The sequence below is a fragment of the Azolla caroliniana genome, unplaced genomic scaffold, assembly GCF_043228905.1.
Source record: "Azolla caroliniana isolate FFs.n. ecotype wild unplaced genomic scaffold, voAzoCaro1.0.p SCAF_18, whole genome shotgun sequence".
NCBI lineage: Eukaryota > Viridiplantae > Streptophyta > Polypodiopsida > Salviniales > Salviniaceae > Azolla > Azolla caroliniana.
Genome location: NW_028230453.1, coordinates 5,282,681 through 5,354,769, shown reverse-complemented (window position 1 = coordinate 5,354,769; position 72,089 = coordinate 5,282,681). Strand labels below are relative to the sequence as shown.

Here is a 72,089-nt window from a genome sequence, read left to right as displayed (position 1 = left end):
CACTTTACAACTCACAATGGGCTACTCTATCGTAATCACCTCCTTTACATACCAAATGGCCCATGTTGCCTCCGAGTTCTACAAACTTGCCTTGATGATCCTCTTGTCGGACACTTTGGGATCGCCAAAACACTGGCATTGCTTTCTTGGGGGTTTTGGTGGCCTCAACCTTGGAAATTGGTCAAAGAATTTATCAAAACTTGTGACGTTTGCACTCACTCCAAAGCAACTCACCATCATCCATATGGCCTTCTACACCCACTTCCAATCCCCAGTCGACCTTGGGCATCTCTCTCCATGGACTTTATCACCGACCTTCCTCAAGTCGGTGACCATGACATGGTGCTAGTGGTCGTCGATCGGTTTTCGAAGATGGCTCACTTTGTCCCATGTTCGAAAACCATTTCGGGGGAGGAGACAGCTGCCCTTTTTCTAAAATATGTCGTCCGATTACATGGTTTGCCTGAGGATGTCACTTCTGATCGAGGTCCTCAATTTTATTTCCCACTTTTGGCACCAACTGCTACAGACATTCGGGACTTCTGTGAACTTGTCAACCGTGCACCACCCTCAAACTGATGGCCAAACCGAAAGAGTCAATCAAATCCTCGAACAATACCTCCGTTGTTCAGTTAGCTACCAACAAGACGATTGGGTGGACCTCCTTGCCATGGCAAAATTTGCCTACAATAACAATATCCATGCCTCAACGAAAGTTTCCCCATTCTTTGCAAATTATGGTTTCCACCCTCGTTTCAGCATTTCCATTCCAGAGATATCCATCAATCCATCGGCCAAGAAGCGTGCCCACACCTTACAAGATGTCCACCGTGACCTCTCCCTTGAGCTCCGTGCTACTGGCAAACAGTATAAAGCTCACACTGACCGACATCGCTTAGTCGTGCCGACCTTCGCAGTCGGTGACATGGTTTGGTTGCTACATCGGCATATCGCAACCACCCGTCCCTGCGCAAGCTCGACTACAAAAAGTTAGGCCCCTTCCGTATCCTCGAGCGCGTTAACCCAGTCACCTTCCGGCTAGCGCTTCCCCCCACATTTCGGCTTCACAATGTTTTCCACGTCTCTCTCCTCGAACTCTATCATCCTTCTCACATTTCGGGACACCAACCTCCTCCGCCGCCGCCCGTGGAATTATCAACAAGTGAGGAGTATGAGGGTGACCGGATCCTCGACTCTCGCTTACATCGACGGCGACTTCAATATTTGGTCTTATGGAAAGGTTACCCTCTTTCGAATGCCACATGGGAACCAATTACACACTTACAAAATGTACCAGAGGCAATTCGCGCTTTTCACCAACGATACCCCCATAAACCGACCGCGGGTGTTAAGAGGCGGCCTTGGAGGGAGAATAATGTCATAGACATATGCCACAAAAGAAGGTAGGGATTGAACCCAAGACCTCATGGTCTCTATTGGGCAAACCCTACCACTTGAGCTACATATACATCCTTATATTTAATTCAACTTCACATAGTGTAGATTAAACATTGGAAGTTCCTAGCTTACATGCATTCTCATTCTCTAGCTTGCATGCATCCTCATGCACTCTATTTCTAGTTGGCTTACATAGCCCTACCCTCTTGTATAAATACTCATGTGCACCTTGATTCTAATCAAGGTGTACAACACAAGTTACGGATTCTATAAGTTGAGTTCTTGTTCTTTTCCTCTCTCTTGTTCTCCAGTCTTATCTTCGTTCTACTCTATTATACTTGTCTGTGACACACGCTACCTTGTTCACAGATAAATAGCATCTCTTCTTCACTAGTTACAATGGCTGAGGTGTTTTTATCATCAGAAATTTTCTTGTGTTCGATCTCATCAGCCATGCCTTTGTCCTTCCTAAGGTGTCGGCAATTCTTTTGGAAGTGACTAGGCTTCCCACAATAGAAGCATGTAGGTCTTCCTCTAGATTTCGATCTTGCATAAAACCTATCTCCATTTTCTATACTTCTGTGTTCTCTTCTACCTCTACTAAGTTCTTGGGTCACATTAGCCTCCGATTGAGACAAGGCACTTTTATCCTTTCTTCTTGTCTCTTCATTTAAAATGCTAGTCTTTACTGTTTGTAAAGATAGGTTGTCTTCTTTATATGAAGTGTTGAGTGTCGCTATTAAGTTTTCCCAACTGTCCGGTAGAGTACATAGCAGTAGTGTGGCCTGCATAACATCATCTAATGGGAACTTCGTTGAGACTAACTGATTTACCAGTCCCATAAAAGTACTGATGTGCTCTACAATCCTCTCCCCATCTACATACTTTAGTCTCACTATCTTACTCATCAAGAAGGTTTTATTTAAGGCATTTTTCCTTTCATAGAGGGCAGAGAGTTTATGCCATAACTCGAAGGAATTGGTATCACTCGCTACATGTTGTAGGACACTAATGTCTACACATTGTCTTATAGTTGCCACTGCCTTTCTATTTAAAATTTTCCACTCCGATTCTATCACCCCTCTTGGTATATCCTTATTTTCTATATCATATAAGTCTTTGACTATCAAAAGATCTTCCATTTTGATATTCCAGTCTGAGTAGTTTTGTGAGTTTAGGACAATCATCCCCGGAAAGCCACTCACACCCCCTTCCATCTAAAACCTATGCTCTAATACCAATTTGATAAGATTTCACTCAAACAAGGATTACGAAGTAACCTTAGACACAAATTGAAAATAAAGAGTAAAACAAGATTTACGTGGAAAACCCTAATTTCAGGGAAAAAACCATGGAACAGAAATTTCACTATGATAGAAAGACAGAATACAACCACTGAATAAAAGAACCTGTACTGGTCTGAATGTGCTCTAATATCGCGATTTCAAATGAGCATACCAAACCCTAATGCGTAGGTGTCTTTCCCGTTCGAAATTCCCTTGGCTTCTCAATTCTTGTCTTTCTTCCCTTTTGTTCTTCTCCCTTTTCTTCACACACACTCAGCTTTTTCTGTTTCGTTCTCACAGCCACTACTGTGCATATACGCGGTCGTTCTCTGAGTCACACTTCTCTTCTGCAACTCGTTTTTCGCTCTTCTCACAGTCGCACCTAAAACACACTCAATAATACTACAACTCACTTGAGTATACAAAGGCAGCGAATGCCTCTTAGCATATATGTATGCTAACCCACATACACATAGATGTGAATCAAAAGTGTATATATGTGTATACACCTTCGAGTTCCCTTCAACTCTTCGGCCGATTTCGGCTTTTCGGCCGACTCCCCCGTAAGGAGGGACAATTTTACACAACAACCATTTGGATGCTCTTCCTTCTTCAGAGAATCTTCTCCCCCATTTGAAATGCTCTGTCCCTTATGGTCCCGTCTTTCTGCTGCCGAAATGAACTGGTATGCCCAATCCACAAGGGATTCATCATCATTTGCTCTCTCATGAAATCCCCTCGCAAGCTTAAGAAGCACGATTCCATAGCTGTAGACATCTCTGCTTTCGATGTGATCTCGGCGGTTTTCAACCATTCGGGTGCCATGTAGCCCCTTGTTCCTCGTGCACCCGACATCAGTAGATTGCTCTTCACCTCTTCTAACCGCCTCGCCAATCCGAAGTCCGCGACTTTGGCCGTAAACTCATGGTCTAAGAGCACATTCTCAGGCTTAATGTCACAGTGCACTATGTGTGGCTTGCAATCGTGATGAAGATATGCAATGCCTCGAGCTGTTCCTACAGCTATGGAGTATCGAACCGCCCATGGGAGAGGCTTCAGTTCTCCGGAGAGGAACCTGGCTAACTAACCATTTTCGATGTATTCATATACCAGGATCCTCTTCCCCTGAGATCTCCATCCTCCGATGCTGATTGGGGACCATGGATAATGATCCATTACTAGAATTATTACCACATAGACTGCTCAAGTTCAAACTATTGTAACACCCGCAGGAAAGAAGCTGAGTATCCACAGGTTGATAACCGACCGGACAAGTGCAAGTCGGAGATCCATTTGTGTCTTCTTTGCATATGCCATAAGCCCCACAAGGGCTTCCCAAGAGGCATTGGTTGTTGAGAAATTGCCATACCCTGTCCCATGTGGAATGTGAAGCATTCCAAGCATAGATCCTTAGATTTCCGTCGGGATCTAATTGAAGCACACTCATTGGCATGGATGAATTGTCTCAATATGTCTTCCCTCCATCTCGGCTAAGCTCGAAAACACCTTGGCTTGTGTTGATATATGCATATAAGTAGAGTAATTCTACATTATAGACGACATCCAATGCTCGTAGATACGCGACTGAGTACCCATCGGTCTGAAAATGGAAACTTCCGGGGGGACCATAGGAGCTATCGTTTGGTCGAGATCGCAATAGATAAGACTTATCTACTACTATAGAAGTCAATGAACTAGTGGAACTGTCATCTCTTGGCCTCACCACCAGAGTGTCTCGGAGGTCCGAGAAGCTCTGCCATTGCAAATTCTCCATCGAGCTGTCACAAAGCTGTAGGTTCCCCGTATTTTGGAGCTTTGCAAAGGAAGCATTGGAGGTAGAGGTACTCCAAAGAATGGATTGGTTCGTGTCAATCAGCTCGAGGTCTCCATTGCTTGTGAAGTTGAGAGTGGCTCGAGGTCTGGAGAAAGAGTGCCCTTTTATGACTGTCTTTTTTCTTCTCATGATGGATTGATCATTGGATAGAGAAGGAAACACACTCCACTCCTGCTAGACCCAAAGATTACTCTTGCTTTCCACTCATGAATGAATGATTTTAATGAATAATTGAATGAATGAGTGAATTGAAATGATTCAGGAGAACATTCAATCCATGAGAACTCCTAACTACATGTGGTGCACAAGAAGGTTACGAGTGCAAGCATCCAACGAGTTTGGAATTCTGCGCAAACATCGATCGATCTCTATGTTTTTTGAACTATTTGTGCATTAACTAGGGTCTAGCTGCTTGCGGATTTGGATGAATGAGTGAATTGAAATGATTCAGGAGAACATTCAATCCATGAGAACTCCTAACTACATGTGGTGCACAAGAAGGTTACGAGTGCACGCATCCAACGAGTTTGGAATTCTGCGCAAACATCGATCGATCTCTCTATGTTTTTTTTAAACTATTTGTGCATTAACTAGGGTCTAGCTGCTTGCGGATTTGGTTAGAAACTCATTCAATGCGATCGAAGCTTTTACACATGAAGACAAGAGTATCATTATGGGGACGAAAGAAAATCATCATATTACGCCTACATACTTGTGGTTCATAAAAAGTCTACCGCAAAATGCGTACTACAAGTTTGTTATTTTGGGCCCAAACAACCGAGAAAAGGATGTAACTAGGTTTTTACTATCTAGTCATCAAGTGCCAAGGTACTTACACATTGGTTATATAACTTACAATTGTAGAGTCTCTTAAAATGAAGATCTATATATCTCATGTGCTTGGGAATGAGAAAACACAAAAGAATATTTCCATGAGGAATCAACCTAAGAAGGCCTTATAATGTTACCTTTTATAGGATAGTTTGTCAAACTGAATTTCCTTTCTTTTAAAATATCTTCTTCTTTTTTATAGACATTATGGTTTCTTTGCTTGCGTGGAGAATATTTTGATTGTCTCTATACGGGCACCCTTGCAGTTGCGATGTCCATTCCATGCTAGACGAACAAATCTCCCTCTCTAGATGGGGCACACTTTTACTTGTTGTTGTTGCCTAGGGCTTTGGCCGACATTGTCAATCATGAGCTTGGAAAGGAAAACCCCACAGCCACACATCATATCTTTTGCACACATGCAATTTTTTTTTAAAAAGGCCTTCATTATCTGGATTGTGAATACATGTAAATGAAAAAAAGAACGAAAAAAGCTTCATCATGTTAATACAATCAACACAAAAGTCTTCATGGCTTTTCTTGTTGGCTCAATCATTTATTACATGTGTGGCAAAAGAGTCCCGACTCCTCCCACTTTCATCAATTGAATTGAACCCAATGGAATCGGAGAGGGAATTACACGCTTGTCTATTGTATTCATAGTCGAGACACTCTCTCCTTCTTGTGCCTCTCCTGTTCCCATCCATCAATGCCTTCCCTCTTCACAACTCTTCTTTTTTTTGTTTTTTTTTTCTAAAACAAAGCTCTTTCCAACACTTATAAAAATTTTACAGCTGTGAATGGTACATATATACAAATCCCAAAAGGGACTCAATAGTTCTATCTTATGTGGAGGCCCACTCACTCAAGAAAGGGAGAGACTAATGTTTGTTGGACGACCATTGTTGGGTGAAGGCTAGACGTTCTCTTTTAGCTCCATTGGACACGGCTCTGATGCCAATACTTTAGACATAATAATCTCTCTCACACACACCCAAACACTTTCTCATGGCTCCCATGTTCCTCTTCTTCCTCCTCCTCCTCCTCCCTCCTCCTCTCCTCCTCTCTAGCTTCCATGGAGCCTTGGCTGCAACACCACTGTATCAGGCTGGAAATGCCCATTTCTCAACTCACACCAATGCTTCCACTAATTCCTCTTCTTCCGGATTCTGGCTCTCCGACAACGGAACCCTCACTTTCGGCTTCAAATCCCTCGGCCTCGACCAATTCCTTCTTTGCATTTGGGTCACGGCCGACGCTAACCGAACTCCACTATGGTGGCCTTCCATCTCTACCCCTAGTGTCACACAAGGAGCTACACTCAACTTCACTAGTAATGGAAACCTCGAGCTCTCAGATGGAAACAATCAATCCATACTTTGGAGTACCCCTATCTCCAAAGCTTCCTTTGCAAAGCTTCAAAATTCTGGAAACCTACAGCTTCTTGACCAGACCATGAAAACTATACTATGGCAGAGCTTCTCGGACCTAAGAGACACTCTGGTAGTGAGGCCAAGAGACAATGCTTCTATTAATCCACTATCTTCTATAGTAGTAGATAAGTCTTATCTATTGCAATCTCGGCCAAATGATAGCTCTTATGGTCCCCCCGGAAGGTTCCATCTTCAGACCGATACGTCCACGAATGTTTATCTACATGCATTAGATAGTGCCAGTAATGTGGACTTTATCTACATATATGCATACATGAATGTGAGTGAAGATTTTTTCAAGCTTACCCGAGATGGAGGAAGAACATATCAAGACAATTCATCCATGCCCATGAGCATGCTTCGATTAGATCCTGACGGGAATCTTAGGATCTACGCTTGGAATGCTTCGTATTCTACATGGGACAATGTATGGTTTTTTATCGGCAACAAATGCCTCTTGGGAAGCCCTTGTGGGGCATATGGTATATGCCAACAAGACACAAATGGATCTTCTTTAACTTGCAGTTGTCCGGTCGGTTATCAACCTGTGGATTCTCAGCTTGTTTCTAGGGGGTGCGATAATAACTTGAACTTGAGCGGCATATGTGAATCGGATCGTAATGGGTCCTTATCCATGGTACCGAATGAGCATAGCGACTATAATTATGGTGACTTAACCAGCCAAGTCGTTAACGATATAGACGAATGCAAGAAACTATGCCTGGATAATTGCGATTGCATCGTGGCATCATATAGGCAGGGCGATAAAACTTGCTTCGTTAAGGGTAATCAAAAAACACAGCTTCTCATGAATGGCCATACCACAAATGGCAATACTCTACTGATGAAGTTGTTGGTGTCCTCTCCTCCATCTTTAGTAGGAGGAGCTACTAAAGATGGAGGAGGAGGGGCCAAGAAAGGGGCAGTTATAGGGGCAATTCTGGCGGCTCTCATCGTAGTGTTGCTAGTCGTCGGTTCCATCATAATGTGGACAACAGGATATGGAGATATGATCCTCGGAAAGATGAGAAAGGATGAGTGTGTGAGGGTAGTGAGTGATGGTGGGCCGATTAAGTTCACATACCATCAGCTGGTAGAGGCAACTCAGAATTTCAGTGAGTTGTTGGGTGAAGGGGGCTTTGGGAAAGTATACAAAGGCAGAATCATAGTGGTGATGGAGAATGAGAAAAAAGCAAGAGAAAAGCAGCTCCCTGTTGCTGTGAAGGTGCTAAAAGACACCATGGGTGCAAGCCATGGAGAAGCTGACAGGCAATTCAGAGCAGAAGTGAGCACTCTTGGCAAGATCCATCATATCAATCTAGTGGATCTTGTGGGCTACTCCATCGGAGGAGGAGGCCGAGCTCCCGGGAAGAGGATCTTGGTATATGAATACATCGAGAATGGATCGGTAGCCAGGTTCCTCTCCGGAAAACCCAAGCCTCTTCCATGGGCGGTCCGATACTCCATAGCTGTAGGAACGGCCCGAGGCATTGCATACCTTCACCATGACTGCAAGCCACACATATTGCACTGTGACATTAAGCCCGAGAATGTGCTCTTAGACCATGGTTTTACGCCCAAAGTGGCCGACTTCGGATTGGCGAGGCAGCTAGAAGAGGTGAGGAGCAATCTACATATGTCGGGTGCACGAGGAACAAGGGGCTACATAGCGCCCGAATGGTTGAAAACCGTCGAGATCACATCTAAAGCGGACGTCTATAGCTATGGCATGGTGCTGCTTAAGCTTGTGAGGGGGTTCCATGAGAGAGGGAATGATGATGAAACCCTTGTGGATTGGGCATACAAGTTCATTTCAGGCGACCATATCGATGCGAGCATTTCAAATGGAGAAGAAGAAGAGACCGTCGACAGGGAAGAGCATCCACAGGGTCAGATTGATGAGCATGATCATGAGAATATTGGCATCCCCAACAGAGAAGTGGAATTAGTACCAGATAGTGTACAATCAGATAAGTATGCTGAAAACCTTGAGAAAATTCGAGTCCTTAAGATCGGGCTCTGGTGTGTCCAATATCAGCCCGAATCGCGACCATCCATGTTGCGAATTCTTCAGCTCTTCGAAGGAATCGGTGACGACATTGGGATCCCTCCGTACCCGGCTCCGAGTGCGATCTTAGTAGGCTATCAAAGCAGTAGCAACTCTGCAAATATGCAATCCTACATGGCAGAATCGGATGTGATTTTCTCTGCAAGGTAGCTAGCTTCATCAGACCTTAAGAGATTGAGCTTAGACTTGACAGTACTTATCCAATGCAGAAAATCTATTTGTATGATAGTCTAAGTTGGGACTACCCCCTCTAAGACAAACAAGCCAAGCAAGTTGCACAAAGGGAGATTCATAGTAAATAGTTGTAGAAGAATAAGGGACTTTTAGGAATTTAAGGTACTATCTAACAAAGAATAATAATTGTATATATATATATATATGTATGTATGTATTCATATAGGTTAGTGTGTTGAATAAAAATGAGAGACTAAATTATCAACATGATTGGTCCTACATTTCACAGGTAGATGTTCATTGTGAACAAATCTTACATGAATAAGTTCTTAAATTATTTATTGTCGTTTTTATTTAATATCTGTTATTTATATGTAAATACATATTAGTATGTAGTAATTCTAATATTAAATATTCTAACACCCCAACTTAAGGTAAACAACCAATTTGTTTGATTTCTTTAATTTGAGTCCTACCCTTGGAACAACATAACCAATGCCTTTTGCTGGGGGTATGGTATGGGTTTTGTGAGAAAATCAGCCCACATGGTTGTGGGAGAGGTGTATTCAAGTGACATCACTTTTGCTTCGACCAAGTCTCTGATAAATGATGACAAGCTCGAATATGTTTGTTTGATTAATTAGCGCAAAATATCTTCATTTCTTTTAGTTTGAAGATATCAAGGTCTTCAATGATTTTCCTTATCTAGAGGCCTTCTTTTGCGGTAAGGGTTGCATTAATGTACTCAGCTTTAGTACTCGAAAGTGCAACAAAAGATTGTGTTCTAGTTCATCAAGCAATTGTTGCACCTGTAAAAGTGAAAACCATCCCAAATGTAGATCTTGAGGTTGGTGTGGACATAGATTGATCTGGGACTATCATACAGTGGATAATTTGGAAGGTATGGTCACTGTGTGGAGATAGGTTTAGAATCTACCATCTCAAACTTTTGGAGAATTTCTTCTACCAATTTCTTTTGAGATAGAGAGAGTGTATCCTTTTATTTTATTTTGTGTAACTTTTATGCCTTGAAAATGTTCTATGGTCCAAGATACTTCAATGGAAACGTCTCTTTTAGTTGAGTGATAAATTGTTGCATGGGTTTGGTGGAGTATGAGGGAATGGGTAAACATCATAACAAAATTTGTGGGTTCCTTCCATGTCGTGAAGCTACGTGTGTACATATGCTACACGAGAGGGACCATCGGGGACCTGAACGAGAGAGGATGGATGACTCGAAGGCTCATTAGTGTTGAATGATCTCTTCTCTTTTCATTTTTAGGATTATGTTCTTCATGTTTGAAGTGTCATCATTTCCATGTGTGGTGACAAAAGCGCCCCACAAATCTGGTAAGGCACCCAAGATTAAATCAAATTTCATATCTTCATCAATTTTTTTATCCGTTGATAATGCTTGTTCAGTAGGTAATTGCCATTTTCTAATGAATGAATCAATTCCGTCAATTCTTCCATTTCCCATGTGACGAGGTCCAAGTCCCCCAAGATCTTGCTCGAGTAGCACACGCACGCGTTTATGCAACCACTAGCCACCAAAGACTAGTCCCAATGGCCATATTCGGGCCTTACATACGAAGGAGCCAGTCCTCATTCTCTCCCTTGAAGTTCTTAGATTCACACATTTTACTCCATTGAGTGTGGTGCTCTCTCTCTCTCTCTCTCTCTCTCTCTCTCTCTCTCTCACACACACACACACACCAATTTTAGAGTAGTCGCGACTTGTTCCAATTTGTCCCGACTCCCAACTCATGTTTTGGTTTATTCCCAATATTGGGACTAATGTAATATTTTGAGTTCTTGTGTTTGTTTCCATTCATGTGTTCTTGTATGTGATTAATTGAATCTTGATTTTGGGACATAACAATGTGTGTGCAGACTTTACATGTGAATATAATTAATGTAAGGTTTGTGTGTGTGTGCGCGCTATAATTGTGTGCATATGTATGTAATTATTTTAAGTGTGTGCTTTTGTGTGGACTTATGCTTGTACATATATCTGAATGTGGAATTGAAAGTGTGAGCAAGCATGTAGGCGCAAAGTGTACTAGTACATAGTTGTGTTTCATTCTAAAAGTGTATGGCTTATTTGTTGTGGCCTATGGGCGTTGTGGAACCTCAAGCTCTTTGCTAGAGCACATGGGTAGTAAATTGGTAGGGTGATTTATTCGAGTTTAGGTTTTATGGCTAGGGCAAGCTCTCCCTTTACCTTCTTCTTCAACGACTTTGACCCACGCTCTTGCTAACTTGATTTTGATGTTCTACACTTTACAGTGAAGTTTCTTTCTCCCTCTCTCACACACTTTGATGTTCTAGGCTTTAGGGTAAAGATAGGATGCATTTACATAAAAAGTGTAAATGTGTCCTATTTTCCAAGCCATTTCATCATACTTATATCCATCCAACCATGAGATGTTGAATTATGCGTCTTTTGAAGTGTTTTACTACTTCCTATCCAGTTCTACGACCATCTTGATACAAGTTTTAATAAGACATATTAAGAAAGTGCTTCGCCACCATCTCCATTGACTTGGAGATGCTACCACTATATACTTTGACCCCATCGAGCAATGATGGTGAGAGCGATGTGTCAAACATATATTTTACTGAGAACTCACCATTTGATTTCTCTCTCGTTAGAGATGCTCTGCGATGCCAACCAGGTGATCATCGAATCGATTCATGGCAACAGAATCACTCCATGGAGAGCTGAAGGTTTACCCAATCGACAAGTGGCTCATTCGATGGCCATAAATACACGGTTCTATCTTTATATCGAGAGGCATCACGAGCGAGAGAGACCCTTTGCTTCTTCTTCTTGTTGTGGCGAGACCTAGAACTGGGGACACCAAAAGTAGTTTATCTCGGGACAGACAGTCCATGTGCAAACAAGAACCACGAATGACAAAATAAAGTAAAGTACGATGATTGTGTTCATCCATACATTCAGGAATAATCATTTGATTCATCATAATGTAGAGTTGTTGAGGGGATTTTTTTCTTGGGTCTACATGGACCTTATTTTCAAAGATGCCCTCCCTCTCTGTCTTCATCAAATCAAACACATTTATAATTTATTAACATTACATTTAAACATAACTCTCCCAAACATAAAATCAAACACATTATGATTTTATACATTACATTTAAACATAACTCTCCAAACATAAATCAAACACATTATGATTTTATACATTACATTTAAACATAACTCTCCAAACATAAATCAAACACATTTATAATTTATAAACATTACATTTAAACATAACTCTCCAAACAAACACATTGAAAGACCAACAAACAAACACTCTGTTCCTCCATGGCCCCCCAATTCTTCTTCTTCTTCCTTCTTCTTCTTCTTCTTCTTCCTCTGTTTCCTAGCTCCCATGGCGGAGGAGCCATGGCAACACGATGGTACGAGGCCGGCAGCACCGATGCCCGTTTCTGGGCTAGTACTTCTACCTCTTTCTCTGCATACTGGCTCTCTGATAATGGAAACTTCACCTTTGGCTTCAAATCCTTAGGCCCCCAACAGTACCTCCTCTGCATCTGGATGACTGCAGACCCAAAAAAAACACCTCTCTGGTGGCCTCCCACCGATAACCCTATTCTCTCACAGGATGGAGCCAGTCTCACCTTCGCACGCAATGGAAAGCTTGAGCTTACTAATGGGAACCTACAGATCGTTTGGAACGCCCCCACTGTGAATGCTTCATTCGCGAGGTTCCAAAACAATGGAAATCTTCAGCTTCTCGATGTGACAAAGGAAAATATACTCTGGCAAAGCTTCAGTGACCGCCATGACATTCTAATAGTGAACCCAAGAGATTCAGATGATTCTCGTTACCCATTAACTTCTTTACTGATCGATAAAAGTATTCTATTGCAATCTCAGTCGAACTATGTTTCCGGAAGGTTCCATCTTGAGATTGATGAATACCCAAATGTTTCTTTACACGCATTTGATAGTGCCCATAATGTAGATTTTGTTTATGCATTTGCACAATTGAATATGACTGAAGATTCATTGGGGCTTAAGGGAGACGGAGGTAAAATATATAAAGTAAATTCATCCATGTCTGCAACTCTTCTTCGATTAGACCCTGACGGAAACCTGAGGATCTATGTCTGGAATACCTTGCTGTCCACATGGGACAAGACATGGCAACTTATTGACAACAAATGCTTGATAGGAAGCCCTTGTGGCGCCTACGGCATTTGCAAGGAAAACATAGATGGGTCTCTTGGTTGCACCTGTCCAGCCGGATATAAAGCCCTGGATCCCCACTCTAATTCACTCGGGTGTAATAGTAGCTTCAGCCTGACCAGTGCATGTGATAAATCAGGCGGTAATAATACGGACGGGCAGTTTTACATGGCCGAAAACAAGCAAAGTGATTATAGCTTCAATGACTTGACCCAATGGAATGGTACTGATATAGAGGGTTGCAAAAAACTATGCTTGGACAATTGTCATTGTATTGCAGCATCATTTAGGATGAGTGACAAAACTTGTGTCCTGATGGGTAACCAAAACACATCACTTCTTATGAATGGCTACTTCAAAGATGGTAGTACTCTATTGATGAAGGTATTGGTCTCGACAAGTAATGGAAGGGTGAAGATTGTCTGGGTAGGTGTGGTAATTGCCATGGTAGTTATGGTCATTGCCATTGGCATCATGAGTAGGTGGTTGAAGAGAAATCGTGGCCATGGATGTGGACCGATGATGTTCGGAAAGAGCAGAGGTTTTGAGTATCGAGTGATGATGGGCGATGGTGGACCCATTAAGTTCACATACCAGCAGCTGGTAGAGGCAACTCAGAATTTCAGTGAGTTGTTGGGTGAAGGAGGCTTTGGGAGAGTATACAAAGGCAGAATCATTGTGATAGTCGACAAGGGGGGGAATGCAAGAGAAAAGAGACTCCCTGTTGCTGTGAAGGTACTGAAAAGCAGCAGAGGTGGGGGTCATGCAGAAGCTGAAAAGCAATTCAAGGCAGAAGTGGGCACTCTTGGCAAGATCCATCACATCAATCTAGTCTCACTTCTGGGCTACTGCATCAGAGAGCGAGCTCAAGAGAAGAGTATCTTAGTATATGAATACTTAGAAAATGGATCCTTGAGCAAGTTCCTCTCGGAAGAGGTGGAACCACCACTCTCATGGGGAGCACGGTACTCTATAGCTCTAGGGACCGCACGAGGCATTGCATACCTTCATCATGAGTGCACGCCACAGATATTGCACTGTGACATAAAGCCTCAGAATGTGCTCTTAGACCATGATTTTATGGTGAAAGTCGCTGACTTCGGACTGGCAAGGCAGTTCGAAGAATTGAATAGCCACTTAACTATGTCTTGTATACGAGGGACAAGGGGCTACATGGCTCCCGAATGGTTGAGAACCGTTGAGATCACATCGAAAGCAGATGTCTACAGCTATGGTATGGTGCTACTAGAGCTTGTGAGGGGATTTCCTGAGAGAGGAGATGATGGTGAATCACTTGTGGATTGGGCATACCAGTTCATTTCATCAAACCAAGATGGGGAACATAAGGAAGCAAGCATTTCAAATGGAGAAGGGGACCCAGCAGTGAATTTGTTACAACCAGATAAGCTAAAGGAGGGTATCGAGAAAACCCAACTCTTGAAAATTGGGCTATGGTGCGTTCAGTATCAGCCTCAGTTACGGCCATCGATGTTGCGGATTCTTCAGCTCCTCGAGGGAAATGATATCGAAGTCAAGATCCCTCCTTACCCATCTTCTAGAGTGGCCTTAGAAGGTAATGAAGACTATAGTACCTCTACAACTATAAATTCTTACATCTCTGCAAGGTAGCTAGCAAGCAATTCACATTCAACGTCCAGCAAACTAATGGATAAAAATGGGGCTCCAGTGTATCAGTATATGCCACTGCATAATACATTTTTGGTATATGAATCTACATACATATACATGTATATATCCTACTTATATTTGTCAACATAATCTTTGACAGGAGCCATCATATGTATATAGCCGGCATTTGCCTTTCTTTTCATGTAATGAAGTGTATGTAAACACCTTGAACAATTGCAAGAAGAGTTGTTGGTTCCATTATATCATTATGCACCCATCTATGATTCCAAATTGGCCAATGTCTAAACATAAGATCTTAAATCATATGGTAAAATGTGGCATGAGGCTAAGGTGAACACCTCATATCATGGATCCATTCATTGGCATTGTTAACACAAAGATGAATCTTGATGCTGTGAAAGATGAGATTATGATAATGCATGGTGATGATGACGGTCATAGGGCTTGGTTGTCCAATGTTTGATTGAAGTTTAAGCATAAAAAATTTCATTGCGATAGACAAAGAAGTCCCATCCTAATCATCTAATTCTGGAGTCTTGGTGAGGAATGCAATCCTACCTTACGATTTCTCTTACATTCACACGTCCGCCCAATGAATAATTGGCCCTCTTTGAAGCAGTTAATAGCACATTCATTCCATCTACTATTGGTGGGTACAAACCTAAATTATTTCAAGATATCTAGTAAGGTTTGGAAGAGTTTGATTCATAGGCAAAGCATGGCTTATCCTTGTTGAGAGTCGTAACAAACATTATTTATGTTTTAGACATTAATATTCTATCAATTGCTAGCATGCAAAACATCTCCAGGCTCTATAATTCATAAAAGCAATGTATTGTTTTTTTGTGTTTAACAAAAGTATGATTGCAACATTCATAATTGTAACCTTTTCATGCCCTCTTGTGGCACAAACTCATCACAAACGTGTCCCACTTCATCAATGCTACTACAAGAGTGAGTGGGACTTGGAAGCCTTTTTAAGGGCCCGGGAATGCATGATTGCACAAAAAGGCAGGAATGCAAATATCTATTAGACATAAGGATTGGTTTGAGAGCCCTATAATGCCCACAAGGTTTGAAATTTTTTGATCTGTCATTTCGTATTAAATTTATGTTCAGTGATTTCAAACTTCCCAATAGATGCCTTGACTTATAGATGACCATACCCAATATATGTCATTCAAAGTAAAGAAAATCCATTATTTATTCAAACCATTTGTATGTACGTTTTGGAAAGATGGATTTATATTTGGATATGGGCAAACATTGTCTGATTAGGACAACTGACATTATAAGAGCAAACAACAATAAATTGACTCATTGAAAAAAAATCAAAACCGATAATGATTATACAAAAAGAAACAAATACACACAAAGGCCTTGCAAATATGGTCATTTTCTTCTAAAAGTACGAGTGGCTCTGTTTTCCTTAAATTATTTATATAAGCGAAATGAAATTAGCTAACCATCTCTCATCTCTCTTTCCCTTCAATGACGATGTGCACACTTTCTACAAGGTTGTTCTCGACAAATCAAAGCATTCCATAACATCATCCCATATCTAAACTATTGTATGCATCATTAATATCTTCGGATATAGAAATGTTTACACTATGAAATAAATCCAATCACAATGTAATGCACATCTCCACCTAAAAGTTATAACGAGCTTTGGAGTTAGTTTCCTCTGAAGGGACTAATGAAGCTGGAATTGCCAAATAATTGCATGCCATCTTATACATCCTTCGTAGAGTGGATTTGTTTCAAATCATCACATTAGATGATATCAACAAATGCGTTTAATAAAACATAACGTGATAATCAATGAAACCTATTAGTTGTTTGCTCATATCCAAAATTTAATCTTTCCAACTTGTAAATACAATGGTTTGAATAAGTAATGGATTTTCTTTTCTTTGTATGACACATATTGGGTGTGGTCATCAATCAGTTAAAGAGTCTATCGGGAAGTTTGAAATGAATATAATATTAATACAAAGTGATGGAATGAAAATTTTCAAACCTTGTGGGCATTATATAGCCTCAATCCAATCCCTAATGTCTACTAGATATGTGCATTCATGCCTTTTGTGCACTCATGCAATCCCGGGCCCCGTAAAAAGGTTTCCAAGTCCCACTCACTCTTGTAGCATTGATGAAGTGGGACACACTTGTGATGAGTTTGTACAACAAAAGGGCATGAAGAGTTTACAATTATGAATGTCGCAATCATACTTTTGTTATACACGCATGATACATTGCTTTTATGGAATATATAGTAAAGGTACACACAAATCGTGTAGATGTTTTGCATGCTAGCAATTGAATGAATGTTAATATGTCTACAACATAGATAATGCTTGTTGAGACTCTTCCAAACCGAAGTAGAAATCTTCAAATAATTTAGGTTTGTACCCTCCAATATTAGATGGAATGAATGTGCTATTAATTGGATCAAAGAAGGCCTACTATTCATTGGGGAACATGTGAATGTAACAGAAAATATAAGGTAGGTTTGTATTCTTCACCAATAATTGAGACGAAGATGATTAGGATAGGCCTTCTCTGTCTATTGCAATGAAAAATTATTATGCTCAAATTTCAGTCACTATTTTGAACGACAGTGTTAAGTTTTCTTAGGAAAGTAGTATGCATTATTTTACCATATGATTTAAGCTCTTATGTTTAGACATAGGAAAGCACGATTTGGAATCATAATGGAACCAGCAACACTTCTTGCAATTGTTGAAATGTTTATATATAAACCATTTCATGAAAACAAAGGCAAAACCCAGGCAATATACTTATGATGGCTCCTGTCAAAGATTATGTTGAATAACAAATATATGTAGTATATATACATGTATATGTATGTAGATTCATATACCAAAATGTACTATACAGTAGCATATACTGATATATACTAGAGCCCCATTTTTATCCATGAGTTTGCTGGATGTTGAATGTGAATTGCTTGCTAGCTACCTTGCAAAGATGTAGGAATTTATATTTGTAGAAGTGCTATGGTCTTCATTACCTTCTAAGACCAATCTGGAAGATGGGTAAGGAGGGAAACTGACTTCGATATCATTTCCTTCGAGGAGCTGAAGAATCCGTAACATCGATGGCCGTAACTGAGGCTGATACTGAACGCACCACAGCCCAATTTTCAAGAGTCGGATTTTCTCGATACTCTCCTTTAACTTATCTGGTTGTAACAAGTTAACTACTGGGTCCCCTTCTCCAATTGAAATGCTTGGTTCTTTATGTTCCCCTTCTTGGTTTGATGAAATGAACTGGTATGCCCACTCCACAAGTGATTCACCATCATCTCCTCTCTCAGGAAATCCCCTCACAAGCTCTAGTAGCACCATACCATAGCTGTAGACATCTGCTTTCGATGTGATCTCCACAGTTTTCAACCATTCGGGGGCCATGTAGCCCCTTGTCCCTCGTATGCAAGACATAGTTAAGTGACTATTCAATTCTTCGAACTGCCTCGCCAGTCCAAAGTCGGCGACTTTCACCATAAAATCATGGTCTAAGAGCACATTCTGAGGCTTTATGTCACAGTGCAATATCTGTGGCTTGCAGTCATGATGAAGATATGCAATGCCTCGTGCGGTTCCAAGAGCTATAGAATACCGAGCTCCCCATGACGGCGGTGGCTTCGCTTCTTCGGAGAGGAACTTGCTCAAGGATCCATTTTCTAGGTATTCATATACTAAGATACTCTTCTCTTCAGCTCGCTCTCTGATGGAGTAGCCCAATAGTGAGACTAAATTGATGTGATGGATCTTGCCAAGAGTGCCCACTTCTGCCTTGAATTGCTTTTCAGCTTCTGCATGGTCTCCACCACTGCTGCTTTTCAGTACCTTCACAGCAACAGGGAGTCTCTTTTCTATTGCATTTCCCCCTTTGTCGACTATCACTATGATTCTGCCTTTGTATACTCTCCCAAAGCCCCCTTCACCCAACAACTCACTGAAATTCTGAGTTGCCTCTACCAGCTGACGGTATGTAAACTTGATGGGTCCACCATCTCCCATCATCACTCGATACTCAAAACCTCTGCTCTTTCCAAACATCATCGGTCCACATCCATGGCCTTGGTTTCTCTTCAACCACCTACTTATGATGCCAATGGCAATGACCATAACTACCATGGCGATCACCACACCTACCCAGACAACAACCACCCGTTTCTTCACCCTTCCATTACTCGTCGAGACCAATACCTTCATCAATAGAGTACTACCATCTTTGAAGTAGCCATTCATGAAAAGTGATGTGTTTTGGTTACCCATTAGTACACACATTTCGTCACTTGTCCTAAATGATGCCGCAATACAATGACAATCGTCCAAGCATAGTTTTTTGCAACCCTCTATATCAGTGCCATTCCTTTGGGTCAAGTCATTGAAGCTATAATCACTTTGCCTGTTTTCAGCCATGTAGAACCACCCATCACTATCATTACCACCCGATTTATCACATGCACTGGTCAGGTTGAAGCTACTATTACACCCGAGTGAATTAGAGTGGGGATCCAGGGCTTTATAACCGGCTGGACAGGTGCAACCAAGAGACCCATCTATATTTTCCTTGCAAATGCCGAACACGCCACAAGGGCTTCCTGTAAAGCATTTGTTGTCAATAAGTTGCCATGTCTTGTCCCATGTTGACAGCAAGGTATTCCAGACATAGATCCTCAGGTTTCCATCAGGGTCTAATCGAAGAAGAGTTGTAGACATGGATGAATTTACTTTATATATTTTCCCCCTGTCTCCGGTAAGGCCAAAAAAATCTTCAGTCACATTCAATTGCGCAAATGCATAAACAAAATCCACATTATGGGCACTATCAAATGCGTGTAAAGAAATATTTGGGTATTCATCAATCTCAAGATGGAACCTTCCGGAAACATAGCTTGACTGAGATTGCAATAGAACAGTTTGATTAATCAGTAAAGAAGTTAATGGGTAACTAGAATCATCATCTCTTGGGTTCACTATTAGGGTGTCACGTCGGTCAATGAAGCTTTGCCAGAGTATATTTTCCTTTGTCCCATCGAGAAGCTGAAGATTTCCATTGTTTCGAAGCTTTGCGAATGAAGCATTCAAGGTAGGAGCGTTCCAAATTATCTGCAGGTTTCCATTAAAAAGCTCAAGGTTTCCATTTTGTGTGAAGGAGAGAATGGCTCCGTTCTGTGAGAGAACAGGGTTATCGATGGGCGGCCACCAAAGAGGGGTTTTGTTTGTGTCTGCAGTCATCCAAATGCAGAGAAGGTATTGTTGGGGGCCTAAGGATTTGAAGCCAAAGGTGAAGTTTCCATTATCAGAGAGCCAGTATGCAGAGAAAGAAGTAGAAGTACTAGCCCAGAAATGTGCATTTTCCATGCCGGCCTCGTACCATCGTGTTGCCATGACTCCTCTGACATGGGAGCTAGGAAACAGAGGAAGAAGAAGGAAGAAGAAGAAGAAGAAGAGGAATTGGGGAGCCATAGGGGAACAGAGTGTTCTTTTGTTCTTGGAACAAAGTCTTTCAATGTGTTTTTTGAAGAGTACATACAACCAACATACATATAAATTTATAATGTGTTTGAAGAGTAATAAAAATGTTTTTGATTTTATGAAAGAGAGAGAGAGGGGGGGGGGGGGGCATCTTTGAAAATAAGATCCATGTAGACACACACAAAAAAAGCCCCTGAACACCTTTTGATGAATGTATGATTGAACACAATCATCACACTTTTGCATGTCATTCGTGGTTCAGGCGCAGAACTACGGACTGATTCAACCAATCCTTGGTCGGCTGACGAAAACCTAGAGCGATTTAGGGGTTGTCGAACCTACACCCAATTGATCCCTAAACCCAATTGGAAGGCTTAACCGATTTGAGCCAAACCAATCAAGCCTAAACCAGTTTGGCCCAAACTAGCTTTAGCTCTAGATAACAAGGGTTTTATCATGAGTGTCTAATTCTCTCTTTTGTGTGTGTGTGTGTGTGTGTGTGTGTGTGTGATTGAGATAGTCGTGCTCCCCTACATTTGACTTACTTCCCTCCTATTATGGTGTTGTTGCGTGTTGCGTGGATGCATAAGTAATCGACAAAATGCTCACAAACCCACCAAAGTGAATGGTTTGTCCACACAAGCTTGGTTAGGTTTTCTCTCCTCTCTTCATATATTGCTCCCTGTACGCTAAAATGAATTCCAAACGACTTAAGGAAATTAAAGAAATACATGATGAGGTCATTAGTAAGAATGATTTCTTAGACATTTTTAATGGTCTAGTAAAAATCGAGAATGATATAAAAAAATGGGCAAAAGAAGCAAAAACACACATGAAAAAATATGAGAAGAAAAGGATGTACTAAAAGTCAAAATAGAAAAACCCAAACTAGAAAACATCGACCTCAAAACACAAATCCATAACTTCGAGGTATTTACTAATTTAGGGAAGACAGAAAAATATCTTATCTAGAAGATATTAAGGAAGAGATGAAAAAAGTTAAAGAATAAGTTTAAAAAGACATGGAACAAGCTAAAAGAATATGGGTAGATGTAGTAAAACGAAACATTAAAAAATAAAAAATAAAAAAATTGGAAACACTGCCCTCAAAGAAAAGAAAATGTGTCAAGCTTGATGCCTAAATTTACTTGTCACCTGACTCAAGGAAGGTGCATCTCTTTTTTCTTTCTTTTTTTCTAAAAAAATACTCTTTCCATTAGTTATAAAATTTTACAAATGAGATGATTATGTACAAATCCTTGTAGGGACGCGATAGTTCCATCTTATGTGGATGCCCACTGACTTAAGAAAGGGAAAGGACGACCATTGTTGGATGAAGGCTATTTGTTGTCTTTCAACTCCATCGGAGCCGCCCTTAAGGCCATCATATTGGCTCTTCAAAGTGGATACAATTTCACTCCATATCTCTTGCAGTAACCTTGTTGGATGTGCGGTTTGGTTTGAGAAGACTCGCCTACATCATTGTTTCCATAGAATCCAAAGAGTTATTGGGTTGACCAATTCCAACACCTCTTGAGATTTGTCATTAAGAAGAGTGGAGTGGACATTACCGCTAGAGGAGAAAAAGACCTCTTGTGCTTTTATCACCAAAGTCATCCCGTCCTGATGTTCGTATTTGCCAATTGCAGTCTGCCATGATAGCCAACATATATTTCCCCACTTGATTGAGCCTTGCACTGGCATAATTGCAACAAGCGGCCAACCCCCCGCTATATTCTATGGGACGTTAAACATGGAGGGTCGGGCGTGACACCACTAGAAAGAGAGAGCCCTAGTGCTTTAATTTAAAGAATTAGAATCCAGTCTAGTGATCTTTGATAAGAAGAGACCAATTCTCCAAGGACTTTAATTCGAGGGGACCCTATCTACCTGGATGAAGACCTTACCAAGATGCAAATTTAGCATCGCAAGACATGTATGCCATGAGTCATGTAGGCTCGCGAAGAGGGGAATCACGCCTTTTATGGAGATAGACAAGTGATAATAAATGCGTGTGCCATCAATTGATGATATGTGGCCCATTTGACAGAAAATATAAAAAGGATGACCTTGTGGGATTGTAATGTTGCACTTTAGACTTGTAATGTTGCACTTTAGACAACCTTGTTCGATTAGAGAAGATTTTAGAGATATTAGATATACTTTTCCTAGTAAAAACACACAAAAGCCCAAATAGAGGATTTTGACGAGTTGAAGGTTTTTGTTAGGAATCAGTATTTAGAAAAACTTCATGTCAACAAACTACTTAAGGATCTTGAGGTGCCGCAATATTGTTTCAGAGTGAGCTACGTTATAGGTTAGAAATACTACGAACAGACCCAAAAGCTTGTTTTATGTGTATCAAAATCCTCATTACCAAGAACCAAGCAGTATTTATCGCCATTTGTTACTTTTCCCCAAAAGGATCCCATTATAATATGGTCAGAGACACAAGATTAGTTTATCAAGGAGAGTCACAAGATTAGTTGATCAAGGAGGGCCACATGGGCTTTCCCCATATGAACCTTTTATCAGATGACATAATATAATACTCTTCTCAAGGGGAGGCCTTCCTTATAGGGGATTTTAATGAGAGAACTCAATCTTGACAATGCACAATCTTTAAAATGGGTAAAAACCTAGAAATGGTGAGTATCGATCCTTTTGCTATAGGCATCACACGTATATCAAAAGACCAAGGTGCAAATGCCACAAACTTTGGCCATCATCTGCCTGAACTTCAAAGTAGGCACCAAATGATCATATATAATGGTTTAGCAAGGTGATCGTGCTTAGAAGAGCTCACATGTATCCCACATGGAGGAGGTGAAAGCATAGTCTACTATCTAATAGGCCGCCCTGGAGTTATCCACATGATTAACTCCTTTCGAGTGGCCCCATGCCCTATTGGTGTAGACCATAGCTTCCTTTATTTTGAGCTATAAAACGATACCTCCAATGCAACCAGCTCTAGTAAACCAAGCCATCACACCACAATACATTTCACGCATGAGCTCTCTGAGATCTATTCTCGACATGTTTGAGTTCATCTCTCCTCTCTTGATTCTTTCTTTCCTTTAGAGAATCTTACTACACGACTCACATACATCCTTCACTCTGCAGTGATGTATACCTTCCCACACACAAATCATTTCAAGCAAGGTAGAGTAGGGTCTATGCCACAAAATAGATGGTACAATGACGATTGAAGAGACTTTTATACAAAACTTAAAGTATACTATTACCCTAGTTCAAGCCCATAAAGAAATGTGAAAGATGGCACGTCCTAAGAGACATGTGTGGTAAGTATCTCAATATTGGAATCTCTACCATATGTTTATGAGTAGCGATTGTGCCACTGCCCAGAAGAGACTAAGTCAACCAAGACTACAAAAAACTATCCAAAATCCTAACACCTAGCACATATGTGCAAAGAAACTTTACCAAGTCCTAAACCAACCACCCATTCTTACACCTTCCACACCTCGACCCACAATGGGGACATTTTTCCATGTCACTAAAGTCATAAAGAAATTATAACATAGAAATTCTATATGGATCACACAGGATTCCAGGTTGAGCACATGTCATATATGCTCGAGAGTGCCTAGCTCCTTTTCTCACACTACACTTTAATTGTGCCCTTGCAGAGGGTTTTCCACCAAAGTGGACCATGAACATAGTGGCCCCTACACATAACAGAGGGGGTCCCATGGACCTAAATATATATAGGACTATTATGATTGCCCATATGCTTGCCAAACTATATGGTGCAATGATGGAAGTAGAGCTCAACATTATATGGAGACATTAAATCTTCAAGCACTCGAACAAGCCAACCTCAAACGAGCCTTTTCTAGTACTAACCATATCTTCACACTTAGATGCTTAATTGACTAAACCAAGGCTTACAAGAGGAAATTATATTGTTGTTTTATGGTATTTGGCAAAACCTTTGACACAATCCCTAGAGAACAGTTGTTTGATAGGCTTAAAAGCTTGGAGATACTAGACGACATGATTTGGGCCATCTATGCTTTAAGTGAGCAAGTCTTCGGGCGCATATGATGTTTGGGCGTAGGAATCGGTAACAGCTCAGCTCAAGCCTAAACCATTTAGCTAAACCAGTTTTAAACTGTTTAGCGACTTAGCGGCTCGGCTCGGTTTAGGCTTTTTCTTTTACCTAAATGGTTTGACCTCGGCTCGGCTTGAGCCTTGCCAAACCATCTCAAACCGTTTAAGCCGTTTATGTTATTTAAGAATTAGGGTTTAAAAAGTTAGAAAGTTAGAAAGTTAGAAATTAGACAGTTAGAACTTAGAACTTAGAACTTGAAAGTTGACAAAGAGACCGACCGGAAGCCATAGGCAACATACTGTTGAGTGACGAGAGAGGGAGGGACAGAGAGGGATAGAGAGCTTACATAGTGGATTATCAGGGAACCTCCTTGCTATCCAATGTTATATACATTCTTGGAGAAGGATTGGATCACCAAGAGTGATAGGTCGCCATAGCCTCGGGCCTCATGGTTCAGGTGGTGGGAGGCAAGGGATTCATGGATGACAACCGACCAATCATAGTAGTCTAGACTCTACAAAGAGGGAGTCATGGAGGTGGGACTTGGAGTTGAGTTTGACTCATCGGTGGTAAGGCCAAGGGGGTGAGAGTTATGAGGAGGAGAAGAAGAGTAGGAGGAAGAGGTAGTGGTAGTGGTAGTGGTGTTTTTTGGGTATCTTTAGCTTTTTTGTCCCAAACCAACTCCCAAACCGGTTTAGGGATCGGTTCAATTCAGGTTTGAGAAGCCTAAACCGAACTGTTGTTGATTCCTATTTCGGCGGCCTATCCATTTGCTTCACTAAGAAGTAACCTAAAGTAGTTCAACGTGACCTACCACTACAAGTCATCACAACTAACTACAACAAGTAGCTACAAGTGATCATCACAACCATCCCACCACCCCGATGGTGGTTTGGGGGAAAAAACATTAATTTTTTTTAAAAGAATAATAATAATAACTAAATAAATCATTTCAATATGAAAAAAATCTAAAATCACGCACCACCTCATCCACAACTGACACAACTCCATATACATTATTTGTATTATTTGTGTCCCTAAATTAGGGTGCTTTTTTGCCCAGCTACGATGCTTTTATTTTTTGTACTCGTATTTTGATTGTGTGTTTTTTTATCTTAATATCTACATTTATTTATTTATTTTCTCATATTTTATTGACCTATATGATGTATATATGTATTAACATGCGTATTGATATACCAATATATTGTTATAAATCTATATTTTCAACATAAATAAATAAATAAAATATATGGACACGCACTTAGTGACACATTGTTAACATTCTCATATTGGAGAGTGTTTATTTATACAATCAAGTTGGATATAGAAATTTTCTTGACCACAATACATAAAAATTGATGAACCATGACTTACACACATTTATGAATTTTGGCGTAATGAGTATGACGTGTGATTAATTTGCTCAAGATGAGAAAAAGAAATATTCATAGACATGGAGATGACTTTCATAAACATAAGCATTTTCTTTTGCATTTTCTTTTGTGCAATTCGAGGTCCCATAGTTGGACTTAAAGAGCCAAAACCACATAACGGGGCACACTTTGCATTTCATAATGATTGGACCATGCTTTCTAGTCGACAAACATGGCTAAGCCCATGGACCCACCATAGTCATTTGATCTAACCATAAGGAACAAACATTTTATTATGTCTCCTTCATGGTTGTTAAAACACCTTAGTAATACCATAGTGTCCTTATTCTTAAAACATTTCTCACATATCTAAAGGTCATCAAATGATGAGATTTTTTATCAAATAATGTTGCCAAAGCTTGTCCAACACTATTATGTATTTTTCACCATAAGTTCCTAAACATTGCCAATCAACGAACAAACATGGAATGTAACACTACATACATGGAACCAACTAGCACATCTACCATTATTCCTATTCAAGCATATTTTCATCAAATACAACATGTCTTGAATTCCACCTTGATCAAGCTTTCTGAGCTTTGAAAATCTTACATGGCTCTTTGAGTCTCCCGTATTGGATATGCACATGAATCCTTCCTTCAAAGAAGACAAGGAAGGTGAACAATCCTTTTTGTGCAAATTTAAATCAAATGATACATTGTAGCATCCTTCAATGTAATGTCATGAGGCTAAGATGAAGAATTCATATCATGGATACACTCATTAACATTGTTTAACACAACATGAATCTTGATGCCATGAAGGAAGAGGCCACAAAGAAAATCTACAGATATGTGCACGGAGCACGTCATATTTGGCATGGGACATGATATAGCAATATATCAACAACAAATTCTTGTTAGGAAACCCTTGTGGCACACACATATTATACAACATGGAAACATATAAAGATGATTAAACCATGGCAATGAGTATGCTTCGATTAGATCTTGGTGGAAATCCAAGGATTTAAGCATGGAACATGTCATATTTGACATGGAATATGATATGGCAATATATCTACAACCAATGCTTGTTAGGAAGCCCTTGTGGGCGCCTATAGCATTTGAAAAGAAGACATAGATGGGTCTCATAATTTCAGTTGTCTGGATGGTTATCACACCATAGATTCTCCATCTGTTTCTCTCGCATATTACTATAGCTTCAACCTGACCAGTATATGTGCTGGATCAGGTGCTAAATTCTAATAATAGTAATGGGTTGATTTGCATGGCTGAATACAAACAGAGAGACTATTATTACAACCTTACAGCACCCATGGATGATAATAGGTAGGGGTGCAAACAACTATGCTTGGATGATTGTGATTGTATTGATGCATATTATACGGTGGATGGAAAATGCTTTTGCTTCCTTAAGCGTAATCCAACCACATGGCTTCTCTTGAATGGCTTCATTCATGATAGGTTACCCTCAATTTGGATAAAACAGTTTAGTTGTATTGCACACGAATACATCTTAGATAGTATCAAATGGGAATTGCATATATAACATAGAGCAATTCATGAGGTTTGAGTAAGAGGAAGACATCAAATCATGGTACACTCAATAATATTCTTGACACAAACCTGAGCCTTAATGAGGTTGAAAATCATCGAGGGTGTGTTTGTTGTATCATCAATGATCAAATGCTTTTACTTAGGGAAATGAGCATGTGTCCGGACATGTCATCTTGCTTAATAACCAAGCAAGTCGATATGCATTCAGATATGTCGTCTTGCTGAACAGCTACTTGAGGAATCTCACTCAAGCACTTACTGTACAGAAATTACTAACTCCCGTTGGTGGTAACAACAACTCAACCTTCCCAAGCTCCCAATATAAACTCATTAAGAGTTAACTTTACGAATCAAAAAGATGAGTGAAGCATGAGAATTTACCTTGATTGATAAAGGGTACCTTGTAAGTGACCATAACCTTGCCTCCCAAATTAAGATTCACACAGCTTCAAGAAATCAATTTCTTCTGGAGTATGTGTAGAGTATTGATACGTGATATCAACACCTTATGGAATCCCAGATATCTTAGGCTGCTGCCATTGGAAAGCAAGTGAAGTCTGCATGTGGAAAGGCCATGTGAGATTTTTTGGATTGCTGATGGGAGTCAGCTAGGTATATCATGACCTGGCATACCTGGAACGCCTCTGTCTCATCATTGCTGAAAATAGATGATTTCTAGCTCTTTTAGGATTTGTGCTAATTAATCGGAGCACTTAAAACCATTCGTGCACAGAATCTCCTCCTAGAAATCTGCAAATGTTTATCCCACCCTTTTAGAAACAAGAGGGATCAATCCCTCATAGAGAGAGCCACTGTGACATAAAACGCATCTCCAAGATCCAGTGACCGGTAACCAACCCACATTGAATGATCTCTCAAAACAGTAGAAAGATAGTCTTTAAAAGTTCTAGTCCTTGATTTTATGATGTACATGACCTCAATATAAAGTCCCAATCATTGACTTTATGATATATGTGAAATCAATATACGCCGTGGTCATTCACTTCATGATATACATGACATCAATATTCTCCAAGAATCTAGAGATGTTAAAGTTCACCTCTTGGGTATCCTATACTAAGCACGTACTGCAAGAAACTGCTTGCTTGCAGAAAGCTTATTTGGTGCAATTGATCTTGTCCATAATGGCACTATCAAAGGAATTAATACAATTCACAGAGTAATTGAGTTTTTCAAGAAATTCTGCTGATTTTCTTTTCAGCAACCATGCTTTATACGTTTTGGATAACATTATGTATTTCTATAACTCTCTCATCCTTTATTCGACCTGAAGCTTTTAATTTTATCATCTCGATCCTCCTAGCATCCTCCCACATTTCAGCATCTAAATAGATATTGTACATAAGAAAGAAAGCCGCATCATCTTCTTCATCTAATTTCACCGCATTGATAAATGCCTTCTCACCAAGCTTCACATGCCCCCACTTCCTACAAGCACTAAGCACACTTAACCATGTAACATGGTCAGGTTGCAAAGGCATCTTATCTAGCATCTCTACCACTTCTTCCAACTGTCCTGCTCGAGCAAGGGCATCGACCATTGCATTGTGGTGATTGATAGTTGGAGTTTCACCATATTCTCTACTAATAGCCTCAAAATATGTGTACCCCTTATCTACCAGACCAGAATGATTGCACACAGTGAGAATATTTTGCAACGCAATTGCATCTGGACAAATACCTTGCTCTCCCATCTTTTGAAACAAATAAAATACAATCTCACTCATACCTTGAAAGGCATACCCTGCAATAAGTGCTGTCCACGATATCACGTCTTGGACCTTTAAGCTATTGAAAACCTTTTCAGCGTCTGCAAGTGACCCACACTTCACGTATGAATCCATCAAAGCATTACCCACCGTTAATTCATTTTCATTGCCCTGTTTTGCAATTTCTATGTGTACGTGTCTGACACTACCTATGGCTTTATTTCTACAACAACTTTTCAAGATGCAAATAAAGGTAACACTATCTGGGTATAGTCCCTTAGTTTGCATTATTTCAAAAGCTTTCATAGCTTCCTCAACTAGTCCATGGTCAGCATATCCACTCATCAATGCATTCCAGGATACTACATCTTCCACTTCCTGCCTTTGCAAAATACCATGTGCTTCTATAAAGAGCTGACACCTTCCATAAATAGCCACCAACGCACTACTAATTGACACATCGCTTTCAAGCCCTCTCTTGACAATCAGAGAATGCATTTCCTTTCCCAGATTTATGGCCTTTATGTTACCACAAGCTCTTAAACTACATAGAAGAGTAACATTATTTGACAACACACCCTCCTCTTGCATTCTCCCATAACATGTCAAAGCTTCTTCGCTACACCCATGTTCAGCATAGCCTGAAATGAGAGAAGTCCACGTAATAACGTCTTTAACCTCTAAATCCATAAACACCGCTGATGCTTCTAAAAGTGAACCAGACTTGCTATACATATCCACCAAACTATTGGCAACGATAAGATCACCTTCAAATCCATATTTTACAATCTCGTGATGTATTTCTTGACCAATACCTAGAGATTCTGGATTTCCGCAACCTTTCAAACAACACACGAATGTATTTCCATCCAGATGCAAACCATTCGCTTGCATCTGTTTCAAATACTTCAGAGCCACTAAAGTATTTCCATTCTCTGCATACCCAGAGATTAAAGCTGTCCATGTGATAACATCCTTAATTGGTAACTCATTAAAAATTTCTTGCGCTTCCAGAAGAAAACCACATTTTGCATACATATGAACTAAACTACTTCCTATACAGAAATCCATCTCTAAACCCTCTTGGGCTATTTCCATATGGAACTCTTGACCTCTCTCCATAGACTTCAGTTTGGCACAAGCTTTCAACATGGCCACAAAGGTGTGACTGCTCGGACATACATTATCTTGTCGCATCTTCTCAAATAAATAAAGAGAGTGGGAAGATTTACCACATTCTGCATACGCTTGTATAAGGGATGTCCAAGAGTGCTCTTTTCGATGTAACAATCTATTGAAATTTTTTTCTGCTTGAAGCAAGTTTCCATACTCTACAAGCATAGGTACAAGGTAGTTTCCAATCACTCTATGTGTTTCCAAACCACTAGAATATATATACATAATCACATTCTTAGAATGGGCCCAACTACGGATTCTTCTACATTTCTGCAGGATCTCAATAATATTGTCCAGAGAAACCAACTGAACCACACATGGCAGAAAAAGCACCGGCATTATTGATGGGACACGAATCCAACATCCCGCATTTCCATCAAACTTTTCTCACCTTTTCAAAGTTAACTAAGGCTTAATCTCCTGTCCAGCTGCAATTGACCTTCTACAAACAAAGACAAAATGACTCATGTATGTTTTGATCATAGATATTATTCCATGGAAATCACAGATGAATGTGGTTACTGTTCGCAGGTAGCACCCCCAATTTCGGAAACAAGCTCTTGCTAAACACATCCTCGCTCTACATTATCTCTTTTCCCTGATTTTCCCTCTCTACAATTATCTCTTTCCAGCATGTATATGGACTAAGATTTTATTCCTTATTTATTTAAAGGCTGATATCCAACAGTCACTTGACTTACACCACTACTTTGTATAGAGAAACAATTTAGCCTCTTGTATGATAATAGTTCACTTTGTCCCAGCTGTACAAACATAGGCTGCTTGGCTCTGTGCTTCTATTTAGCTGCCACTGTCTAACAGCAATCTTACAGTCCCATCAATGCATACCAGACATGTCTTGTTTCTCTTTTTAATACATCCAGTGGAACTTAAAAGCAAGTTCATAACTTTACTGATGTGTCCTGCAACTTTAAACCCTTAAGAAATAAAAATTAGGTGTTTAAAAAGGAATAGCTCACATATCAGCACATGATTCCATAGCATGGAGATGGAAAGTTTTAATTGGGAATAACAGAAAGAAAATAACTTATTTGCATTGCTTCCAAGATATAATGATGTATCATGCATTCCTAAACCTAAATGAATAACAATTATGGTTTAGACAATAACAGATTGCTTTACTTGCACATTGTTTCCCAAGAGATGGAGATGCACCATTGAATCCTAATCCCTAAATGGACGACCATTAGAGTTTTAGAGAAGAACAAAGACTCACTTGCCCATTCCTCCTCGAGAGATAAAGATGCATACCCGAACTCGCTCAGCATTTTAAAACCACTATCTTGAGCCATGGACCATATGTAGACAAACACGCATAACTATCTAAAGGAATAAGAATACATACTCTGTTTACAATCTGTTTTCTGCTGGCTTCCCAATCTCCCCTGTTTCTACTCCTTTTTATTCTTCTTCTTCTTCCTCCTCCTCCTCCTCCTTTGGTTTCTAGCCTCCATGGGTTATTGGCTACACTATTACATAAAAATAGAAATATCCATTTCTAAACTCAGAGCCATGCTTCCATTTCTTCATGTTCTTTTAATTCTTCTTCTTCTACCACTACCACCTTCTGGCTCTCTGAGAATGGAAACCTTCAACTCCAGGTAATGGCAGAAACTACGGAACTGCGACAAAGGCCATGTTATGTATGAGTAGGATTATGTGACATTACAAGAACAATGTAAGGGATCAATGAAGAACCAATCGTCCATGTAGTTGCATGAATGAACATTCATGCACTAAGATTGGTTTGAATGCAGATAGAGGGTTCTAACATTCAATCAAAAGGCATGTGACTTGTTATTGTTGATTGTAAGGCATAGATAGATTGAGAATGAAGTCCTAGTCATGAACTTGATTTCCCTTTAAATTTATCATGAGCAGATACTTTGGACATAAACCTTGATTAATCGACCTTACATTTCCTTAAATGTCTTGCTCCCAAACTTTTGTTGAATGACAATTACAAAATCTCTTACTATTCAATTGCATAGAAAATATAGAAATGCCCAATGAGTTCATCAATGTAGCAATTAATGAGGAATACATGTCTATATTGAAGCCCAATTACACTAGAGGAAATAATGCATCTTGACTTAGAGTTCATGTGCTCTTAATGATCAAATACAGATACAATTCAATGCCTAAGTATTGAGTGAGTCTTAAAACTCTGTAAAGTTTTTTTGATACAATAGATAATATATTGTTAGTCGCTCCAATTGATGAGCACACTCCTACTTGGTGTTTGTTCAACCCATCACCACTTCAATATTAGTTATAAATCTTCAACTATACAATAGATTTATTTCTACCATTGATTGGTGGATGTTTTTGTTCATACGTTATTGTTCTCTTATATCAGACAGTTTATTGCATGTTAACATGAAATAATAACTATACTTCAAAGTCATGAAATTTAATGTTCTTAGACACTAGATGGGAGATGGTGTCTAAATGAAAAAGGCTACAAATGATTTTCATTATTATCAAGCTACCTAACCTACTTTTCACATTAATAGTGTCAACTGAATAATCCCTCAGTAACCATCCTGCTGAGAGTGGCCATGCCATGATACAGGTTAAAAACTCTTATCAAACTGACATTCACATTGACGCAAATTACAACATCCACAACGGCATTGGCATATGAAACCCTCATGCAATAAACATCACAATTTCACATTACAAGTGGCAAAACCAAGCCTAGCCGTTATCAATGAAATCACTAAACATTTTGTGAGATGGCTAAGAATGGCCATCAATAACAAGAGGTGGTTTAGATGAGATTTGAGACCATCCATGCTTTCAGAAAAGTACAAGAAGCAAAGAGAATAATTACTTTACTATTAAGATGCATGCAAATTAAATTATCAAATTTCACCTATTTAAAAGGTTCTTTTTAGGTGTAGACCTAACAAGTATGAGAAAACTTGTAAATAGCCAGTGTGATCGCTTCAATTGGCATTCACATTCACACCATTTATGAAGTTAACTGAATCCAATAGAAATTCCAACGTCCTTATAATTAATCTTGTGATAGAAACAGAGATAAAACTTCAATGCAATCAGGAGCCATAATTTTGAAACAAAAATCTCTCATAATAAACACGACAAAGTTTCATTACATGTGGCAAAAGCAAGCCTCAAGGTAATCAATGTTCTCGCTAAAATGCTGCAAAATATTCCAAGGTTTGTTTCAACAACTGAAGGTAGAGTCTATTTGATCTTCTTCTTGGGACGAAGCTGGAATACATAAAAGAAACAAATCAGATTAACAAAGAATGACACAAGAGCCTTAACACACAAGAGAAATAATACTGCACACATCCAAATTATAAGGTTTAAACCTCTTCTTATGAGTAAAATATACAAAATCATTGGTGAGATGCCAAATTATCTCACTAATTTGCTAGCTTAAAATAAGGCTAAGCACAGTCTTACTGCATTTTCGGTTCTACCACTTGGAGTTATAGAGCACCTAACTAGACATTATAATGGTAGGGTCTATAAATAAGAGTCATTATGCAACCAGCTTAGTGTGCATCGCCTTAACGAAAACTCAGTGTTAAGTCTTAATCGATAATGTAGACGTGAATTCATCTAGATATACTTCTAACCTAAAGTCATTCTCCACTTCAAAATAATAGGCTGTATACCTGGTTGCTGTGTCCACACTTCTTCTTCCTGCAATTGACAGCACGTGGATGAAGACGAGCATAGCACCTGAAAACATTTATAATAATAAGCACACGTATTTTCGTAAAGAACTTCAAGTGGAAAAGGTATTAATAACATATATCCCACTTGCGGCAAATCATCTTTTCTTGATTGTATTTCCTTGCTAAAGCCATGAGGGAAGGTTCAATAATTCCACCACGAAGGCGAAGAACTAAGTGTAATGTTGACTCTGCATTAAAAGAGAAATGCATAAGTTTCAGTAGTGTGCAATATTACTAGCCAGTTCAAATGTTGATACAAACAGGATACCTTTTTGGATGTTATAATCTGCTAATGTTCTTCCATCCTCAAGCTGCTTGCCAGCAAAAATCAAACGCTGCTGATCCGGGGGAATCCCTGCATTCGTTAAACAGATTACAATATCGAATTTGATTCAGAAAATCGATTTGAAGCGTGATAACAAATCTGCAACACCTCTCACAGGAGAACTTGAAGGCATTAAAAAGGAGAGGCACAATCAATACTGTTGTGCCATAAGTTCTTATTGTATAGATACGTTTCATGCAACCTTTATCTACAAAGTGCAAGTAACAACAGGGATATCCACGAGATAAAAATTGAGCGTATCGGCATCTCATTCAAAAGGATATGAGAACGTGTGTCTATAACCTAAAATACAAACACATCCAGAACGCAAGTGTATACTGATCTCATTTATTAGCAACGAAAACATATAAAGTAGGGCTACATGACAGATCAATTTCTAAAAGAACACCGTATTTACAAAGTGAGCGAAAACAAAAATACCAGCAGAGAGATAGAGGAGCATATAAGAACCATTTAGTGACTTGGTCTTCCTATTTAGACAATGGAATCTAATACACACGAGCTAAGGAACAGAAAAGTTTCCAAACTGAAGAGACACACGCACATATCTAAAAATAAGACGAGACTCCCGAATTAAGCACACATCCTACCATATAGACTTCCAAGCAAAACTGAGCTGAAATGAAAGGACAGCAGGTTCAGGAATAAAACATTTCAATCACACATGCCTTAGTGATGGATATAACTACAATAGAAAACAGAGAGAGAGGGACGTAGACTCCGTAGATATGATCATGATCAAGAATTGCGGGAGAAAGAAAACAACGAAGGAATCGAGGGAGGCATACGCACCTTCTTTGTCTTGGATCTTGGTCTTGACATTGTCGATGGTGTCACTGCTCTCGACTTCGAGAGTGATGGTCTTCCCGGTGAGGGTTTTCACGAAGATCTGCATGTCTGCAGACAACAGGAACCGATCTGCGATGAACAGAAGGACTGCAGGAAGATGAGAGATGGAGGAAGAAGAGGCATAAGAGAAAGGCCGAAAATCACAGAAGGAAACCCAAAAGGAGCCCCAAACCCTAAATCGGTTTCACACTTGGACGCCCAAAGATTTCTCTTGTCTTATCACTTAAATGTTTCTCGATAGCTCAATAGAAATAAACATTCAAATTTCAGAGATTTTATCGCCCCCAGAGGCCATATCTTAAATAAACATTCGGAGATTTTATCGCCTCCGGACGCCATATCTGACCTGTGAGACCAAACAGAATTATAAACGTTCTCACGGAATGCGTGTGACAATGCGAGTTGCGGCTCTCGATTGTTCCGACAACACTCTTTACTAATTGAATGTCGGGATCGAGAGTGCACATTGTGACTGTGTGAGAGAGAAACCGGTGCAAAGGATTGTATTTTTGGTCAAAGACACATGCTTCATGTCTTTGATCATAGTCGATAAATGCTTTCTGCCTCATATCACAATCGACACCAACACTCTTTATTAATTGAATGTCGGGATCGAGAGTGCACATTGTGATTGTGAGAGAGAAACTCGTGCAAAGGATTGTATCTTTGGTCAAAGACACGTGGAAAGTTGTGTCGATTGTGATCTGAGGCAGAAAGCATTTATTGACTATGATCAAAGACATGAAGATTTGTCGAATCTGACTCCCGAACTTGTTTACTCAAGTAATGTTGTGACATGTGTCCCAACGCTCCGCCTCACATTGAAGTGACCGTGAAGTGATTCGTATGGAAGCAACAGATATGATGGCAAGATTGGCTCCTTGTTCAGTAAAGAATATGATTTTGTAGTTAGGTGCAACGTATATACTATAACGTGTGAAGCATGAACCTCTAGGTTTTTCCCATGTTATTATATATTGACATTGCAATAAGGCATCATGAAGCAAGTATGTTGCATCCTATATTCGAAAATTCAAACCATGCTTCCATATCTTCCATCCAACAAGAACACAATAAATTATGTGTCTTTTGGATCTTTTTGCCTTCTTCCCACATTATTCTAGGAACCTAAAACATATACTCTTTCAACCCTTTCCATGGGCATGACCTTGATGGAAAGAGATTCCATCTCAAGAAATAAGGGTGTATGGAGTTTGTTCTTGACTTGGAGAAATTTTGTAAGGAAATGCTTTTGGACATTTTAAGTTGAGAGATGGAGAGGGGAGGGGGATATTATCATATTCGAATATCAAATATGACATATGACACAATAAATATAACATTTTTCACGCAGTACATGTGAAAGTGAGTAACAACTCTTGATGATCAAGAACTTTACTACTAAATCTCACGATCAAGAGTGCGCATTGTGACATCGAGAGAAATTAATGCAATGATCGGGTTTGGTCAAAGAGGCGTGGAAAGCGTAGCTGGGATATGATAAAAGGTGTGACATTTTATCAAAATGTGATGCTCAAACTCCCAAACTTGTTTAAGGCAAAGTGCGCAAAGTCAATTACTCTCACCAGTTATGCCCCAACACCCTGTCTCACATTGTACCTACATTGAGTTAAGTCGTCTGGAAGCAATGGTTCGGATGACTGACAATGGGGTGAGTTCTAACATGTATTTGAGTGTGCAATTTTTGTTTGGCGAATAACATGGATTTGTAGCTAGGTGCAACATATGTAGTATAATGTGTGAAGCTTGAGCCTCCACATTTTTAATTCTCATGTCATGATACATTGGGATTTCAAAAAGGCCACATTCAAAGAGGAACCTATTGATGCATCATGGTGCAATATGTGTGCTACATCCCATCTTCCTAACCATTTTTCCATGTCCAATTGAAACACACAAAAAATGATTTTATGTGTCTTTTGGAATCTCTTTTTTCTTACTTTCCATGTTATTGTAGGAAGTGGTGGGTGGGAAATTTTTGAGCCTTAAGTATACATTCAACGACCCTTTCCATGGCCCTGATCTCAATGGGAAGTGATCTTGTTGGACTTGGGGTTGCCACCACCCCATAGAGAAGCATAAGTGTCACAAAAAGGCATTGAAAAGGAATTCATCAAGGAGACAACTTAACTTCTCATGAGAAAGATATGTTATTATCTCCCTCATAAGGTCTAATACTACTTGTGATGATTTGTTGAATATTTGGTCACATGTTAGATAGGGTTTATTGTATGTGTTTATGACTCATGTTCACATCCATGCATTTGTATGTGCATGTGTCCATGTTTGTGTTTCTAATGGTAGTTTGTCGCTTGAGATTAGAGTGGGGGGTGTATGTGTGAACATTGTCACATTTGGAAACTAAATTGTCAAATTATTTCACCCATGACATGAGAATGTTAGAGACACAAACGAGAGTAGTATACAAAGTTTCACAAACCAACATATGTGACATTTTGTTGTGGTAGTTTATCGTTCCTAGAGTGTCGTACATACTAAATCATGTCAAAGAATAGAAATGCATGTTGTTATGACCATTTACTGCTTCATATATTCATTGTACTCTGTCGTCATCTCACCTCAAGCATATTCACAAGTCAATGGACACATCTCCAACATGTTCCCTTGTTTATTTCATGTTGTAAATTTTTTGTTACATGTTCGAATTTCATTAGTGATCATTTCACTCTATTTCCTACTCTTTGGGAGTTTTTTGTTGTCAAAACCCATTTGCATATTGATAATGTTTGTTGGTGGGAACTGTCGTTTTCTATGACAACTCTTTCTACTATTGTCATGTGATTCAACTATGCAAGTTTATCTACTCGAATGATAACTATTCCAACCTTCACGATCTACAAAAAAAATAACTACTGGACACGAACCATTAGGATACCAAAGGCTTTGTTGAGGGTGGTGTTTTTGTTATTTAAGTTGCTCAAGATGAACATGTAAGTTGACCTTCCCAAATGGCAATTATTCCAGTCTCCATAATTTACAAAAAGAACAACAAATAGACGCAAACCATTAGGATACCCAATGCTTAATTGAGGGTGTTTCTACTCTTGATGTTGCTTGAGAGGATGGCTCAACAATTCAAACAACGTTTTACCTAGAACATCTCCACTTTTGTCTCCTATATAGGGCATTTTTTTGTGATGTGCAAAAATCAAGGAATGCCAATGGGGACTAATTTACACACATTAAGGCCAATATATTGTTGTGTATCCAATATCTGAGACACCAATTGAGAAGACAATGGCCCCAACAAGAGATACCGAACTCAATAATACTATGGGAAAATGGGGATAGAATAAACCCATATGCGAGGCTTTGTTACACAACACCCTTTTTTAAAGCTATAAAAGCAACCATTTGGTGACTTTTGTAGCTCTTCTTCAATCTTGTGTTTTCTACCTTCTATTAGTGTATTAAGAGTTTTCACTGTATCCCTTTAATCTTCTATTGGTGCAAAGATAGATTAGGGTTAAGTGCTAGTGAAGCCAAACCCTAATCTTCCCACTCTTGTATTGTTTTAAAACTCTTTGATAATAAGGAGTGTTGTATATTTATATATTGTCTTCTTTTGTATATGCATCTATTTCTATTACAATAGAGAGCAAAGTGAGGGAGTGACTAAGTGTAAGCACTAATCACTAACTTTAGTTAAGCTAGTTGTTCAAGGGTGCTCGACAACTACTCTTGCTTGACTCGCTACCAATAGGGTATACGTTGGTCGAAATCTTAGGCATAATGATATGGACATGTTATGTACACATAACGTTGGTGAGGGTAGGTCACTAATATTTACATTAGTGAAGGGTATGTTCACTATTATTAAAAAGGGGACTAATGATTGGATAGAATGAATGATATGTGCATGCACTATCATGATTTAGACAACCAATGAATAGAGAGCCTTTTAGAAAGGCACATCTATTCAAGGGGCCTAGGAAAAGGTATAAATATGAGGCTTAGCTACCCTCATAGGAATCACGTCGGAAGGCTGTTGTCGTAGACACTGGTGGTGCGGGCTAGGCTTTCGTCTCGACGATCGTGTTTATCTCTTCAAAGGTATTAGTCATCCTAATATCCGGCGGTATGGGACGTCGGTGGTAGGTTGGCTATGTCTAGATCATAGCTCGGGGGTGGTCGGGTGGAACGGGTTCTTCTATCCAATCTATTTTCTTCCTTTTTACTTGATTTGGTCTATTGATTAGTAATAGACTCTTAACAGTGGTATCAGAGCTTTTACTAACAATTTTTTTTGTTGTTTTGATGTTTTTTGCGTGTGAGCGAGGGGGATCTAACAAGGCTCGTCATGCTCTTCTCAGGATCAAAACAACACTCTAAACCCGGTATTCTTCTTTTTTGATCTCTTCTCTTTTTCTATTATGCGTTCTTTATGGTCGAATCAAATTGGTATTACGTTTTATTCTCTTTCTTTCTACCTCCTACTACGCTACGATTTTACTTATTATTATGCATCGGGCCGAACGTGTTTGCACTAATCGCACACGCTCAACTCCTGGCCTTTTGCATATTGCGATATATATCCCACTCTCTCCTCTCTTGAACTCTTACGATAATAATTATTCTTGTGCATTGGGTCAAGCGTGTTTGCTCTAATCGCACACGCTTATCTCATGGCCGTTTTGCATATGATGTTGAGTATACCACTCTTCCCCTCTATTGAGCCATCACTTGGCCGATTCTAAGGGATGATGTGGCCTTGACGAGGTGTATGTTGCCTACCTATGCCACTCTACTCTCTATTAAGCCATCAATTGGCCGATTCTATGGGATGTTGTGGCCTTGACAAGGTATATGTAGCTTACATATGCCACTTTCCTTTTTAATTAGTCATCAATTGGCCGATTCTAAGGGATGATGCGGCCTTGACGAGGTATATGTCACTTACCTATGCCACTTTCCTCTTTAATTAGCCATTACTTGGCCGATTCTAGGGATATGTGGTGGTCTTGAGGAGGTGCATGTCAACTACCCTAGGGTTTCGTATCTTAGGGCATGTTTAATTCCATACACCTAATTGTTGATTATTCTAATTAAATTTTAATTTCATAAGTATTGTTTCACTTATATGATTTTCTAGTAATTATTATTTACCCGCCCACAATTAACTCTCCTTTTTCCACTTCCTTTTCATGTATAAAGTATTTACATCGTTTATTTTAATGTAACCTTTACGTGTAGACTATTTTTTCGTATGGAGTGGCTTGTTGAACGATTTTTTTCAACGGGTCATCTAGGTTTAACTCTTATCATCAAGCCTTAGAAAACGAGTAAAACCATATGAGTTCCCTTATTGATGTTTTACTCATGGATTTGAGTATTACATCTTTGCGCACAACACCGTCATCACTTGTATCAATTTGTGGCTTATGTCACAATTGTGCAAGTTATAACAATCATATTGGGATGTATATGTGCATACCTTGCACTTCCCATTTATTTGTGACATTGTTTTTTTCGTAGGTAACACATGGGTTTTTTTTTTTTACCCTTGTTTTCGTCACTACTTAACTCTTATGAGTAGTGCCTTATTTTATCATTTTATCATCACGTTTGCTTATTGCTCGCAAGACTAGAATATTACTTGTGAGTGCACTTGTTTTTTCACGTAATACACTTTCTCGACCATATAATACATGATGAGTTGGCATTAATATAAGGCTATCTAGGAAATTTCATTGATGTAAGAACCATGGTTGAGCCTCAGGGAGCCGCCATGATTACTCAAGATAGAGATCCGAGAAATACATCTTAGCTATGTTTTCCCCCATGGTTTTTAAAACACCATAGTGTTACCATAGTTATCGGATCTCGAATCACATCTCATATGTCTAGAGGGGTAAAGACATGAGATACTTTCTTGGATAAAGTTCTTTCAATCAAAATTTCAAGCATTCATTTTGCTTGTGTATTTTCTGAACCTCCTTATTTTATTGCATACCCACAACGTGCATCATGGAACAAGTTTTGAACGCAGTTGGAACGATCTCTCCAAATGAGACCTCTCAACCCCAATCCGCATCTCGCACACAAGCTGAGATCACTATTGAGCAATTGCTCACTACTACCTTGAATCAATTGGCCGAAATGAGACAGGCCAATATGGCATTGGAAAAGAAATTCCAAGAATTAACTATTGAGTCCAAGAAAGAAGGTGAACCTTCCTTCGTAGTCACGCCTTTCAAGGGAGATAAGAAAGAAAGAACCGAGGAGGCCATTAGCACTTGGCTTGGTCGTTGGGAGTCTCACTTTGAGCTTCATCCCAAGCCCGATGCAGTAAAAATTGGTTATGTCGGTCGTGAATTAGGTGGCCGAGCTGCTGCCTGGTGGCGTGGCCTAAGGACCGCAAAAAACTTACCCACAACTTGGGAAGGTTTCGTTGATGTTTTTAAGAAACAATTCTTGCAGCCACCTTCTCAAACCGAACAAGCGCAACACTTGCTCACATTGTCTAGTAAGCCATTTACCTCTCTCGAGGATTATGTGCATCACGCTAGGACCCAGATCCAAAAATCGGGACTTACGGGTGAGAAATGGTTTGTCGCTTGTTTTTTGAATGGTATTCCCAATGGGGATTATCATTGGATTGTCCATGACAAGGACCCCACAACTTTCGAGGAAGCCGTCAACATTGTGCTGCGATACCATAGGACTTCCAAGAAAGACCACAATAAACCTGAGTTCGCCAAAACTCCGAATGTCAAGTTCATTGGGAAACGTAAGCAATCCAGTGACACTCTTGACCGCGACTCAAAGAAACCGAACCTCTTCTGTGCATATTGCAAGAAGCGGGGCCACACAAAGGATACTTGTCGTCGTCTTGAGAGGAAGTCAATGAACACCCCTCCTCAAGACAAATCTACGAGTCACACAGGTGAGTCTTTTGATATTGTTGAAGTTCATACCAATCACTTAAGTTTATGTGAATGCACTTTTCCTTCACATTTACTTGAACCTAATGATTTACTCCGAGCAGTCGGATATATCAATGGAACACAAGCACATTTCTTGTTTGATTCCGGTAGTTCTTACAATTTTCTTAATGATCACTTTGTGCAGCAAATGGAGCTCCACATAAACGCAAGTGATCATATCTATCAAGTTCACACGGCAAATGGAAACGTTCAATACATCAGTGGCATTGTTTGTCAACTGCCAATTCAAATAGATACTTATTTGGAGAAGCTTGACTTTCATGTTATGAAATTACAATCCGCAGATGTCATTTTAGGATATCCTTGGTTTTTTAATAAAAACCCTTCTTTGTCCATTGATTGGGTTAATCACTCAATCACATTTGAACTTAATAATTGTAAACATTTTATTCAATGTTCCAAACTTCCTTCTCATTCACTTGTGTCTTCTAAATCTTTAAGTGAGTATTCTAGTTCATTAATTTATTCGTGTGTAATTGATCATGCGGTTCAATTTTATTATTTTAATATTGACGCCACACAATTACCACATTTTGAGCAACGATTACTCGACTCTATTTTAGAGGATTTTCAAGATGTGTTTCCTACTGAATTACCGCTTACTTTACCACCTAAACGTAATGTGGACCATCAAATTGAACTCATCCCTGGGGCTGCTCCTGTGAGCATTCCACCTTACCGACTTAGTCGATTAGAAGAGGATGAGATCGCTAAACAACTTAAGGAATACTTGAGTATGGGCCACATTAGGTATAGTAAATCACCTTGGGGTGCGCCAGTTCTATTAGTCAAGAAGAAGGAAGGTTCGTGGCGAATGTGTATCAATTATCGCCGTTTGAATAAAATGACAATTAAGAATGCATATCCATTACCTCGTGCCGATGATTTGATTGATCGTTTGCACGGGGCTCGATATTTTACGAAAATTGACTTACGAACTGGTTATCATCAGATTCGCATCGCCGAGGATGATATTCCTAAAACCGCTTTTCGTACGCGCTATGGCCATTATGAGTTTTTAGTCATGCCGTTTGGGTTGACTAATGCTCCAGCCACATTCCAACAAGCGATGAATGATGTTTTCCGAGATCAACTCGGTGATTTTGTTGTCGTCTTCTTGGATGATATTTTGATATATAGCCGTACCTTGCAAGATCATGTTCAACATGTTCGATTTGTTTTGCGAAAGTTGCGTGACAACTCTTTCTATGCAAAACATTCAAAATGTGACTTCTTCCAAAAATCTATTGTGTACCTAGGTCATTTAATTACAGAAAATGGCGTTGAAATTGAACCTTCTCGTATTGAAAAGGTTAAACTTTGGCCCATTCCTCGTAATATTCGTGAACTTAGATCATTCTTAGGGTTTGTTGGATTTTTACGAAAATCAATTCGTAACTATTCCAAATTGACTACGCCATTAACTGACCTTTTAAAAGGTCATCCACGTAAGTCTGTCAAACCAATTTCATGGAATGAACAACTTGACAAATCATTTGAGACACTCAAGGAGCATGTGTGTCAGGCTCCCACTCTTCTATTACCAGACCCTTCTAAGCCTTTCTCAATTGAAACCGACGCTAGTGATTATGCTATTGGTGCCGTTCTTTATCAAGGTGGTCACCCTATTGCTTTTGAAAGTAAGAAGCTTGATGCTGCTCAATCTCGGTATTCGGTTCAAGAGAAAGAGTTGTTTGCGGTGATACACGCACTTAAAACATGGAGGCACTATCTCTATGGAAATAAATTTGTGGTTACAACAGACCATCAATCATTAAAGTATTTTTGTGACCAGCCCGATCTTGTTGGTCGTAAAGGCCGTTGGGCTGACCTTATGCAAGATTTTGATTTTTCCATACGATATCGCAAGGGTTCTATGAACACCGTTGCTGATGCTCTTAGTCGCATTAAAGAAGTTAACATGCTTAGCTTCACGGAAATAAAATCTGATCTTTTAGATCACCTTCGAGGGAAATACCTTGATGACAGTTATTTCTCAAAATACTGGACGAAAGCCGAATCTGGTTTAGATGCCGATACTAGCACCCTACCCTCGAAGGCGACCTTTCACATTACAAACGGTTTGCTCTACCGTAGTGGAAAGGTCTGTGTTCCAGATTTACCAAATGTTAAACAGAAAATTTTTCATGAATGTCATGATGCACCATCTGCTGGTCATCCTGGAATACAACGCACACTCGTTCTCATCTCGTGTACTTTTTTCTGGCCTAAGATGCGCTCTGACGTGCATAAATACGTAACTCAATGCTTACAATGTCAGATTAATAAGTCGGAACGACTTAAAGCTGCTGGTCTTTTACATCCCTTAGATATTCCCAATAATAAATGGGAAAGTATCTCGATGGATTTTATTGTTAGTTTACCTCGTACACAGAGGGGTCATGATGCCATATGGGTTGTCGTTGACAGGCTAACAAAATTAGCTAGATTTATTCCTACAAAAACCACGGTAACCGCTCAACAGTTGGCTTATCAATTTGTTGATGAGTTATTTCGTTTTTATGGATTACCGATGGATATTGTTAGTGATCGAGATTCCAAGTTTACTAGTGACTTTTGGACTCAGGTCTTTAAGAAACTAGAAACTACGTTGAGCATGAGTTCCGCAGATCATCCTCAGTCTGATGGACAAACTGAACGAGTTAATCAAATTATTGAGGACATGCTTCGAGCTTATGTAGCAAAAACCCCTTCTAAGTGGGAGCAATACCTTCCTATCTTAGAATTTGCCTATAATAGCTCTAAACATACATCCACTGGATATAGTCCTTTTATGTTGATGTATGGTTTTCAGCCACGTGCCCCAGTTGATGTCACGATTCATCGTGATACATTAGACAGTACACGCAATTTTTTGCAAGACATGAACCAAATGTTGCATATTGCCAAAGAAAATGTCAAGACAGCTCAAGATCGTGCTCGATTTTATGCTGATCAGGATAGACGTCCTCGTGCATTTACTATTGGTCAAAAAGTTTTTTTGCATGTCCCGACTGATTCTACGTCATTATCTACGGGCAAGTGCGCTAAGTTAGCCCCACGATATTGTGGCCCATTTGAAATCCTTAAGCGAGTTGGGTCATCTGCTTATCACCTTGCCTTACCTCGTAACGTTGGTATTCATCCTGTTTTTCACGTCAGTCGTCTAAAACCATTTTTAGGCTCTGGTGATAACACCATCACAATCCAAGATCTTGTAACATTAGAGGATTTTTCTTACAAACCTCATGTTCCTGAACGAATTCTTGATTCTCGTACTAAACGTTTACGTTCTAAAGAGATTCGGCTATTCAAGATCAAATGGATGGATAAACCTATTGATGATGCCACATGGGAACGCGAGCATTCGCTTAAGGCACAATTTCCTCACTTTATATTGCAAGAGTGCAATCTTTTGAAGTAGGGGAGTATGTTATGTACACATAACGTTGGTGAGGGTAGGTCACTAATATTTACATTAGTGAAGGGTATGTTCACTATTATTAAAAAGTGGACTAATGATTGGATAGAATGAATGATATGTGCATGCACTATCATGATTTAGACAACCAATGAATAGAGAGCCTTTTAGAAAGGCACATCTATTCAAGGGGCCTAGGAAAAGGTATAAATATGAGGCTTAGCTACCCTCATAGGAATCACGTCGGAAGGCTGCTGTCATAGACACCGGTGGTGCGGGCTAGGCTTTCGTCTCGACGATCGTGTTTATCTCTTCCAAGGTATTAGTCATCCTAATATCCGGCGGTATGGGACGTCGGTGGTAGGTTGGCTATGTCTAGATCATAGCTCGGGGGTGGTCGGGTGGAACGGGTTCTTCTATCCAATCTATTTTCTTCCTTTTTACTTGATTTGGTCTATTGATTAGTAATAGACTCTTAACAGGACAAGAGGCATAACGCCATCGATTAATATATGTGTTCTAGTCCAGTGCAAGTACGTAGAAGCTACACAATGACAAATAGACAAAGAATTAAATAAGAAATGCAACTATATTGCAACAAACATACTAATGTTTTTACTCACACGCATTAATAATCACATGTTAGTTTGTCATACAAGTTGGCATCTACGATGGGAAGTTGGGAATTGAAGATTCATGGTGCCATATTATCAATATTGCTCAATCTTTTAAATGGCCACTACTCTATTATGGCTCTACACTTGATGCTCTCTTAGCAATGAAGATTTAGACTAGTCAGGTGGTGACTATTTAAATGTAGACAATATAATATTTCTCAATGAACAAGCATACTTGTGGCATCACTATTGCACTAGAATGGAAAAGAAATTTTGTATTCTAAACTCAATGGTATGGCAAACATTGGCTTAGTTAGAAATAAACAAAAAGTTATTTCAATGGCATATAGGCAAATCATTGTTGGGAAAACAGGTCCCCGCGGATGCGAAGAAGAGGACAAGCCAAATCGGATAAAACCAATGGGTATTAGCCTCGACCAAAATCGATTTAATGGCCGATTCAGAGGCCACATTTGTAAATAGCCATAAATGTTGTATGTGTATATATACACTTAGGGCAAGTAGTTAGATAGAAATATATTTTTTGTGAATCAATATAGTTGTAAGTAGTAACATAGAAGGTAGTTGCCTCTGTAACCGTGAGAGAGAGTGAGAGTTAGCGAGTAACTGTACAACCGTCAGTTTGACGAAGGAGAGCTTAAAGTTGTTGCCTTGGAGCTTCTCATTGTACTCCTTCCCTTATAGTGATCTAGTTCAGAGTTCGAGGACTACCATGTTTTTTCCCTTTCGGGTTTTCCACATTAAATATCCGTGTCTCGTTTTTTCTGTCTGTGCACTATCTATCTTGATTCTTTGCACCCAAACATCGAGAGTGAAACCGGTTGTGGCCGGTCATGATCCTAACAATCATGGCCTTCAAGACCATATTTGGCAATCATAATTATCTACTTTGCCTATTCCTGTGGCCCTTATTCTGGAATAGATAGTAGATGAACGATGATAAATTTGGGTATTTGATTTCAAAAAATTGATACTTATGAGTCATGACATAAAATGTGTCCATCATAAGTTGGCCGAAGTTAGAGCTTGGTTAGGGTGAAGGTATCTCTTACGTGACACATTGCCCGATGTATATGGTGGTGTCTTTGAGTGTTGGACGCAAGATGAAAACCTCATATTCCATTCCACGAGAAAGTGCATGCTCTATTTGTGTCTATTTCAATTGGACATATTCTTTTATACATCAATGAAGAAGAATGTTGAGAAATATATCTTACACTCTTAATCATTAAAGCCATTTGGGTTGTTATTCCACAACTATAGTTGGGATCGTTAATTGGGAACTTTTATCGCCTTTTTAATGGGGTTCCAGTCAGGGAACTAGAGCTTTGCCCTCGTCATCGTACAAGATAGGCATTTGGCAATTATGAGTATCGAGATCTATGCTATAATTGGATTATGAGAAATGGGTTCTTATTAGATGGTCTCCACAATGTGCAATAATAGGTACCTAGGTTAAAAGGAATATTGTTTTGTTTCACAATTGAGGTCTATAGGCACCTTAGCATAAGAACTCATTTATTGTTGTAAGGACAACAAGTGTCATTTATGTCGTCATGTTGTTTTGTTACAATATGCACTACTTTTAGGGGAGGAGAGAGAGGTAAATATATTTTTAATGTCTACAGGAGACTGATTGTGATTTATGGGATAGGGCCTAGCCCATCGGACTTCAATACCTAGCTTATGTGATCGAATACGAAGGTTTAAGGTCACTATGATAATTAATACTCATGTTTGTAATGAGATATGGTTGAATGCAATTGATTGACATTGTTGCCTTATATTGAACTCAACATTTAGGTTTGCAATGTAATATTCTAATTTTGTCCTTTTGGCATATTCCCACTTTTTCCTTTGTGGTTCAATTAACCTTTCCTCAATAACTACATATTGCATAACATCACTTGAAAGCTCTAAGAGAACTTTTGCATCATCGTTTGAGTCATTTATTGATGTCAACTACCCAACAAAATGAGAGAAAATTGCTCTTGTAATTCTTTTGTACTTACACCATTCCAAGTAGTACATGATAACCTATGGTGTGGTATGTCCTTGACTTTTGTAACATACATATCTATATTCTCTATGAAATGTTGATATCTTTATGGATAGAACACGTGTTTCCAAGAGGATAACTTGGTAGAAGATGGTGGATCTAACTACCAATTTTATCCTTGAAAACATCCTTTGAATTTCTATCTCACTCCATGCATTGAGAGGGATAGTACCTCTCATCGCTTCATTTCGTTCCTATGGGCACCTCGCCTTGTTCTCTGCAATAACCAGGAGGACATGGGTTGTCGATTGTGCTTGTTTACTTGATTGACACCTCAAATAAGTTGGAGCTCCTTATTTATGAACCAAGAAGTATGCATGCAACTTGGGCGATTGCTTGACTATGAACTTGTCTCTTGAGCTAGATGGGAAATCCACAATTATTTGTTGCTTGTTGCTTTTCGATAAAGTGAATAAATGTTGTTTGATGCGTTTACACAACATTAGGTTGTTGGTTGGGTAAAGGTTGACCAAGCCATTGATGTTTCACTTATCTTTGTACATGATCAACCACATTAAGAGTGAGATACTTCCCATCAATGAAAATAAGTTGCTTTACATGGTATTAGTTGAGTTGATTTGTGGCTATGTTTTCATGTAGGGATAGGTCTTGGTTGACATTGCAGTGAAAATAAGTTGGAAATTTTGTAGGTTAAAATATGAATCATTATAATAGGGTATGATGCATAGATTCACAACCTTGTTAATGAAAAATACGCATAGTCAATGAGATTAACGAGTCTCCTTATTAATGTACCCAATCCTCATCTCACATTCAAGAGAATACAAATTAAATTTTATAACAACAATGCAAACCACAAACAAAGTGGCTATATCATAGCATGTATAGATGGGTGATGCGAGCCTTCACATCTATTGTAATATGTGATTCATTGGTGTTGGAAAAAAGAAAGCAATTACCAAACAATCGATTGAACCAAGAGTAATGCAATGCATCCTATTTTTCCAATTTGTTTTTCACGTATTGCATCTATCTCGAACTAAACATTTTGCTTTTGTGTCTTTTGAAATGCTCCCCATGAAAATCTCAAATGTTGATGTGGAGATTTTATTTTGAACCTCAAGCATGTAATCAACATCGTCCTTCATGCTTGTGGTCTTAATGGGAAGTGATCAAGCTTCAATTTTGCAGGGCACATATATGTTTGGAAACTTCATAAGCTAACACTTATTGACATATTCAATCCCTTTTGAATCTTTGTTTGACACATTGTAGGCGTCATCCATAGAGTTGCTACCCACCCATATTGATACCATACAAGCGAGCAAATTATGTTAGGATGGCAACTATGAATCACTTTAGGACAAAGTGAAAAATTTCATACATTGTGTCTAAAGCTAGTGAGTGAAACTCAAAGTTGAAGAAATATTAAGGTGAATGTTGCAATTGAGAGTGCACATCGTGGCTAGGAGAAACATTTGTGTACAAATAGATTGAGGTTGATGCTTGGAGAAAGCTAAGGTACACTACTTTACCTAGACTAATTTCTTCAATTTGTGGTTTACTATGATTACTTAGTACCTATAAGGACATAGCTTGAATCATAATGACATTTGTTCATAACTTTCAATAACGTATCATTGCAAGCATATTTATGATGATTTCCCATCAATAAAAGATAGAAGTCAAAGAAAAAGGAACGCGTCTATAAATTTGAGATGATCATCACGTAGGAGAGGAGAGACGGATTTTCTATAAATGATCAAAGTCATTACATCAACAAGAAAAATAGAAATTTCGATTTTCATGGAAAAAAGCTACACACACGCAACATTGCCTTTTGGACAAGACCAAATGCAACGTAATGGTGAGAATGCAAAAATGAGCAAATTACTTAAGGGTGATTCAATGCTCAGCTTGAATAAAAAGGAACCCAATAACAAAGGCCCAAGTACAACCATTGGGAATTGTGATTTTTTGGGTTCAAGAATACATGGCATTGTCTGATTTTGCTTTTTCATGAGCCCCAAGCTGTCGAGTAAAAAGTCCTAGATTTTATTTCTTTCTTCTCATGGACGAGTTTAGAGTTGATGTTACATCGATGTAGAGTTTCCATCTTAGTAGTAAAATTTGGTGCAGGCATTGGATGGAGCCGTCTTTTATCTTCCCTCCGGAGGCGCAATGTCTGGACGTGAGTGTCGGTGAATGAAAAGCCTGTAAACAGTTGAAGAGCCAATGATAGAAGGTAATGGCTGCACGTGTGCCCCGCACAACGATCTCTTACGAGTACTCTATGATTCTTCCGAGTCGGATTTGAAACACAAGTGGACACATTTGCTTGGGATTTCCCAAGTGAATTTCAATAAAAATAAATAATTAAATAGTCAATAAATTTTTAACAAACAAACAAATGCATAAAATAAAATAGAAAAAAAAAGAACAAAAAAAGAGTTAAATAGAATAAACTAAAAAGAACAAACAAATAAATAAATAAATAAATAAATAAATAAATAAATAAATTAAAAAAAAAAAATCAATCTTTGAATTTTGGACGAACAAAGTATAGTATGAAAACAAATAAATAGAAATGCATAAATAAATATCCTAGATAAACGAACAGATAATGCTTAAATAAACAAAAAACAAGTAAATAAATAATAAATGTATAGATATTCATATAATCATATATGTATGTATGTATGTATGTACAGAGAAGAAAGATCCCGTCAAATCTCTCTGTCTCTCACGCTTTGCGGAAGGAGAAGTGCGATCGGAAGCAAACCCTAATTGTCTCTGCACGAAAGCTTCGTCTTCCCTCCCCATAGCTCGAAAACGGCAGAGTTCAGAGCAACATAATCAAGGAGGATCGCCATCTTCTTCTTCTTCTTCTTCTGTGTCTCTCTGTCTCTCCTACAGCAGAGGAGAAGAAAGTCGGAAATGTGTACAGGAGGTAAAGGGAAACAACGAGAAATGGATATGGAAGTTTCCAGGCCTTCTCCCTCCCCTGGTGGTGTTTCGTGTTCGATTTGCCTGGAGCCTGTAGAAATCAAAGGAGAAAGATCGGTTGCGAGGCTCAAATGTGGTCATCTCTTTCATCTCGGTAAGTCATAAACCCGTTGAATTTCTCTCATTGTTTTTTCTTTTGCAGCCTCACAATAATAGAAATTTATCAGCTTGTGTCGATAAGCCTATCCGTCCTAGTTTTAATTTAAAATCAGAGAAGCTTATGTGCAAGGGAATTTATTTACTCCATTTCACCTTTTGTAAAATCAAGATCCTTTGAAGTTTTCCCATTTTAGTTCTCAAGAGGAGGTTTGCTGTAAGAAAAAAGCATCCGTGTTAACCTTGATCAAATTTTCCCGGTTTAATCCACAATCGGTTTAATGTCTCTTTCACCTAATTAAAAATGCCTCTTACAATCAGTGAAACGTTTCTGTAAGAAACAACATCGATTCTCCTCTGAAAGCCTGCCGCTTTCTATTTTTGCTTGTGTTAATTGCAAAAGAAGCTCACCTGTAAGGAAAATGGTCTCTTTCACTTGGTATTCCTATCATTTCTACTTCTCCTGCTCACACGAAAGTCTTATCTGTAAGAAAAACTTTCACTTCGATAATAATGTCCTTTCTACTTCTCTGCATCTAGTTTACTAGAAAATATATCTGGAACGAAAACTTGTATCTTGATAATATTCTCCTCTCTAATTTCCTGTATTTATAAGTGAACCGAACATGCAAGGAAAAAGAATATGCCTTAGACATGTAGAAGGTAATGGTGAAAATAGTAAAAAAAACCCACCGAGCAGGAGATTCAGATAAATCTTTCTATGAATATACGGAACTCTTCTACGTCCAGCTTTATGCAAAGTCTGAAAAGTTATCAAATAAGAAAACATTATTGCTTCTTTTCTTTTTGTGGTTTATTTATGAGAAAGTATGGACTAAGCTCTGAGGCTTCTATTTCTTTTTCATTTTTGTCAAATTATGGCTTGATTTAAATCAGGAGAGGGAGAGGATGAGAGAGATGGATGTTCATTCTATGTGGGTTGATGATGACTCCAGTTTAGACACACTCTATATTTTCTCCTTCTCAATGCGCATTGGTAGTATGAACTTGATTTTCAAACTTTGGATATGAACTTGATATACTGTTTGGATGATACAACCCATACTCTAAGACTCATGAAAGTGATCTGTTGTGCTTGAATTTTTTGACATCAAGTGATATATGGAAAGCAAGGGGATTAAAGTTCCTGTGGTTGGACAAAGCCCCCCACCTTACATCACATTCTTTCGTTTTATCTATGCATAAACCAAATGGAAACCCAGAACTGACTTGGAAACCTCCATGTGACTGTAATGGAGATTACATGCAGTGCATGTCTTGATGAAACAAATGAACTGAACAATTTGCTTGAAAATTGAAAATTGACAATAAACGAAACCTCTGATGAAGTGGTATTACAACATTCGTAATATGATATACATCAACCACCACAAAAGCTGTCTCCATCGGAGTTTTTATGGAGGTTATAATTACTGATACAAACGTAATTATGATGTTAGTTTGGAGAATAGATCTTAACTGTTGAATTATCTGACAATAGAAATATCTTTTTGGTTCCATGTAAAGATTGAGTGTTGAAGGTATTGCTATGTAAATAGGCTTTTGTTTCTATTTTTCAGTAGTTGGCAAATATGCGATTTATTTTCCTTTGGTCAAATGTTGAAAGCTTTCTTTCTTTGCTTTTGACTAATATTTTTCTTTTATGATTTTTCACATCTATATTATTTCTTAGGCTTCATCACAGAAGTTCGACTTATAGTGAAGTCATTGCTGCCATGGTAGGCTTCCTTCCAGTCACCTTCTCACAGTGGGTATATGAATGTAGTGCTGGGAGGGTAGGCTTTCATGCTAGATGGTAGTAAAGTTAGATATGCTTGATTTTTTACCCAACCCCATTATTGGTACGTGGAGTTCTCCACATGATACATATTTGTGCCGACAGTGGATAGGGTTCCAGTTTTTCCTTTGGCTTGGAATTGATTCGTTTTTATCCTTCTCCTAGCATGCATTCAGACCTGCTCAGCCAGGGTAGAGAGTAACCTACCCCTGTAGGAGGCTCAACTATACTAATGTCAATGTTAGTTATATATTATTGACCAAATAATTAATACTTTGGTATGGCATGTGTTAAGCTTCCTTTTTTAAGTTTTAACTCAAAAGAAGAGATTGCTTCATGAAGCATGACAGCCTTTAGGGATAATGTTTTTGATTTTATTGAGAAATGTTAGGTTCGGATTAGGTATCTTTCTTAAGTTATGATATTGACATCATGTCATATTTGAATCCAACATTACTATTTAAGTGGGTGATCTCTTGTTTATCCCACCTCGCAGCAATGCTATTATCTTTTGAGGTGTCTAGGGGTGCTATATCCACAACTTTCTGTGGTTTCTTTTTTGTTTTACTATTTTGCTTAATTTCTAGTGAATTAAGCGTTTGAAGGAGGTTTATGACTAGAAATCTTCAATAACCAAAATGTTTTCATGCAGGAGACTTGAACATTACTAGGGTTTGAATGTATCCACAGGGTTGTCAAGCGAGTGTCACGGGAATCATTAATTGAAGCATTAACACATAGTTTTTTGTTCCAAAGACCCATAGTCTTAAGCACATATATTCAATGTGCCAAAATATGCAATATGTAAATTTTGCTTCAGAGAGAATTGGAGACTTGAAGAAGCCTTGCCTGTTTTGATTTGTTTTGTTTCAATTATCAAACCGTGCTTATTTGGAAGCCTAACTTTGTCAAGAGTGTCGCATGTTATTCATAATTGAAGGAATGTTTGTTTGACATGACAACTGTCCACACTTCAAGCATGGGTACTCAATGTGACAGAAGACATGCACCACTTCAAAGGGAGCTAGTTTTGAAGATGCCAATTCTGTTTTGAGGTGTTTTCAATTATCAACTTTATATTTCAGAGCCTTTCTTTTAGAGATCTGATGATAGACCCAACAGCCTGCCAATGGTTCCCTTAAGGGCTTGATCTACCCATTGGAGGTTCACATACTGTATCACTTTATGAATGAGCAAGTATAACCAAATATTATTTACAAAAATGGAGCATAGTGCCCTACTATTCAGATGTATTATTAAACATTGAATTATGCAGCCCTCTTTTGGTTTAATGGAGATCCAGTCATCTTTATGAACTGGACAATTGGGATGTTGAATATTCTCAAAAAGACAAAAGAATCAACCGAGTGTTTGAAATACTTGGGAGGAATTGGCAGATATTTGATACTTCCAATGCATGTACAAATACTTTTGAGGAAATATATATATTTTTGCACATGACTACATTTTTTTACAAGGTATTTTGTTGCTATGTGGTTTGAATTCATTCAAGTCCAAGATGAAATGTAAATAAAGGCTTTATCTGTACATCTCATAATCTTGATCAGTGACCATTGAGTAACCCAAATCCTACCAGTAATATTATTGACTTAGTAAACCATTTAAATCACAGTTTTAAGTTATTTGACCTTTCTAGAACTTGTCATGGAGTAAACTTTTGCTGTTCTTAGGATATTGTCTTGCTAATGTGTTGCTGTCATACACTTATGTGCATGTGGGAAACGTGTATATATAAATGCATGCATGCGTATGACCACACATGTGCATATACATATATTGCACATGTGCATTATTCACAAACATGTGTGCAAGATGACTTGTCCATACACATACTCTTAGGTATTGAGAATGCAAGTACGTATTGAAAGACTATCTCTGAGATTTTACTGTGAAGTTGAAACCTGAGGACCACTATGCCACATTTTGAAACCCTAAACACTCTCTTGAAGAGCCTTCTACTCTTGGAAATCAAGTCTCAGTGATGAATATTGCACTCTGTAAAGAGAGTGAAAGTGTACAAATCTATAGGTAGAATATTGTTAAATGCAAAGCCTAATGTTTGATGCAAACCCAAGTAAAGAGATTGAGAATTGAGCTATACCTAACTCTCAAAAATGAGGGTAGCTCGGTTTGCATAGGCTGTACCTAACTTCCTGAATCACTTGCTATAGCAACCCTCTCGGGGCTGTAAATTTAAAAATCAATCAATCACAAACTTCAAGCTCCCACAGTTGAAATTAAAAAATCATGATCCCAGCTGCATGCTTAGATTGAGAAATGAAGAAGCTGATTTTTGATCTTTTAAAATTCGAATTCAACATGGTTTCCAGAGTTGATTAATTTTGATCCTAACTTATTTCACACATTGTAATTAGATAAGTTGAATGGCAATAAATTGGGAATATGCGCGTTATTTTTATGAAACTAGAATTTCCTTCGGTTAATTTTGATCCTAATACCTTGTTTCAAACGTTGGATGATAAGTTGAATGGCACAAAATTGGGAATAGGCACACTATTTTTATGAGAATAGATTTTCCTTTTAGGCAGGCTCAATGCCATAAACTAATGTATGAAACTTGAAATGCTCACCAAAAGTGTTTATTGGGTTGAAATCTTTTTCACTTTCTTTTTCTCTTATTCTCTGACCTCCCTCTTGATAGTAAAGCAATTGTCAAAAGCTGTCTGCATAGGGCCCTGGTTCAATCCCTGGGGAAAATAAATTTGACCGAATATTGAAATCGCTTGGACACATTATTATACTAAACATTATTTATATGTTGTAATAAGCTTATATATAATATATTTTATGTGTAATAAATGGAAAAGTTAATATTATAAAGGTACAAGTATATAATATATTAATTTTAATATATGAAGGATCACAGCCAGTTTACAACATCTAACCTTGCAATTACCAACACAACTTCCGACCATGCAATTACTAACCCTTTGCTAACACTCGTTAGCAACCTTTCAGCAACATACCATGAAGAGGTTTCTATCAATTGGATGACATGTGCACGTCAATAATTTGGCGTGCCCTTTCCTACTTATGCTATCTTTTCTGTGTATGTTTTCAGTATTAGAGACATAGGCGTTATGGCTAGGATGAATTAGGTAAAAGTCTAAATGTCTAAATGTCTGATTTTGACCCTAAACCCTGAAGGAACATGTTTTTGCAGTGCTTCTCATACTACACTGCTATTATTTGTTCATGTGATGATCTATAGCACTTTCATCGCATGTGTTCTCATACTACACTGCTATTAAGATTTTCTTGTATCCTTCAAATCATGGATGCCATAAACAACATCCATATTTGTTTGGATTTGCCTTTAATGTGAATGGCTTACATGTGGAGTTAATGAGAAATTCTAAACAAATCGGGCTTAAGTTTGAATATTGGCAGGCTAAGTGATGTAGATTTGTTTCGAGTGCATAAGTTATTGAAAGCTTATGTGCAAAGATGTGGTAAAAACACCTCTTCAAACCGTTGCACTTTTGGATCGATGAAAGATGGGTCTTGAGCTCTGAGACATAGGTGGTTTTGTATGATCGCAGATCATTGCAAATCTTATCGCTGCTGCAACTATATGAAATTTTCTATGGGTAGAATCACAATGTCATAGAATATGCTCCATGAAGGAGGGTTTTGAGCAGCAGTACATCGGGGGTTTTGATTGTTCAGAGATCATGGTAATTCTTATCCTCTTGGTATTGGTAAAGTCAAAATGCCTACTATTTATGCTCCATAGGGACTCTTGTTGAAGCCAGATTTAGTGGCGACTCTATCTCAGTTAATTCTTGTATTGCTGGTTCTTTCAATAATATCAAGCAATTTGGAAAAGCCTTTTTTGTGGGCGAGAACTGTGATTACAACATAATTAAAAGATTCTCTACTACATTTGGGGAAGGAGACAGTATAGGTGATTGAAATGAAGTGTTGGAGGCTATGCTGAAGATTCCTGGGCAGGCTTTGCTTCCTCAAGATGCTGTTGAGTTTTAGCAACTTTTTCTTGTCATAACTTGCATTAGTTTAACTCTCATTGGTGCCTCGATATGATGTGAGGATTTCATGTTTACTGTGCCAAAGTTAAACACTTTAAATGAGTTCATATTGCAGCAAATGGTAGAACATTCAAAAGATGTTCATATCAAGCCTCAACATCTATTATGATTCCATCCAAGAACCTATGAAGAAATCCCATGAAAGTGATGCAGCTTATCAACCTCGCACAGCTCAAGAAAAGCCACATCAATGTGTGAGCAAGTTATCTATACTCTGGAAAGGCTCCTCATTTTCCTTAGAATTTCCTAAACTAGGCAAGGGCCATGCTCAAAGAGTTGCATCATCATCAACTTTTGGTAACAGGTAGGAGCCGTTTGCAGGTCTTGGGATTCTTACCAGTAACTGAACCCCAAAATGGGCTTCGTGAAATAAGTAATGATTCATATATCAGAAGACCAGTGTGCCAAAAGACCCTTCTAAATAGTAGTGGAAGGTGATGTTCAATTGATAAAAAAACTAGTCCAGAAGCTCAAAAATACCACTAATCAAGAAATGTGGTCCACAATTGTAGAAGACATTGATGATTACCTCTCATATCAGGTGCTGTGAGTTAAAGGTATCATTCCAATGTCATAGAGTGCTCCATTATCTCAATTTTTATGGGCAATCCTAAGCTTGAGGCACACAACACTAAAATGGATTGCAGATCTCCAAAGATAAAGCAAAGGGAAAATTGCCGAGGACAGTCGTTATATATATGTAGCACCCTAGATCTTCAGGCACACTGCCAAGAGAAACTAGATGACATTACCACCACAATTTTATGATTAAGGATGCCCTGGAAAGAAGAATACAGATTTGGCTCTAGAGCACGAAACCTGATTGTGCTCTCGACCTCCGAGAATGCTCACAACTATCATTTGGCCCCATAAGCTGGCTCAAGATGAATTTGGCAAATGCATATTTATGAAAAATCTGGCTAACATATTCCTCATTCTAGAGGATGGGTTTCGTCTGATTTGCAAAACCGACTCATGATCAAAGATGCATCAGGACAAGAGCTACACCTGCCTACCCATAAGTGTGACAATGTTTCAGAGAGAAAGACGAATAAAGAAAGAAAAATCTTATTAATGCTGTAAAGAGGCCAAAGTGACTATGAGGCCTACAACAGCCACAACCATGATATAATATGGTATCTCATCGGAGCTCTGTGATTGGATCTATGAACTACAAAATAATTTAGTGAGTAAATGAAAAAGCTACCATGTTGTAGGTACTGACCAACACTATCAAAGAGCTATGCTGTACAATGACACAACATGCAAATCAAGAGTGTAGTAATGAGAGATCATCCCTCTGCTTCATACAAGTATTGTGGGGGAGATCCTGTAAGCAAGCAATGGACTGGATCTGGCTGTAATATCTGTGCTTCAGTCTTTGTGGCTTTCTAAAGAGACAGACCTTAAGCGTGCTTTGTATTGCCAAGGCGTATCATAGAGGGATTTGAGAATACCTGTGGAGTAGTAGCTGAAAGATTTGGAGAGCTAAATTAGTTTGTGTAGTACTTGATATCTGCACCTGTAGTTGTAGCTCTCAGTATCTACGCAGATCTAATTGTTCCAACTGCACCTTATGAAGACTCTCATAAGCTGTACAAAGGTGGTATTGTCATGGAAGAGGGTGTGAATGTATCTCTGATGTCTTCGTAGATGATAAGGATGCCTTTGTAAATTACATCCATATAAGTTCATGCCCTCCTTTTCTGTACTGCAACCACTCTGAGCTGTAGTACCTTTGTGGCAGACTACACATATTGATGACACCAGTCACATGCCTACATGTAGTGGGTCCCTCTATGTCCTCAACAATTCTTATATGTGGCATGGCATTATGGTGAACCTTGGGGTGATTGTGAACACTATCTTACACACATCAGCATTCGTTACGTGAGGAATCAAACTTGTCCTCTCCACTCTCACAGTCAAAATAGAGATAATTAAATAGTTTAAATTTTAGCCATGCATTTTTTATGTTGGATCTCCCTTGTAAGCATAACTGTGATGTGGTTCATAAATCTAGAGATGATTTAGCACCTAGATTTCTTAGGCGGCAATGCAACTGGAGATATTTCTAGCTATGATGCTATCATTGATGATCCACAAAACATCTTTAGTTCCACATGATATCATATGAGCTAGCTAGTTGAGCTTGTATTGTTTGGGGATTATTGTAGAGAAACAAAATACTTGGAAAAACATGCTCAAGCATTATGCATAGTGCAAGAGATGGCCCTTGAAGACACTGTGTAGAGCTGTGGGTAGATGGCAAGAGTTACAATTTGTTTGAGAGTATTACAATATTCATACAATTAAGAAGATTTGCATACACCTTAGAGCGAGTGAGGAAAGACATGCTATACTCTTTGGTAGAAGCAGCTACTTCTTTTATGATATTCCTCACCAATCCGCCATACCACAACCCTCAGCAGGAGTTTCACCTGACTACCTCTTGACAAGAATTCCACCCTCAACTTTCTACTATAATCGATGATGTTGCTGACAGCATCAAATGCAGAGGCAGCGAGGGAATCAGCATAAATCAGGTACCGGCATCCACATTCTTCTTTCCGCTGATGACATATCTTGGTCTCTGAATAATATGCAGGTGTACCTTGTGAAATATTAAGACCATGATCTTTCACTCACCCTCATCAATTTGCCGAGTTATATTCACCCACTCTAGGAGGTCAGGTTGAAGTAGCAGATTCCTATGTCTACCTAAAAGTCAGATTTACAAGCACCACACGATGCTTTCCTATGACCCTAGCTGTCAAAGATTGACTCTCTGGAGGATATGTGACGTTGGCCATGTATGCTAGAATAACAATGCCATGAAACACAATTGTACCAAATCCCAACCAAATGTGGCTATTCAATACTATGGTTTACTTGGCTCTTATGCATAGGGGAGCTGAATGGGTGCTAGGAGTCCAACCCTGACTTGGGAGACAAATAAAGTATCCATTAGTCATAATATTGTCATAAATGATATGTGGAAACACAACTATTCTGCGTGACACGATTTGAGCTTAAGTGGTTGCATCCACATGGGAAATAATGAACTGTACCGTCTGAATCCAAGCCATGACTCCTCACAGAATCACACACCTAAGGCACTTGAAATCATCAAAGAAAGGGCAACAACAGAGGAGGATCGTGGAACTCATGGGTGATGGTTCAACAACATGGCCTTGACGTGAAGTGCTTAACCTTCAGATCCCCCGGCTCGTGTAAGACACGATTGATCAAAGCATTGCTGCACGACCTATTGCAACTCTACAGAAGAGAGGCTTGGATCACTTCAAGAAAGACTCTTCACAAAGATCGTGTTGAGATGCACTCCATTTCAGAACAACTGGACAAGGGAGTATCCATATCCATATTAATTATTATTTTATATTGAATATGTAACTGTGCTGCAGACAATAAAGAACGATGTCTCATTCATATTTGCATTTGCTGAGAGGATTGTAGTATTATTATTATTTTTACCAAATACTTGTTCTTTATTCATCTTTTTTTATGGAAACAAAGGGTACATAAGTGGATCCCTGGCTTGTGGCTCATAGGTCAAGAACCAGAACTATGAGGGAAATCTCTGACCGTAGAAATCACTGTATTAGGAAAGTTAGTATCATTCATTTCAGCATTCATGTAATGCATTATGTTAACTACTGATGACTACTCCAGACACTCACAAATTCATCAGGACTTGTAATGCATAAATATTTTATGAGAGAGCTTGCAAGATATACTGTTTGATACCTTCTATGCTTTATGTCTTAATTGAGAGGAGAACAATGTTCTTGGTCTTCATCATGCACATAGATCTAGATGAACGTATTCAAGTTCCACTATTTTTTGAGATTGAAAGCGTTAAGGAAATGACAACGAGAGCTAGTGACCCTTGAATGCCAGAGCATATATATATTGAGCGGAATCAGTGTCATTTGGCATGTTTCTTCTGCTTGAAGGCAGGACAGAAAAACTATTTTTCACTCCATTTCAGTCATATTTATTTAAATTTCCTATGACTATTTTTAAAACTAACATCCATAAGTAGATTTATGCTATTTATGGATGATAGGAGTTTCTTGATTTATCCTTGCAACCAGAACATACTCCTCTCTCGTATATCAGCTATTAGAAACAGTTTTGATATATTTTTCATTCCATTTATATGTTGATTCCAGTGTAGTTCTTTTCTATTTTCAGACTGTATTGGTTCTGCTTTCAATGCTAAAGGAGCAATGCAGTGCCCAAATTGCCGACAAGTAGAGGGAGGACAATGGTTATATTCTGGCGGCTGTTTCTTGCAATCACAACTTATGAGAAATTCTCTTTCAGATCCTGACAACTATAGTGGAATACAACATAATGTGATTGATGGCAGGGTATGTCTATGGCACTCTTTATCTCCTTATTGTATCACAATCTTTTACTCCAATTTACTTAACTATGAAGTACGACAAAACTAAATTATAAAAAGTGAAATTAGATTAGCATGTTAGCTGCTTAGTTATGTCCATTCAGATGTTCCTATAGCTGCATCTAGCTCACTTACAAGGTTACAATGTAAAGTTAACGGCTGGAAAGCATCCCAGTCTCAGGTTAACATTACATATGCTTCTGGTATCTTGTGTATGGATTGTGTGTTAAGTTTACATATGCTTTCTGGTATTTTGAGTATGGATTTTGTGTTAATATTACATATGCTTTCTGATATTTTGTGTATGGATTTCCTAAATTCTCATTGGATTGACTTCATGTATTCATGGCAATTCTGGTTTTGTAATTTACATGTGAGGGATTGTTTTCACAATCTCTTAGCGAAGTTCATGTCATTTCTTAGATGCATAGCAAACATTTCCAAGTGTCTATTCTTTATGATCAAAATCTTGTTATCATATTGATGTGACGGATAATATTACTGGTTGGAGACGTTGGTTGTGGGGGCAGTGGACCATAGCATCTGAGAGAGTTATTTAGCATAAGGATAGAAAATATCTTGGCTAAGTTAAGCGTCCAAAATGAGATACCAATAGGACTCCTTTGTGACTCTTTCTGTGGCTGTTCTCAGTGACAGCGTCATTTATTTTCAATAATGATGGAATAGTTTTGTCAGTTGATGACAACCATCAGATTATCCATTACTACAAGATGTCACTGATTTATTTGTTTATGTTAAGCAGTTCGGACAGACCTTCAGGCAGGGTTCACATAGACAATTACCACTTTCATATGGGTGAGTGAGAAATATAATTTTATTTAGAGCGGATGAAACCTCTTTGTTATGTGAAATCGTATCTAAAATACCAATGATTGTGGTCTTTGCAGGGAAAATAACTATTCAACAAGTAATTCAGTAGTCTGGACCTTTTGCAAATTTGTGCAGGTTTGTTATGTCCGATTCTAATATGCTCATCTAATTGTTTAATTCAGATCCATACATGGAAACACACGATAGGCAGCAATACAGGATGCCCTGGCTCATCTCTGGAGAACAGGTCATGTTAGTTAATCCTGAGCCAATTACATCTCCAGAGCTGAGGCCATGGATTGCCACGTCAAATGAAACTGCAAGGCCACAAGCATCATCTGATATGGATTCCTTGTATGCGGCACAACCTGCGATATCCAGGTAAAAATGAATATATTTTTGTTTTTCTCTGTTTTCTTTGTCAGTGATGATGATGGTGAATATTGTTACAGAGTACAATTTCAAAATGTAGAACCCAATGATTCACACTTACTAGAAGGGTCTACATATAGGACCATTAGTGGAGATCCTTTTCCCTTTCATAGGCATTCTATGAGAGGGATAGGTAATACAGGAATTGCCTTGAATCGATCAGAGATGCATTTTGTCCCAGAGTTGAATTGGCAGGATCGTATGGTGCAACAACAGTCAAGGGCACACAGATTTCGAGACACACGATATTTGCTTCCAGACAATGCCCATGATGCAGGAAGGTTGCGAGCTCCGCGTGTTTCTGAACAGGACTACAATTATGATTTGTTAGATCGCAGGTATACTCGTGTTTCTGGACAGGATTACAGTTATGATCTCTCAGATCGCAGGTTTGGTGCTGGCTATGCTCCTCATACCACTTCTTGGTACAGATCACATGGAAACAATGACTATAGGATTGGTACTGGTACCCCGTGGGTATAGAATGATTTGTGTCATTGCCTTCTGTGTGATAATTCTAGTTGACAAAAACAGCGTACTGCTCTGCTTTCTCAGCAAAGAATCCAGAGGCACATTTTTGTACAGTAATTCCTGGTCCTGTCTAATGACCAAGGACAAAATGTTCAATGTTATCGAAGATTGTCTCAGAAAGTCCCGTGTACCTCAGAAAGCTTATGGCTTCTGTATTCGAAAAAGCACATTTTTTGGTCTTAACCTAGAAAAACATAGTGATTGCATCCCAATGTTTTTGCTTCTCAAGCTATTGTAATTAATAACTTAAATCGATTATATATGTGCCTGTAATAAGGTGTCCTTAAAAAGTGTTGCTGATAAACTTAGTAAAACCATAGAAGTTCGCAACAAAAATATGCAAACAGGAAGAAGAAAATGTTGATAGTGATCCTGAAATGAAGATAGAGCACTTCCATATTATTTTCCTTGGCCTGAAAATTTGGATTCCTGGTAGTTGATAGTGATCCTGAAATTGGAAGCTATCTTCTATACAGAATTGGGTGACAAGGAACACTGAGATTCTAGAGATCAATCAAATTAAAACATTAAATGAGATGGTGAAAAATTAAGAGAAAGGGTTGAAAAATGCCAAGCAATATGGAAAGAAGTGCAATCAATCTCTCTCTTGATATGGGTTTGTAGAGGTAGGTACCACCACTTTGGCATTAGACAAGAAATTGATGAAAATGTATGCATAAACCGAAGTACCCCTCTCATGGAGTTGTGCATCATCTATTCCCAACGGGAGCCCTACTCCAATATGGATGGATGTAACATGTAATTGATGGGCCTCGACTAAAGTGGAAAAGTAATGACTGAGCAAACTATCTTTTTTTTTATTGTGGTGGCCCATGACCCAATAGTCAATGGTCAAAAAACTAACCACAAAGTCAAGTAAATAAAGTAAGCGATAATGATAAACTCAATTATAGTTCTCTAGTCATGCCCATTCAAATAGGTTTGAATTTTATAACCTACCAAAAGAGTTAAATGAATAAGTCTTAAGTTTTAGCCAAAATTGGAGCCATTTGGTTGGACAATCGAAGATATAAAGAGCATGTGCCTAGAACTTATTGTCTTTCACCTAATTGGGTTAGAAGGATTTTCAAAACACACGATAAGCTTTGTACAACTAGGTGTCACCAAGTTCTTGCATCTACTCTCTTGGATTTAGGAGCCAACTCTTGTTTATGGATTGAGGAATTGTCCTCACACATCAAATACTCTTGAAAAAGCATACATGCCTTGTATTCATACCAATACTTGATGAGTGTCCTACTGCATTAGGAGATATTAGTGCAAATATTGGGAAAAAGAGTCTGAGCCAATTCATATACTTCTTGATGCTTGTTTACTATTCACCAAACATTTGACCTTTGATGCTATGGTCCAAGGATACAATGACCTTTGATGCTATCATGAATGGATTCAATCATATTAAAATCCCCTCCAATGCACCACTCCTCCGCACCCGCTACTTGTTGGCGAATGTGCTCCTAGAATGTTGCCCCCGTTTTGTGCCGTTATTTGGAGCATAAACATTCATGAAATTCCAATGTTGCCCTTGGATGACCAACGTGCAAAAATGTGCCCTTCCAGGTATCAATGATTCTTGGTGTATTAAACCTTAGGCTAGATGTTCTTGAATCAAAGTGCAAATACCACCATGATTTCCATCCTCCCCTATTGCTGGCTCCCAAATTGTTCGCCATGATCCTGGTAAAAGATCTCTGACTTCCTTTGAAAGTGTACTATCAAGGTGGTGTTCCTGCAACATGATGATGTCAGCAACACCCCCTAATATATATTTCTCAAGATCTCTTCTCAGTTTCCATCTGTTTTGCTGGCCTAGTCGACTCCTGAGCCCTTGCACGTTCCATGTTACAATTTTCATACTCATGGAATGGGGTGGGAGATTGCCATTTGTGCCTAATGCTTTGCACAACATGCCGTGAGTGGGGAGCACTCACTGTTTAGACATCCAATCATTTCCATTGATGGAATGATGGTCCACATCCATGAGTGGAGTTTGTGGGCTATCCTGTGAGCTTCAATCACCCCTTCATGCTTCTCATAGAAATAGAAAAAGCTTGGAGTTAGTTGGGTATCTATGATAGTCCGCATGTGGATGTGGGGCAGAGATGAGGTTCCTCTTCATCCATGGTGCACAAGAATTTAGTGTTATTCCAATGTTGCTTTAGTTCGTTCATGAGGTCAAACATTTGAATGGGGTATTATGGCAATATATCTAAACCTTTATACCTTACCAAGTATGAAAGGAACACAATAGTAACATCGCTTAACAAGGAAGAACTATATAGGTGAAACTATACACTTATTGTAAGGGTTTCTTCCTCATTTGGATCTCCCTAGAGCACAAACTTAAGTCTCCCTCTCCCTCTCTCTCGCACTCACTTACCTATAGAGATTTGAGACTATATAGAGTATATAGATACATTATGAAAGTCAAGAATATGCCAAATAATAGATTATCACCTTTTTCTAGGAATGTTGGACATAAACTATAAAAGAATCACAAGAACAAAATTCTCTCATTGGGTTGGGTAGTTGACATCAATAAATGGTTCAAAAGATGGGATATGGAAGAACTTCTAGAGATTTCATGTCACGAAATATGTAGTTATCAAGGAAAGTTAATTGAACCACTAATGAATAAGTGGGAAAATGCTAAAAGGTCAAAATTAGAATATTACATTGCAAACTTCAACCTTGAATGTTGGGTTCAATATAACGCAAGGATGCATATTGATCATATTTAACTTTGTCTCATTATTGACATGTGTATTGACTCTCATAGAGCCCTCATACTCCTTCACACCAATCATACAAGCTAGGTATTGAAGTTGCATTTTTGCATCAAAATCTATCAAATATGATAATATTCAACCTTATCTCCTTATTGAAATATGTATTGACTCTTGTAGAGCCCTCACACTCCACACTCAATCGCACAAGTTAGACATTGAATATCACTTGCTTTTTATATGCTTAGGATATAGTCCAAAACGTGAAAGCTACAATGCCATATCAAGAGGGGGGTGATGACTTGAGTGTCACATTAAAAAGCACTTCGAAGGGTGAGCTTATATGTGTATGCTTTATTCATACATCGAGACTTTGTGCTTCGAAGTATAAATATCCTTTCTTAGAAGGAAACACATATCAAGAAAACTTGAATACTTAGGTTTGATGGGTCAATAATGGTCTCTCTATGGATGCTAAAAACTATCTAATAATCTTTGTCTCCGTTTTTAAATTGTAATTACCTTACCCTAGTGGTAAGTTTTTATACTACTACCACTACATCTTGGGCTCGAAACCCAATTTTCTCAACTCTTTATTACTACATACATATCTCTTAATTTTCTAGAGAGCAACTACAACATGTAAGGGTTGACCCATGACTTCGTGGTCTTTACTAGGCAACCTTACCAATTGAGCTACATCCCTCTAACTCTGCTTTTCGGTAGAGACTCCCTGTTCTAAGTTATAACATAATATTTGTAATCATCAGAACTTATATTCTAAGCGTGGATTAATGGGATATGTTCCCATTGAGGTCGTGGCCATTGATTGTTGAGCATGCTTTAAGGGTAAACAAAGTCCTTCTCATTGACTTTCTAGAATTGCATGGGAAACAAGCAAAAAGATCCAAAAGACACACAAAAGCAAAAAATTGTGTTTTGGTTTAATGCAAGATATGGGGAAATGGTTGGAAAATGGGATACAACACATTTGCTTCATGATGCATCGATATATTCCTCTACAAATGAGGTGTTTTTGCAATGCCAATGTATCATGACATGTAGAACTTCCTTTGACACAGACTGAGTCTTACAAACAATTTGGCATTGATCCCCCTCTAGTGTTATGGGCATGACCATAAATTATCCCGTGATAAGATTGTACCATAGTATTCTATACACGTGGATAAAGTGCGAGGGTTAAACGAGAGTGTAAAGAAGGGAGGATTACTTTTAATCCCAGGATTTGAGATAACCCATTAAGGCTAAGCGTGAACTTCCTTGCCTGGGGGCCTTAGGTTTGGCTATAAATATGAGGCCTATCTATCCTCATTTGACACATTATCGTCTACGTTGAGACTCTGATATTGTGGTGATCAACTCTTGTAGCGAGCGTGACAACACTAGGTATGACTCGATTCCGCGACAGTGGTATGGGATGCCGATCAAGGCTCGAGTCCGTCTTGATCCCTAGTATTAAAAGTAATCCTCCCTTTTTTACACTCTCGTTTAACCCTCACACTTTATGCATGTGTATAGAATAATATGGTACAATCTTACTACGAGATAATTTATGGTCATGCCCGTAACATTTGGGGCATCTTGTTGTATGGGTCTTTAGAGACTAGGAAAACTATGTCAACAATGGTTATAACTCATCATACAACCGCCTTATTTATCAAGGTTGTTGGTTCAAAATTTGTATGGAAGTACTCAACAGAGGTTAAACTCAGTTTTTTTTCAAGAAAGCTGGTTTTATGTGGAGGCTCATGCTTCACACATTATACAACAAATGTTGCACTTAGCTACGAGACCATATTCTATGCCGAACAAGGAAAAACGACACGCATCAATATGTGTGTTAGAGCCTATATCTCCTTGGCTGCAATCCGAACCATCGCTTCCATACAGGTCAAGTCACACTTGCTTCGATGTGGGAGAGGATGTTTACGGGTGTGTGGTGGGGTGGTTTGTGGTGAAGAGGGACCTTCTATCCAATGCGGTCAAGGTCAAGGGGGGACCTGTATCTGATCTGGTCAAGAGAGGGGACCTTGTAGCCGATCCGATCAAGGTCAAGGGGGGTTTTGTATCTGATCTGGTCAAGAGAGGGGACCCTGTAGCCAATCCGATCATGGTCAAGGGGGGTTCTGTATTTGATTTGGTCAAGAGAGGGGACCCTGTCGCTGATCCGATCAAGGTCAAGGGGGGTTCTTGTATCTGATCTGGTCAAGAGAGGGGACCCTGTATCCGATCCGGTCAAGACGGACTCTCTATAAGATCCGGTCAAAGTGAGAGATAGATAGATATGTAATTTTTAGCGTCCACAATGAGGCCAATATTGACCCAGAGAGAGAGAGAGAGAGAGAGAGAGAGAGAGAAAATCTATGGTTTCAAACTAACGGTCATTTTTGTGGAGAAGCCTTCCTCCCACAAAAAAAAGTCTCTAAAGTCTTCTTCTTCTTCTTCTTCTTCTTCTTCTTCTTCTCCTCCTCCTCCTTCTGCTGCCTGTCTGTCTTGTCTGTGTCTATCATCATCATCATCATCTCTTCTTTTCTTCCATCGCCTGTATATATATATATATATATCTTCTATCAAACGCCGTCATGAATCTCTTCCGAAAGAAACCCACTGCCAAAGGTACGCCTTCCTTCTTCCTCTTCGGGTAGGCATAGTTAGGGTTTCTTCTAATTCAATGATTTCTTCTTCTTCTTCTTCTGATTAGGATCTTGTTGTGTAGAGATAACATCTCACCTTTCCATTTCTATTCTTCTTTGGAAGATTGCTTTTTTTTTTCTTTCCCTTCCTCTTTTGCTCAACTTTGGGGTTTATGACATACATGAACAAGAAAGATCACACAGATGTATGTAGTATTTAATCATTGCTCTGGCGTTCGCAGATGCTTTGCGAACCAGTAAGAGAGAAACGGCAGTTGCTACTCGAGGTTTGAACTCGTTTTCCGTATATAGACACGAATTGTACTTCTTTGTAATTTTTCTTGATAGCGCCATGAAACATTGCTTAGTAACAGATAAAATTGTTCTTTAATGAGGTATATGTCTAAAAATCTAAATTTGGTGCATATTGATCTGTCTTGTCTGGAAACATTGAATTTTCAAGGAATATGCCTAGAACATTGTAAACCTCTATAGATTTATGTATGCAGAACTTTCTGAAACTGTATGGGACTTTTTTTCACATGCATGCAGGGTATGCTTGTTTTGTTTTGCGTAAGAAATATAATGTTTTTCTTAGTCTTTCCTTACTCGTCGTGAAATTTTTAAATATGGTAGTGTCTATCTGGTAGGATCGTTCTGTACTGTACCTATTCCAAAAATATGCATCTGCTATGTAGAAATATGTCTAGAGATGAACATTCGTACCTGTATACAACAAAATTGGTGGATGAGCTGTATATAAAGTGCGTATGTATATATGTGTGTGCGCGTGTGTGCACCTGTTCTTTCTTTCTTTCAGAATAAAAACAAAGACCACATGGTTTTGCATAGGAATTGAGAGAGAAATTGGAGCTTTGCAAGTAGAGGTATGACCAAATACTTCCACTCCAAGTTTCTTTTAGATATGATGGACACCTCTCCACATTCAAATTGACGTTGCTTGATTAAACTTTTGTACGAAATGTGGTAAACCAGGAAAAGAAGCTGGTTGCGGAGATTAAGAAGACTGCAAAGACAGGAAATGAGGTTTCTTTCTCATGAACCCGAATTTCTTTTTAAATTAATTTATAAGTCTACATGCAATGAGGGAAGGTTATAGACCGTTGTGTTCAAGTGTATAACCATTTATGTATACATAAATATATGCATGTAAAAAAACAATTGTGATGTATCATGAATCTAATGGACATATTTAAATTGATAACTGGTTATATACCTAATTAAAAATAGCTTCCTGATCTTGAGCAAGCGTACTTCAAGTACGATGTGTTATCCTTGTGCTTGAGTGTTTTGCTATCATATAGTTATCGTCGACATGTATAGGTAAGAGATTTCTATTATCCAATTATTTCTTGTGTACCACACAGGCAGCCACCAAAATTTTGGCGAGGCAACTCATTAGATTGAGACAACAAATAGAAAAATTGCAAGGTAGCCGTGCACAAATGCGTGGTGTTGCTACACATACACAGGTATGAGCTAATAAGCTATAAATTCGATTTGTAAGAGGTTCCCCAGGTTTTTGGAAAATAAACATTAGTTTTGAGATAAACAAGATTTTGTTTTATTATAAAACGGCACATAAGAGCAACATGTTACAGCTTTCTTTTGCCTCTTGGTGTCTTTTCTTTGTTCAGGCAATGTATGCAAATACTGCTGTTTCTGGGGCTATCAAAGGAGCTAGCAAAGCTATGGCTGCTATGAACAAGGTTTTTTCCGTTTCTTATTTTTCTAATTTCAGCATATTATACCGTCTATTATTCTTGATTCGTGTTTTTGTCATTGGCTTCATGTAGCAAATGGAACCGGCAAAACAAGCCAAGATTATGCAAGAATTCCAGAAACAGTCTGCCCAGATGGACATGACGGTATGCTTTTACCATTTCTCTGCTGCATCTATTCTCCATGCCACATACATAAGTTATCATCCCATTTAATCTGATACATAACATTGAGGTGGCCACATATGTGACTGTATAGATGCATGTATGCTATATATACATGTCTGTTATTAGTATATATCTGTGTGCATATTGTATATCATATATATATATATATATATAGATAGAGAGAGAGAGGGAACAATATTGATCAATTTATTTCATTACAATGCAGACGGAGATGATGTCTGACTCCATTGATGATGCTTTGGACAATGATGAAGCTGAAGAAGAGACAGAAGAATTGACCAACCAGGTATGGGATCGTATAACATTTTATTCTGTCTGCTTGACGTATGTAAACTGTCATTTAGGTTTTCCTTACATTTCAATTTTGTATTTTCAGGTTCTGGATGAAATAGGCATTGATATAGCTGCTCAAGTACGTATAAACAATGTGTTTGAATATGTAGCATTGCCGAGTTTTCCTTTTATATCCTTGGAAATATGCTCAGGAGCATAATAGTAGTAACTAATTGAAAAATAATTTTGTAGCTTTCATCTGCACCAAAAGGGAAGATAGCTGAGAGACGGGCTCAAGGCATCGGCAGGTAAACGCTTGAAATGCTCATAAAGATTGATGATGGCTTTCGGAGTCATTCATTGTTTGCCCGATTATAAGTGTTTGTTTTTGCAAGGGACCATATGCACTTGCATATATAAAAATGACATCTCACATCTGTAAAATAATCTATTGTAAAATATAGTGTTTCCAAAAGACAACAAATCTATTGGGAGAAGAGAAAAAGAAATGTTGCAAGAAAATAATCTCATGTTAAAGTTTCTCCCATCAGTTTACTGCAACGTTTCAAACAAAAGAAGAGTCGTGAAAAGATCAATTTGGAAATTGATCAACCTGGGTGCATGGCTTGGTAAAAACTTGGCTTATCACTAGGGTACGGGCCCTAATACAAAACAGTTTTCATTTTTGCAGTTCTGGAGTGGATGATCTGGAGGAAAGATTGGCTGCATTACGTAACGTCTGAACGTGTCTATTATAACACTGTTTCACATTGAAGGAAGGGCATTTTGGGTGATATACCTCCTTTTTTTCTTTATAATGATCTCAAAGATGTATGAGAAGATCTCTCATATTGTATCTGATGCCCTTTTTCTTTATAATGTTGTGCCATACCAGCAAACCACACATACATACTTCAT

At 38.7% G+C, this 72,089-nt stretch overlaps 6 protein-coding genes across 10 annotated transcripts in view; 3 read left to right on the top strand and 3 right to left on the bottom strand.

Moving 5' to 3' along the window:
- The first annotated feature begins 6,357 nt into the window (after positions 1-6,357).
- Positions 6,358-15,118, top strand: LOC147852220 (uncharacterized). The gene is made up of 4 exons (XM_087334426.1): positions 6,358-8,999; positions 9,256-9,313; positions 9,734-9,871; positions 12,332-15,118. The coding sequence occupies exons 1-4, from the start codon at positions 6,358-6,360 to the stop codon at positions 14,873-14,875; spliced, it is 5,382 nt and encodes a 1,793-aa protein (XP_087190552.1). The 3' UTR covers positions 14,876-15,118.
- A 2,592-nt stretch (positions 15,119-17,710) lies between these two features.
- Positions 17,711-20,400, bottom strand: LOC147852219 (G-type lectin S-receptor-like serine/threonine-protein kinase At5g24080). Its single transcript, XM_087334042.1, has one exon. It carries the CDS (start codon positions 20,398-20,400, stop codon positions 17,878-17,880), a length of 2,523 nt encoding a protein of 840 aa, XP_087190168.1. The 3' UTR covers positions 17,711-17,877.
- A 6,544-nt stretch (positions 20,401-26,944) lies between these two features.
- On the bottom strand, positions 26,945-31,993 carry LOC147852218 (pentatricopeptide repeat-containing protein DOT4, chloroplastic-like). 5 transcript variants are annotated; one of them, XR_015531461.1, is made up of 3 exons: positions 31,622-31,993; positions 28,077-31,272; positions 26,945-28,000 (listed from the first exon to the last, which is right to left on the bottom strand). XR_015531461.1 is itself a non-coding variant. In XM_087334307.1 (2 exons), the coding sequence occupies exon 2, from the start codon at positions 30,686-30,688 to the stop codon at positions 28,676-28,678; it is 2,013 nt and encodes a 670-aa protein (XP_087190433.1). In that variant the 5' UTR covers positions 30,689-31,272; positions 31,622-31,993; the 3' UTR covers positions 26,946-28,675. The 5 variants fall into 5 exon arrangements, 4 of the variants coding, with proteins under 4 accessions (XP_087190433.1, XP_087190436.1, XP_087190434.1 ...); XM_087334307.1 differs by having other exon boundaries at positions 26,946-31,272; XM_087334310.1 differs by having other exon boundaries at positions 26,946-31,278; positions 31,712-31,993.
- A 1,452-nt stretch (positions 31,994-33,445) lies between these two features.
- LOC147852217 (ubiquitin-ribosomal protein eL40 fusion protein) lies at positions 33,446-35,390 on the bottom strand. Its single transcript, XM_087334489.1, has 5 exons — positions 35,225-35,390; positions 34,355-34,441; positions 34,172-34,274; positions 34,024-34,090; positions 33,446-33,610 (listed from the first exon to the last, which is right to left on the bottom strand). The coding sequence occupies exons 1-5, from the start codon at positions 35,325-35,327 to the stop codon at positions 33,584-33,586; spliced, it is 387 nt and encodes a 128-aa protein (XP_087190615.1). The 5' UTR covers positions 35,328-35,390; the 3' UTR covers positions 33,446-33,583.
- A 15,681-nt stretch (positions 35,391-51,071) lies between these two features.
- On the top strand, positions 51,072-63,778 carry LOC147852216 (uncharacterized). Its single transcript, XM_087334226.1, has 6 exons — positions 51,072-51,449; positions 61,559-61,737; positions 62,536-62,588; positions 62,681-62,700; positions 62,786-62,984; positions 63,056-63,778. The coding sequence occupies exons 1-6, from the start codon at positions 51,287-51,289 to the stop codon at positions 63,516-63,518; spliced, it is 1,077 nt and encodes a 358-aa protein (XP_087190352.1). The 5' UTR covers positions 51,072-51,286; the 3' UTR covers positions 63,519-63,778.
- Positions 63,779-68,825: 5,047 nt separating this feature from the next.
- Positions 68,826-72,089, top strand: part of VPS2.3 (vacuolar protein sorting-associated protein 2.3) — a 3,353-nt gene continuing 89 nt past the window's right edge. The window contains exons 1-11 of the mRNA XM_087334442.1: positions 68,826-68,950; positions 69,210-69,254; positions 69,820-69,854; positions 69,964-70,014; positions 70,356-70,460; positions 70,626-70,697; positions 70,785-70,856; positions 71,104-71,184; positions 71,275-71,310; positions 71,424-71,479; positions 71,863-72,089. The exon at positions 71,863-72,089 is cut by the window's right edge and continues 89 nt beyond it. Coding sequence (XP_087190568.1) covers positions 68,917-68,950; positions 69,210-69,254; positions 69,820-69,854; positions 69,964-70,014; positions 70,356-70,460; positions 70,626-70,697; positions 70,785-70,856; positions 71,104-71,184; positions 71,275-71,310; positions 71,424-71,479; positions 71,863-71,914 — 639 coding nt within the window. The 5' untranslated portion in view covers positions 68,826-68,916 and the 3' untranslated portion in view covers positions 71,915-72,089. The remainder of the gene's footprint in view (positions 68,951-69,209; positions 69,255-69,819; positions 69,855-69,963; positions 70,015-70,355; positions 70,461-70,625; positions 70,698-70,784; positions 70,857-71,103; positions 71,185-71,274; positions 71,311-71,423; positions 71,480-71,862) is intronic.

Excerpts from the sequence above, each read along its gene's own strand:
- LOC147852220 (XM_087334426.1), top strand. The coding sequence starts at position 6,358 with ATGGCTCCCATGTTCCTCTTCTTCCTCCTCCTCCTCCTCCCTCCTCCT. Across the intron at positions 9,314-9,733 it reads ATTGGTCCTACATTTCACAG|AGGCCTTCTTTTGCGGTAAG; the intron begins GTAGATGTTCAT and ends TTCCTTATCTAG. Across the intron at positions 9,872-12,331 it reads TCCCAAATGTAGATCTTGAG|ACCAACAAACAAACACTCTG; the intron begins GTTGGTGTGGAC and ends ACACATTGAAAG.
- LOC147852219 (XM_087334042.1), bottom strand. The coding sequence starts at position 20,400 with ATGGCTCCCCAATTCCTCTTCTTCTTCTTCTTCTTCCTTCTTCTTCCT.
- LOC147852218 (XM_087334307.1), bottom strand. The coding sequence starts at position 30,688 with ATGCCGGTGCTTTTTCTGCCATGTGTGGTTCAGTTGGTTTCTCTGGAC.
- LOC147852217 (XM_087334489.1), bottom strand. The coding sequence starts at position 35,327 with ATGCAGATCTTCGTGAAAACCCTCACCGGGAAGACCATCACTCTCGAA. Across the intron at positions 34,442-35,224 it reads CAAGATCCAAGACAAAGAAG|GGATTCCCCCGGATCAGCAG; the intron begins GTGCGTATGCCT and ends TAACGAATGCAG. Across the intron at positions 33,611-34,023 it reads AGTGTGGACACAGCAACCAG|CTTCGTCCCAAGAAGAAGAT; the intron begins GTATACAGCCTA and ends TATGTATTCCAG.
- LOC147852216 (XM_087334226.1), top strand. The coding sequence starts at position 51,287 with ATGTGTACAGGAGGTAAAGGGAAACAACGAGAAATGGATATGGAAGTT. Across the intron at positions 62,589-62,680 it reads CAATTACCACTTTCATATGG|GGAAAATAACTATTCAACAA; the intron begins GTGAGTGAGAAA and ends TGGTCTTTGCAG. Across the intron at positions 62,701-62,785 it reads GGAAAATAACTATTCAACAA|ATCCATACATGGAAACACAC; the intron begins GTAATTCAGTAG and ends TGTTTAATTCAG.